Source organism: Lagopus muta, chromosome 7 (assembly GCF_023343835.1).
Source record: "Lagopus muta isolate bLagMut1 chromosome 7, bLagMut1 primary, whole genome shotgun sequence".
In the NCBI taxonomy this organism is placed as follows: Eukaryota; Metazoa; Chordata; class Aves; order Galliformes; family Phasianidae; genus Lagopus; species Lagopus muta.
The window spans coordinates 24758873-24811710 of NC_064439.1; the positions used below are offsets into that span (position 1 = coordinate 24758873).

Consider the following 52838-nt stretch of genomic DNA (forward strand, 5'->3'; position numbering starts at 1 on the left):
AGGGCCCGCCCCGCCTCCTCGCAGGGCCCGCCTCCCTCAGCGCTGCCACATCCCATTTCCCGCATCCCGCCCCCTCTCCGTAACGCCCCGCCCCCCTCTGCACATCGCCGCTTTTCGATTGGCTCAGAGCGGAGAGTGAAGGCAGCGCTGAGCAATAGAGTCAGCGCTGGCGCGGCGGCGCTGCCCAAGGGGCGTGCGTGCTGCCCGCCCCTACCCGTCGCGGCCGGGTGTCGGGTCTGCGCGCTGCCATTCGGCGGTGGGTCGGCGCGGGCGGCGGATGGTGCCGGCGGCGGCTCTCGGTCGCTGGCGGGGGACGGAAGCTGGAGCCGGCCGCGAACGCCTCTCCTTCCCCCGGCCCTCCCGTTCCACCTTCTCCGCGCGCTCTCGTCGCGCCCCGCCGCCGTCTGCTGTGAGCCGGCGGCGCCGTACGATGTGAGCGGTCGCGGGACTCGGCAGCGCCCCCGGTGCCCACGACGCTGGGGCGGGCAGCGATGGCCGGAGCCCGGCGTGGGAGCAGCCGCCGATAAGAAGCGCCGGGGGCAGCCGGGCGGCGGCGCGGAGACTCCCCGGGGCCGGGAAGCGCCGCTCCCGCCCCGCCCCCTCCCCTCCTCCCCCGCGGCTGGTGCATGCGGGGCGCCGGGGGCAGCGCTTGGGTCCTTCCCCCGCCGAAGAGCGTGAGCCGCTCGAGGCCGCACCCCCCACCATGTCCTCGTCGTCCAGCTCCTCGCAGACCCCCCCGTCCCACCACCAGCCTCCACCGCAGAGGATGAGGCGCGGCGCCGCCGGGTCCCCCACCGCTGGTGGCGGCACGACCGGGGGCCCCAGCAACGGGGGCGGCGCAGCGGGGAGCAGCCGCTTGCTGCAGCCCATCCGAGCCACCGTCCCCTACCAGCTCCTGCGGGGCAACCAGCACAGCCCGACCCGCTCTCCCTCCGCCTCGGTGGGCAGCAACACCGGGCCGGGAGGGGGGCGAGGCGGCAGCCCGCCGCCCCCCAGCGCCACGCCGCCGTTGTCGGCGGGAGGCGGCGCGGCCGAGGCGGGCAGGGTGAAGGGCCGGCAGCGGCGCTCGCCGGACAGCGGCGGCAGCAGGAGGAGCAGCTCACCTGAGAGACGCAGCCCCGGCTCCCCCGTGTACAGAGGTAACGCACCGAGAAGGACGAAGCCCGCTTCTCGCCCCAGGGTCGGGGGGGGTACCTTCGGTTCGCCCTTAACGTCCGCCCCCCGGGGAGAAGGCAGAGAACGCGCCTCACGCCGCTAGGGTCTGTCCCCTCGAGGCCGTCCCCTGGAGAGGGGATGGGGGTTGGTTGGTTGGAGGTGCCGGAGCTAATCCTTGCTGCAGGTGTAACGCTGCGTGCGGGCTGCTGCTGCCGGTGGGTCCGAGCTGTGCCAACCGAGTTGCTGAATGTGTGTTGAAACCAAACGTCCAGCGCTCTGCCCTTCTGCACGGCTCTGTTTCTCAAGTATTTCCTTTTATTTAGCCTTCTCTTAAAATAAGGGTTAAAATCACGTAATGTTTTCAAATACGGGCTCCGCGGTAATTAGGAAATTCCCATATTGAAGCGCTTAAAAGCAAATAACACCGGTCTGTCTGTCTCGTTATACCGAATACTGTATCTTGGAGGCTGTGGGAGCCCCAGCCCTGTAGCCCGAATGGGCCTGTCGAAGTTTAAAATGTTGAACTGGCTGGTAGTAATTGCGACTTAACCTGTGTCAGGTTGTCTGCTGATGTGCTGAACGCGTTAAAGTGGCAGTGGCCATCTTACCTCCCCCCGCCAGTCCCTCGGTAGCTGAATGAGGCTGCACTGAGCAGCCCCGCTGCGCTATCGGGTATCGCGCATCGCCTCTTCTTGGCTCAGCACCCCCCGCTTCTGCTCTCCCTTCCTCCAGCCTAGCTGCCTGCCCTTTCTGTGGCAAACTGCGGTCTGTAGTGGTTGCCGACGTGTTTTGTAGCTGTGGGTTCTGTTATCTTCTCGCCAGCCCTCCCCCCTTTCAGCCTTAAATGTGTAGTAAATCCCTACAATCCGTAGTAGTTGTAACGGAGGCAGAACAACGTGACCGGGGATGGTCGTAAGGCATGGGCAGCGTTTTGCGAAGGAGCAAGATGTCAGTGCCACCTGTGTGCGGAGTTAATCTGCAGCGTAGTGTCTGCGCTTAGGCAGATGGCCGAATTTGTTGTTAACATTGAAACAGAAATACTTTGTAACTTCTGCATGAATGCATGATCTTCCTGTGAAGTTTTTGCACGCTTCAAGATGGAGCTGCTCTTCAGTGCTGTTGCTTCATTCAAGCTCTAAATAAGATTTTCAAGATCATATTTTCCCTACTGCATGAAGCTCTAAATGTACATTTCCTTTCCTCCCCCCCCCCTTTCAATGCTTAGAAAGTGCTAATAGGAAACAAAACAAAACCAAAAAATGCAGTGCACATGGATACTGCTAACACTGAAGCTGATGATGAATGCTGTAAATAATTACGAGAACCTGGTGCAAAACATTGTAGCGGTGCAGTGTGTGAAGGTCTGCACTCACTGTGTGTTGAGGAGAGAGGAACGTGGACAGTTACGTGCAAGCAAGGAAAAACACTGCAAAGCTGTGAAGCATTTCATTATTACACATGGATTTTTTTTGTCTGAGGGGAAATCTTAATTTTAGAAAGTGGTTTTAATCTTCATCTGTGGGCTATTTTGCCCTTAATAAATTGGGCTATAAACTACTGCTGAATGACTTTTCTGTCATTAAACTTGTTGCAGCTTGCCTCTTGGTGAGCCATGCTAGCAGCACACACAACCTGATGCGGTGAGAGCGCAGCGTAGGAAATCATAGATGGTCCATCAAGAAATCCACTCTGCAATCTGTATGTGCTGTGAGGAATTTGGATCCCCTCTCCTCCAGGTCTAGCCAGCTGCTGCTGCAGAAGCTGACATCCTCCAGCAAACCCTGAATGAATGAATGAATGAAAACAATGTGATCACCCTAATAATGACCGCGGTCGCACACGTCATCGGCTTTATTTTTACAGAAATACAAGCACCATTTTCTAGCGGGTTAGGACAGCAAGGTACACTATTTCTTCAGTCTTCCAAATTAAAAAAGAATACTGTCCTCCTTCAACCCCCCCCTAATTTAGAGCCGTTTTACACAATTTGGAATATTGCTGTGGGCCTTTGTTCCCCTGCTTATTCCCATCATTCTAATGCATGATGTCTAGATTGTGAGAATGATGCTTGCAGTGTGTACAGTGGTAGTACTATGTAGAAAACTGGTGAACTGAAGGAGTGCTGCAGTAATAATGGAGGGCTTGAAAAGATGCCTGTTTTCAAACACAGGCCATCTTGCTGCAGCTTGTTAAACAATGTGCTACTCCAGCTTTTTATAGTTGTGATCAGTGTTCAGGTCTTGGGGAAGCTACTTGGTTAAGGGTTGTTTTTTTTTTTTTTTGGTCAATTTTTAAAAACATTTCCACTGCTGTACAGTGTAAGCATAGGCTGTAGGTATAATCCTGTTGTTTTTCTCACCAGTGTGAGAGATCTGTTTGTCTTTGGCTCTGCAGTCTGATTTAGACTGTTCCACAAACGTGCTTGTGCTGCAGGCTGCTTGTGGTTCTGATGGATAAATGTTTTTCTCTTCTGAAGACACCTGCTCCTTCCCTACCTCATGCCAGCCTGTCTTGAACTGGATATGTCCTATTTTGTTGTAAATATTTTGGTGATTTGTCAGAGGTTGATGTTTTTTTTTTTGCAAATGATCTATGAAAACAATCCAGCTTTGAGCCTCTACAGGTCAGTGCAACTTCCATTGCAGGCATTGACATCACTACTGCTTCATGAATGAAAGCAGCACGCTGCCTCTGCTCCTATCATCATGTTCCCTTTTCTTCCTTCCTAAAATGCCACATATGTTTTTGTTCTGTAGCAAAATATTGTGTTTATTTGGTATTTTCTTTAAGCAAATGTCAGGATTTTGTAGTTCTTAGGAAATGGTTGCTGCCAGTATTGGATTAGTGTTGTTCATGAATGATGAGAAATCATGAATGCTATATGCTAATTTCAAGATGCTAAAGCAGCAGGAAAAAGGGCAAAAAACTTACAATGCCATAGGATGAACCTGCAGTGTGTGAGTCTATTCCTTCCCTTTAAAACAACAACAACAACAAAAAAAACAAACACCTTGTTATTCCTTTCTCATAGACATTTATAGCCTGTATTCATATTTTAGAGCTGGCAATTTAAAAAGTGGTTGAATATGACAACATATGGTTTCCTTAGAGGGAATCTATGTACTTATCTGGTGGCGTAAATGTAAGAGCAGCAAGAATGAAGCTGTATGCTTTATGACAAAGGACAACTCAATAATAAGGCAAAAAAAGAAAAGCCCTTTTTGAGATGATCAAAGTGTATTTCTTGTAAACACGTAGTCCTAGTTGCAAGCTGTATTCATACCTGGATAAAATCTGTAGGTTCTGATGTTATGGAAAGCAGTTTGTGTAAATCTAAGGGAGTGTGTTTCCTGTGTAGTTTGTCTTTTACATGGTGTGTGATGTTTCGCATACAAGGAATGCATAAGTGATTTCTATACGGTTTGATCTCAATATTGTTTTCATCAAATGCTTTGATTTATTTAGTGGTAACCATGGTGATACATGAGAAAAATACTGACACAAAATACTTTAATGTACTCAGCTTACACAGCTTATACTAAACTGTTTTTCCGTAGGAGATTTTTAAAGCAGAGGTTAGTTTTAAGAATGTATGAAAAATACTTTAATTACTTTGGCTGTTAAGGGTTCTTAATATCTTTTACTTATCAAAATAGCTCCTGAGCAGTTGTCAGCATTAAAAAAGATGTATATATGCAGAGCAACTGCATAACCCAGGTCTTAGTAACAAGTATGTGGATCAGCTGTTATGCTAGCAGGTAAGACTATTGGACTGAGGAACAGGACAGGCAGTATTGCTGATCTGTAGACTTGTAAGGGATGTCAGTGTTTAAAAATAAAAAATTCAGACTTCAAAAGCCAGAGCTGTTTTGATATCCTGGATTAAAGCCATCCAATGTTTTGGCATTGTAAGCATTTATACTGGAGATCAAGATGATCTTTCCTTTATTTCTAACAAATGTAGGTAAGGAAGTAATTTTTGTGATGCTTCCTATTTTCTGATGCCTGAATAATAGCAGTGTTCCCATAATTGAATGGCCAAAGCAGTTTTGCTCCAGATTTGGCCTTCTCTCTTCCCAAAATAACTCTTGCTGAAATATAAGATGGTGATATAGAAGACAATAGTTAAATTCAAACCAGTTGTTTTAAAGTTGAAGAATTCTATTGTTACATGTTCTAATATCATCACTTCAAATAAGAATAGTTATTAGATGTCCTCGAGCATAAGACAGAGTAGCTATTTGTGTTTCAGGTTAAGATAGCTGCAAGAAAGAAAAAATGGGGAAGTGTTTTCTTCATTGAACTTACATGCTACTGTAGCAAGGCATTATTTATTAAGAACTTTCCCCCCACACAAATGAACTTTGAAGAGGCATATATATATATATATATATATATATATATATATATATATATATATATATATATATGACACTTAATTCTTATTCTTTGGGAATAAGCAAATATTAGTGCCTGTAACTGCAATTTCCATTAGCATAGTAAGCCTGTGGCTAATAGGAAAAGTTGGTTACTGAAAATCACTGTTCCCATTTTTTGTCCTTTTCTTTCCCAGGAAGGTAGTGGGGAAGTGGAGACTGTCAGGTAGTGTGGATCAAAAGAATCTATGGTAGAACCATGAGGATGTCACTGGTGTTTGCTAAATATGGACTTGCAGATGAGTTGTTGAGCTTTGCTGTACTGCTAAAATTGATAACAGAGAGATAGTTACTTTGAAATGGAATTCATATGGGTACTTCAGGTATAGTCATGGGAGAGAAAAGTAACTGATGCAGTAATTTTGAAATCTTTGTTCAGCTCAAACTTGAAAGAAATAGCTGTAACAATGTGAGACTTATTGGAAATGAAATATGCTTCTTGTTGCTTCAGTTGGTTAATATTAAATTTTTTTTATGGTACTTTATCAATCGAGTAATTATTTTCATCAGAAGACGGTTATAGTTTTCCTTCATAGTGAAAAATGAAAGATCCTATTGAAGCCAGTTGGCCATGTCCTGTGTAGAGAAAAGCATTGTCAACACTTGATGCAATAGCTGGTTTTCCCTGGACTTAGCATACATTCAACAAAATGAATATACTAGAGTTTAATGTGTTGAGTAGCATTTTTTTTAAAGTACCTTTTCTTGGTGAAAAAAAGGCCGTATCGTGAAGATACGTAACTGGAAAATTGGCCTCTAGACTTGAGATAGTTAATTCTCTTAATGATGATCATTTTGTTTTAATGTTAATATTTAAATGCGTCAAGTTTACTTTCTTTCAACACTGTCTCCAATGTAATCCTATAGTGCACTAACAATGGCCCAGGGCATTTTTAGGCAAGTATTATAAAATAGTATTTGTAGCTCATCATTAGAAATACTACATCCACAGCAACTCACGGACCCAAGATTATTCCTTCCTTCTTTTTCTCAGCATTTTCATGAGAGATTACAGTGAAGGAACATGAATGTACATAATCCTTTATATGCTATATACTTCTCTCTAAAAATTAGTTTGGTTTTCAATTGTGCTTTTTTTCCTTAATGACGTGACTGAAGTTCACCACTGGCTTGGTTTATTTTACCAGTTGTATTATTTTTGAATCAGGAATTGAATTTTCTAGCTTGAAAATGGCTAACAGGTACTGGGAGGTATCACAGTTTGACACTTCTGCAGTATGGGCATCACATGAAGTATCATGGTAGTATATAATGTTAATCCTTCTGAATAGCAAGTCAGTCTCCTTTTCTGAAGCTGGGGTCCCATCCATGAATTACTTGTTCATGGTTGAAACTGAAATACATGCTCTCTTGGGAGTCTGTTCCTTCTCTACCTGTTATGCAAGTATGATGTTGAGATCAGAACTTTTCTCTTACGCCATGAGGGTCCAAACTTTTGGCTTGATTGAGCTGCAGTGAGTGAGGAGGAATTGTCCTGGTCTGTATATAAAATACATAGTTGATGTATACAAGAAAGAATACTTTAAAAAAAAATATTTTCTATTAAGGCATTAAATAAAAAGGTAAGAAATCCATAAAACTAGTGGGATAGTTGATATTTTTGTGAAGCTTATGCAACAGTCTGGTTTGATGGAAGTGGTTGCATTTCTTCATGAGTTCTCAAGGTGCTTGCCAGGGATTCTTGACCCAATAGTACAATAGTACTCTTCCTGTGCTTCATATGTGAAAGTAGTTGTTCACACCTAGTGGTGATGTGAATAAGGGGTGATTGTAAAGTGGGGAGTATTTTTCTCTGTTAAGATAGGTCTTATAGAAGTCTAACAAAGAGTCGTAATCAAATTTGTCTTTTGGTTAAATGTCTGATTGCAGCTCTGTACATTCAGTTTGAAAATTTGCAGATAATGTATTTGTCCATTGAAAATGGAGTTGGAAATATACGAAAGCATTGATGTTTTCTGACAATCTTGAAACCTGTTCTCAGATTTGATCCTCAGCATGCCACCTTCACCTGCCCTACTCAATTGGTATCTGCACTGCTGCTTATTAGCCACAACCGAGTCTTACCGAAATACTGATTGTCACATTTTAAAAACAGATTAACTTTCTTGGGATGGAAAAAAACTAGATGTGTCTTTACTCCAGCACTAGCTGTTTTCCACACAATTTGTAAATAGGGATTAACCAAACCTATTAGTCTTGGTTTGATGGAGGATGGTTGTGGTTAAGTTTTCATTTTTTATGTTAGTAGATCTCTTAAGTGGCTTTTGTATCAGATATTGCTGCTTTGGAGGCAATAGGTGCTTCCTAGTAGCTCATAAACTGTTACAAGTTTGAGTTTTGAAACTTTAATGACAGATTTTTCTTAAATATTGTATTGGTTAGATCTTATTTAGTGTTGCATGTGCCCTAAAGTCTTATTTCTTCTTTAGGAAGAGTGTTTTTCATTTTTCTCAGTAAAGATAGCAGTTCTGTCATGATTTTCTACTTATCTGAAGCCTACCATAGGATTGTCCTCACTGTCTTCTACAATGGTTCCAATTTAGACTGTACTTCAGGTGTCCTGTTCCTTGAACTCTATAAGTCACCTGTTTGAACAAGGGTGGCTTCATCCTTCTTTCCCACATTCTCACACCAGGCATTGAGTAAGGAGATTAGTTGTAGGTATATTGCTGAATGTAGTAACATGTAGTAACACTCCTTGCTTGGCTGATCATTATGAAGTTGCTGGCATTCTTACTATGAACTTGAAAATCATTTCACCAGCTACATAGACTTAACACTTTAAGTATAAGTCTGTTTTTTGAAATTGTTTTCAGTCATGGTAACCACTTCATTGAGAAATGATTAAATTATTTTGCCTTAGTCCATGGACAGTGTACCGACGCATTTTCAGGATAATACCAACAGGGTATTTTGAGTGTATTGGGTTGTGTGTGGCTGTGTAGTTCTTGTGCAGATAAACAGAGTCTTCCTAATAATATGGCAATGGCACTTGATATGAGAAAGTACAGTATGGACTTTATCTATCATGTGAGGCTTGGTATAGCAGGAGTACACTGTGCTCTTGCTTGGTGGTTCTGGTTCAGCAGGTGGTCCCTAGTCAACTCTGTTGATTCAGTGCTGGTCTACAGAAACTTGCCTATAATTGCAAACCTTGCTTCCAAATATGACATTGAAACCTGTTACGGCTGTTTGTGAGTAGTGTGAGTGCAGACATAAATGCCTGAGTCTGTGAACGTACAGGTTCTGGGGCAGTGGTACAACTGCTTTCCATTTTATAACCCATATTGGATCAGAAATGTTGCTTTAACATCTTGCACTTTGTTGCCAGAATTCAGACACCAAGACGAGGTGCCAGTGAGTGACTCTGCAAGAGCTGTGTGGGTATGTGCTATAGTCTCAGACACACTGCTTCCAAGCATGATGGCAGAGCTCAGCTGATGGTTTTTCTTTTTTTTTTTTTTTTTTGAGTCTGAAGTGCTGGGAATTATGTTGCATAGCCTTTTGGATTTTGCAGTGTTGAATGTATACCTTTGTATCCAGTGTGTCAGATATCATCCAGAGTCTTTCTGTTATGTAGGATATCATAACTTTGTTTTTTGAGCAGTGGGGAGCTTGACTTGTTCACTGAAGATTAAATCTAGACTTAAACTGAGTGTCCTGGAGCAGACTTTGAACAGAGACTCTAAAAATATCAGCTAACTGCTTAAGAATGCAGAATAAAACTTTGGTTTACACAGAAGTTGGAAAGCTGCCAGGTTATGGAAGAAGTGGATTTGGGCATTACTATAGAAACAGAAGAATTTGTAATTTCAAACCAAGTTGTGTACTGAAGGATGCAGTCCTTGGATTGTTTGTAATGCTCATTTTAAGATGGTTGTGTACATCTACTGTAATTACTTCTAGGGAGGGAATTAGCCTATTAGGATTGTTCTGTGTAGTCTTGTGGTTTTATTTAGTGGTTTTTGTTATGTTTTATGTAGAGTTGGAGGAAGTGGAGAGAGCTTTTCCAAAAATGATTAAAACAAAAGCCTCTAAGATAGTACTTATGGAGTCTGACAGCTCAGAACATGGGTGAACAGAACCAGCGGATACACTGGTGCTGTTTGTACTGTAGATGTTAGATGTTAGTTTTTTACTGCTAGACCTTCTTCAGTTGTTCAAATTTACATGCATATACAGCAAAACAAAATCCTGCAAAAAGTAAATGATGTATAAGGCTGGAGTAAAGTTTCAGATTACCAAAGGAAATAGTTTGATAAATCCCGCTGAACGTGGTTGCTCTGAATGTGGAGAGAATCTGATTTAATGAAAAATATTAAACATAGTGGAATCTTTAAAACATCAGTAAAAGTCGAGGAGCTGATCTGATGGCATGGACATTCGTCTGAAAAATGCTGATAGGAGTTTGTGGAGAACCTGAAAGAAACAGGAAGGAACTCGAGGTAACACGTCGCTTTGCTGATCAAAATCTTAACTGAGGATAGTTAAAACCCAAACAGAATTGTCTGCACTTAAAGACCAAATCTGGAAACTGTAGTTGAAGCTATTCTGTAGCAAGAGAAAAAAGAGATGAATGATGATCCACAGTTGGCTTATTGGAACTGTGTATTTGGAATTAGAAATTACCTCAGTTTTGATGCAGGTTATAGGGTTTAATCAAATCAATTAAGTGGTTTCTTTTAGAACGTTCTAGAAAAGCTTGCTCAGGCTTTTATATTTTACCTGTGACTTTATAAAGCAGTGTATTTGAATAGGAAGTGGTATTATTTGTATAGATGTGAGAAGAGCCGATATATAGTTGTATTTTTAAATTGTGGAAAATATGAAGTCCAGTTGTAAATTACTGAGATCCACTGGTCTGAATTCTGCTTTATGTCCAACATCAGAGCAAATTCCGAGGGATAGTGGAAAGCAGTGAGAAACACTGAAGTGCAAAATGATTTTTCCAAACTGTGTTGTGCTCACCCTGTAGTTTTTGTAGGAGAAATTATTTTCTGCACAGGAAATAGATCTTAATCTGCTTAGGCAAATTTCAGAGCTAGGGTGATGAAACCGTAGATGAGTTTTGAGAGATTTAATTAGCACGCAGGTTAGGCAGCAAAAGTTGAAGGACCCTGGGAATCAAAATAACAGAAATGTGAATAACAGAAATGTGAGATTTGAAAGTCTAAAATGTGCGTTTATGTATGTGAGGTAACATTTGATTTCCCCTTTGTGGTGTTGGAAAATGCTGGAGGGTGGAGTTGGGTGATGGTGGGATCTCTGGCTGCCAGCATGAAGCGACTGAAGAAGTACTGGGCACAGGTTGAGTCTTGCAGAGTGAGCAACCTGCTGAGACACTGTCTGAGGTGCTGCACGTGTTTTGGAGCTCCATGCATTAGTCTGGTTTTACTTTTCTATTTCTCAGTACTTTTTAAAAGGAAAATATTATTCTTGCTTAATATAAATATCTCTAGCTAGGAAAGTGCTTTCTGCCTGTGGTCAGTGGTGATGAGGATGATAAGTGATAACAGTTTCATGGATTTCCATTGTGGTAATATCACAATGGTGATAAATGCCTTTTAGCTTTTTACAGTGCTTGTTTTTTCAACTCAGAATACCGTCTGGCTGCATTTTGAAAGAAATTGGAATTAAACATATACAAAACCCTCACCTTTCCAAAACATTTCATTAAATTAACTACTAGGAAAAAAAAATCCCCTCAGAATAATCCAGTTTATTCAACAAGGGTTGTATTATCTTCAGTTTCTGAATTAATGCCATATGTTTATAATTTCATTCAAGATTTTAATTTTTAGTACACCAGAAGTAGAAATAACAGCTTCAGTGCTCTCTTTTTTTTTTTTTTTTGGCTCCCAGTAGTTTACTTCTCAATATTGGATACATTTATCGTTAGCTGATCTAAATTAACTAAAATGAAGAAAATATTCTCCCTTTACCTGCAGAAGTGACCAGTGGCTAGTGGTTTTGTTCTTTCTTAGTGTTTAGCTACTGAGCTCTACTCAATTTTGCTTTCTCTTCCAACAGTAGGGATATGTTTGAAATAGCATCATTTAATAAAATCAGGTAAGTTTAGGTCTTTGTGTAGTATTTACATCTGAAACAATCTTAAAAATGCTTTCTAAAAATCTGGAACATATAAAAATAAGGATTTTAATTTACTTTTCCGTGTCCTATTAGAATGCAAATGCATAGGTTACATCTGTTGAACAAAGCGGGCTTTTGTGGTCTTAAATGCTTAGTCAGTTTTTAGAAGTCCTATACATGGCAGCTTTAATCTTTGTGAGAATAACTTGGCTTTAGAGGGCTAAAACTTTCTTCCTTTGTTTACTCTTCTTACTCAGATTCAAGCTTTCTTTCTATGCTTTATCTCTAGGGATAATATTGATTTTTAAGTAGTTTTGCTCTGAACGGAATCTGACTTAGGAAAAATACATGTAAGTCACGTTTTGTTTGACCTGTAGGTAGGTGCAGTAGGGACATGAGGCAGAAACTGCATCCCAGCACTGTGCTTTCCTGTGCAAACATATGGAAGGAGTTGTATGGTATTGAGGTGTCATGCATAAAGCCTTGGTGATGGGGAGGTGCTTTGACCTACGTGTTGGATTCAGTGACTGATCAGAACATGAATTACCTTGGCTAGGCTCCTTCATCATGGCTGTAAAAGATAACTCAAATAGTTGTTTCCAAATAGTCTTATCGTGGGTGTTTGTCTACAATTTTCCTTTGAAAGGACGAGCTATTTTTGTTTGTTTCTTCATTATGAGCTACTTCTTATATTGATATACTTGCTGTTTCATGCAGTTCAGTTTGAATTCTCCTAAACCTCGTGATGCACAAAAGACATTGACTTAACTGCTGAGCTGTGAAATGCTGTATGTGGAAGAAGGGTTCCATAATTTTTACATCTTCTGAAAAATCCATGATGTAGAAAGCACATTGCTCATGGACCTGGATCTCTGTGACCTCCTGTCTGACATGGCCATACTTACTCACACTTTATGTCACAGCTTCCTCTGTCAGCTTGGCCCTTGAGCTGCTGGATTATTTTGAATGGCAGGTATGAGACCTGTGGACTGCATTCAATTTGGTTGTTGGAGACTGGGGTAGGTCATGATGCTGTTCTGTACCTCCTTTTTTTGGTCAGTTTGAATGATGAGAAGAAACTGGAGTTAATTGTATCTGTCTGTTTAGAGCAGTCATTTCATAATGTCATCTCCACTCGTTTTTAGTCATCTAGTCTCTGTTTCTAAAAATGGAAACTTCAAAACAGTCAAATCAAAAATACAATGTGGTGTGCGTAATACAGATAGGGAGCTGAAATTATGGTATTGTTTCTAATGGATCAGAGTAGCTTGAAATGACTCTTGTCATATTCCCTTAGAAGCAAAACGCCGTAGTGCATTTTGAATGTTTAAAAAAAACTTAACTGTTGCTTTGTTTTAAGCTGTTAAAGTGATCAAACTGATTAATTTTAAATTAAACAGAGGAATACTGTAATAATGCAAAAATCATATTTTATGCATTCCAGTTGCATACTAGGGTGTTTTTTGAGTTGCTACATAAAATCCTATTTCTGGCTATTTTGAATGAACCACATGTGGTAAACAGCGTGCCCATAGTTGTTCTGCACCTCTCTGAGCTGCTAATACCGTAGGTCAGCAAGTCTGCAGATTTGTTCAGGAACAAGTCTGTCAGTCATTGGCAACTGGGAAATGTCTTTTGAGCTTATAGATCTATCCTGTGGAGTAAAATTTCTGGGTACCCCAAATCTCTCACTAATCCTCCTCTTGAGAGATTTTTGGCTCCAGTTACAAGAGAAAAGCCTTCCTGAGAATGAAGATAAAATGATGGTGGTTTTTTTTTTTTTTTTTTTTGAGCAGCTTCCTAATCCCTGTTATTGTCTTTTCCCCTCACAATGCCAGTAGAGACAAATTCTGAAAATAAATACACATTGGTTTGCCCATCTACCTGCATAATCAGAATGGGAAGTGCCATTGATTGTATGTTAGGAGTCAGTACGGTATCAGTATATACTCAAATAACCAAACAGCAAGCTGAAAAAAAGCTAACCAGCACGCTCAAAGGCCATTGCTCCTCTTCTATCTGAAAGTCTACTTCGGTATTACTCAATAGATCAGTTTGAAATAAAGGAAGAAAAAAAATGTGGAAAAGGTGTAGCAGAAGAGGGGGATTTAGAGCAGAAATGTTTTGAGTAGTCATGAGTAATAGTAGCTACTGTCATCACATGACCTGAGTGTTGGGCTGCCATTCTCAGTAGTTAGTGTGGGTCACCATTCCTATTTCCATTTCTAGGTTACAGTTTCTATTCCTGTGCTGTGTTCCTGTGTACTTCATTATTTAAAAAGTGCCAAACACAGGCATTTCTGAATTACTGATATTGCCAATTGCTGTAAACTTGTCGTCTTCAGTAGGAATGTCCCAGATCATTCTCCTTTGTGTTATGGTTTCTGGTGTAAACATCTCCTTCTAGCCAGACTAATAGCACTTTAACTTTGGGGCTTTTGAAAGAAGTGCATCACATCACTGCAAGTGAGTCAAGAGTCTTGCAGGCCTCATGTGTTGAGTGTATGTGGACAAAATTCTGTGGAAGTTAGTATTGATTTCCTAGGTAAAATCTTGCCAATGAGTCTCACACTTGGAACTCGTTTCATTAGTAGCCCTGAAGTTCCAAGCAATCCAATATAGCTCATTTCACAAATGTATGCAAGAACTTCTTTATGGTGAGGGTGACGGAGCACTGGAACAGGCTGCACAGGCGGGTTGTGGAGTCTCCTTCTCTGGAGATGTTCAAGTCTCCCCTGGATGCCTACCTGTGCGACCTACTGTAGGGAACCTGCTTTGGCAGGGGGGTTGGTCTTGATGATATTTAGAGGTCTCTTCCAACCCCTACAATTCTGTGATTCTGTGATGGTGAACCAGCAGGTTCTGTAGAGCATCAGTAACTAAACCAAAGAGACAAAAACATATGAAACTGTCACATCTGTACTGTGGAAATCTGTAGTGTTATTTCTTGGTATCGTAACTAGGCTGGTCATTGAAGTTACAGATGAGCTTTGAAGAAAAGATCAGCCTTTTGGTGGAAGACTTTTGCAGTCAGGTGACATTGGTAATGAGGTGACAGTACTTCTGGTTTTAGGGATGAATGAGTTTTAATTCATGTTTTTCATTCTACTTGAGAGGGATCTATCATCTGAGAAGTTCTCAAGATAATTTTAATGTTTTGGAGCTGGGTATATCCATGCCAAGATGTGAGTGGAAGAGCTTTGGCCAAATTTGAAGCTGTCTGCTAGATACTGAAAGAGACGTGGGAAGAAAAGATGCTGATAAGTGAGCTTTGGATTTAGCTGAAGCAGTTTTCAGGATGGTACTGATACTAGCTTTCAGTCTTGCTCCTTTTCTGCAGGTAATTTGCTTTATTGCGTGCATGGCAGAGCATGTTATTTAAGCCAAAACAGGCTGTGATCATGGCTTGAGATTATGTGCAGGTTAGCTGCCTCTGCATTGGGGAGGGAGGCAAACTCTTCATTTTAGAGCAATGGCAGACGGTTTTATTTGAACCCTACATCCTTTTTGAAAGAACTGTCGTGTGTTAGTTGTACTGAGTTACATTTTGCTGGCAGAGAAGTGAAAACCTTTTTTCAGTCGTTCTAGGTGATATAGTTAGAGTTCTTTTGGCTGTCGATGCAGCATGCAGAGCCATAATTTCACGCAGCTTGTGTTAGCTGATTCCTGCTGGGAGGTATGATCACTCAGAATTTTACCAGCTGTAGTATTCAAGTGGGCCCTTGTGTCATTTTATGTAAAATCATTTATTGCAAGAAAGGTCTAGCAAAAGCCCTTAAATACATACCATTAAAACTTGTGGCTTATTTTACAAAATGCATGAGGTATTTTGCCTTCCTATAAGCGTATGTCTTGCTTTTGTTATTTATAGCTTACTTTTTCAAGTAATGTGATACTGAAGTACTGTATTCCTAAGATTATTTGTTCTGGAGGCAGTGCAGAGCTCTTTTTGAGATGAAGCATCTCACATCACTGGAAAAGAAAACAAAATTGTTCTGACTTCCTCCTATTGTAGTGAAATCCGTTCATACACTGAGTGCTGTTAGATGTGGTATAGTCTGAAATGTGAGCAATTTTTGAAACTTGTGAATATTGCTCAAACTTCCCTCAGTGCTCAAGGCAGTTAATAGAACACAGCACTGCTGCAGCCCTGTTGTTCCTCCTGGCTCCCCTGTGGCTGTTTCTGCCCCATGTGTTCTATCATCTCTTCCTCTAATGGTGAAAACTATGTATTTCACTTTTTTTTGCATAGGTTTTAATTTTCTTTGTATTTACCTCAGTTTATCACTGTCCTATGGGTTCATGCATCTCCTTGTGCCATCACAAGGTGTATATAGAAGGAGCAGACAGCACTTGAGTTGGCATTACATTAGTGGTAGCTTTGTTTTATTGGTTTATGCAGCTGAGGAACTGTGTCCTCAGTTTATTTCCTGTCATTCAATAAATACTGAGTAGGTGCTTAAAAGACTTGGACTTTCATTTGCTTAGCTTTAGGGCTTTACAAAGTGTCCTGCAATTCACTTCCAAGGTTGCCATGGAAAAAAATGGTAGCTTTTGGTGATGCTACTTTCTGTTCCTTTTGTAATGAAATTCTGTGGGCTCCCAATGTAAGGTTTACTGTTGCCTTTCCTCTGGCTGTAGGGCAAGGCATAGACCTCAGTTAATGCTCTGATTGTACTTGTTTTTGAGCTGATACTTTCTTGTATTAGTGCAAACCATACCCTAATCATTGTGTTAATGCTATGTAAAGCATTGGTGATGGAGTCTGCCTTTTGACACCTAAGCAGTCTAACAAGAGAAAATGCATTTGAAGATCCTTGACCTTAAAAAAGTGTACAAGCAAGTGTTGTCAAGTTTTGAGCAGCAAACAGGATTTTGATGGGTCAGATCATTGCATAGCATGTGACTGCTTTGAAAGTAATTTCACTTGCAAACCTCCTTTGGTGGGAGTGAGCAAGATAGACAGTAGCTGTAATGTAGGGCTTAGACTGGCTTATGTAAAGTCTAGAAAATGAGTATATGAAGTAATTTTGCCTAAAGGACGAAACAAGATGATCCAGAGAGCTTGCCATAAAATTCTGACGTGGGAAGGAACAATCTAATGAATCACTGTACTTTTTGCTTTACAAATGAAATGTAGAAGTGTTCCATGATCTAAGTGTACAGGGAGAGGAATACAAGACTGTAGGCACTGTGATGAGTGAAGGCAAACGTAGTAGCTGCTTTGACCTGAGCGATGTCAGGGCAAAATACAACCACGGGCTTCTAGCTTGCTTAGGCCTGTTTGAGATATTGTAAACAATATGGGATGCAGTGCATGAAAACAAGAAATCCGGTGTGTGTCTTTTGAGAATCATCCTTCTTGTCACGGTTTGTATTTTAGTGTTAGTGCAGCTAAGCAAGCTGACTCGAATAAGTAAAAGCCTGAACTGATACTTTGTTATGCTTTCTTATTCAAGACCTCTGGCTTTCCTGAATTGCATCACCACCATTTGTTTATTTTCTTAGGTGAAAATGAATCGCACAGGTAGACTTGTTCTTAGCTGGTACAAACTCGTGGTGGTGTTTTTTGTAACTAAGTTTTACCTTCTGTATTTTTTTCCTCCTTTGTCTGATGTTATCTGCATTGATGTAATGGCATTCTTCTTGGCTTAGCATTTAGACAAATGCTTCTGATATGTTCTTGCCATTGTCTGTCATAGCTAGCTTTTAACATTTCATGTCCAATGTAGCCTGACTTTCTTTTGTTAATTTTGTTCTGGTTTTCCACAGTGGACAGGCCAAAATCCCAGCAAATCAGAACTTCTGGTACCATAAGGCGAACTTCTTCTTTGGACACAATTACAGGACCTTACCTCACAGGACAGTGGCCACGTGATCCGCACGTACACTACCCTTCATGTATGAAAGATAAATCTACTCAGGTAAAAACATAAAGCAACACAGCGGAGACGTTTCATGTAATTGATATCTTTCTGGTAATGCTTTTTTCACTTGATCTGGAATCTTAGCACAATTTTGTACCAAAGGAGTGTAGATTCACTTAATTTTATTATAAAGCCCTCTAAATAGGGTTCAGTAGTGTTGTCCTTATCAATGTGAGTTCAGTAACATGCTACACAACTGATGGTTAATATTGTTATGCATTTAGTGGACAGTGCTGTTGGGAAGAGTTACCTCTTGAAGCTGGACTTCAGAGTGAGTCTTACACAAACTATGTGGAAAGAAGGAAAAGGAAAGGGAAAAACTACTGAGGCTCTGTATGTCCCAGTACTCCTGGATCCTTCTCAGGGCTCTGTCCTTAGTAGGATCTGCTAGCAGTTGGGCTGCTGTGGCATTTATAATGTTCCATCACTCTTTGGCTGAAAGTTAAATATTCTTGCTTGCCCAGCTTCTGGTCACATTGGCCTTGTTGTCCAGAATGTTCGTCACCATCAAGCAAGTTAAAAAATAATTCTGAAAACTCAAATCTGTAATGAAGAAGTCATGCATTTTTTTCATAGCATTGCTGGGGTACGAAGCAAGTTTTCTCAATTTCAGTATTCTAAACTAAACTGATGAAAAATAGAAGGAACTATGTCTTTGATTGTATTTCTAATTTAAGGGCCATGTACTCACAGTTATGCCAATTGTCTGTGCTGTGATTCTGGTCCATTGTTACCAGTGGTGTCCTGTATAGAAGTATCAATATTTTCCTATCATCTTAACTTCTGTGTGTAACTCTGTTAAATCACTAAGACTTTTCTTCATGGAAGCATATGTTGTAGCAATGCATGTAATATCTTTAAAATATCAAAGATTTTTTTGGTCATAACTTCACCTGTAGATGTACAGTTTTTCATTAATCTTCTGTTTCCAGTGATTTGCCACACATTTATTGCCTGTGCTGGCTCTGTTGCTTGTATTGCAACATTTCATTGTTGCAAATGCAACATCTCTTTTAAATTATTCTAGGTTTTAGTGTTCCATGTAATACTGACCAGTTAGAATGTGTAAATGATTTTTCACATATTTTTAATGTGCTGTTATGCAATGCAAGAAGCCCTCTAATGGGGAAAGGATAAGGGCAGAAAGCTCAGGGGGAAAAAGTCTGTGTGAGTTCTCTAAATGTTATGTTACCTGTGTAGGCTGTGGAGAGCTATTAGCCTAACTAATAGCCTCGCTGGTATGTAGCTTTAATATGATCCAGAAGTCCTGTCTAATGAATTTGGGAATCAAATGAGTAAAATTTGTTCAAAGAAGCTTAGGATTTACAGAAACCTGTTGTGTGGCTCTTCAAAAAAATCATTTGTTCAAATTCTGCTCATTCCTCTTGAAAACAAGCAGACATTTTTAACAGAGAAGAATAAGCAGCCATCTTCGCAGTCATGAAGGATCTAAATACAAAGCTGTTAATTCTGGGTTTGCTTATGAAGTACTTGAATTTCACAATGCTGTATCTTGAAGGTCTTTTTTTAACCATAATTTCTGTCCAGGAAAATTTCTGTAGCGTGCTTTGTAGTTGCTAGATTTCTTATCCCCTTTCATGCTAGTATACCCAAATCAAACTTTACAAGTACTTTTATTAATGAAATATTTGGCATATTTAAGGTTTTCCAAACAAACCTTTTCACTACTTACAGAAAATAGAAATAAACTTGTTCTAAAAATACTTGAGCTCCATGCATTTGGCAGTAAAATTACTTTCCTAGCAAGCTGAAAATAAATGTTGAGGTTATTCGACCTACTGGCTGCCACCTTTGGTCTCCTTCAGAAGCAAAGCTTAGTGAGGGTCAAAAAATATTTTGCCTTTACAGCATAATCAAATGAAACAGAGGAAAGGCAGTACTATGGTTTCTACAAGGTGAAGGATTACTTCAAAGGAATTAACATGGGGAAATTTGCTTGGTTTGGATTTGTATGGGTGTCATCTTATTCAAATTATACGTAAATAAAACCAAAGCAATTAGCAGTTTTTAAGCTGGGTTGGGAAAGTGTGTATTTAACTACTGAGGAGTGCACAGACACAAAATGGAATGAGCATAGAGATTGGCACAGCAGCTTCCAAGCTTTTGTAGGTAAAATGTTCAGTGGGAAGGCTTTTAAAGGAAACTACTGAGTTATATTCTGATTTTGTTTTTGACTGAACGCTACGTGGTTTGAAGCCTATCTAGTTTCAAGAACCAAGGATGAGTTCCTAGTTCTTGATAGAATGTATGCATGACAAATTAACACCCTGCTCTTTGCATGAGTACCAGCACGGGTACTTTCAGCACATTGTGTTTCTTGGATAAGAAACAGTTCAGAGCAAGGGAGTCCATATAGTTTTCAGTAGCTGAAAATAATTACAGTTGGTAGTTCATCAGAGTGGAGGATGGTAAGAAACGATAAAAAGATAATGAAAATCAATAAAATTAATTTTTTGTACGTGTTTTTATTGGAAAATAAATTATCTCATTTTACTTTTACCGATCTCAGAAACAGTACTTCCAGTACAACTTAGGTTGCAGGTGGAATAATGATTTCTCATTCAAGGGTACTTATTTTCCCTAATGTTTCATTAATTTTTAGATCTAGATTTTGTGCAGTTCTGATGAAGATGGTGATTATTCCTTAGAATTCATGTAGTTAAAAATCATAATAATAAAAAGGTGATATTCTGGTCATTGTTGGTTAGGTGAGTCTTACTATAAGTTCTTTGAATCTGCACAGTGCTAATGAATAAAATGTCTCTCTTTAAAATTAAACCAGTATTATAAAAAGTTTTCAGTAACATTGTATTACTTAAACAGAGAAATAGAGCTCTGTGTTTTGTTTTCATTTCTGTTCCTTTTTGGAGAATAGTAACTATAGTTCATTAAGTGTTTTGAGAGAAAGCACTGAAGAGGAGTGAAGCTGTTTCATTTGCTTTTGGAAAAATATCTGACAGCTTCACGTATGGCGATAACAAATTCTGCATCTCAGTTCTTCATGCATTTGTGTAGGTGTTTGTGCATATGCATGCAGCTAGCTGATCTTCAAGGAGCGGCGTGTTTTGGGTAATGAAAGATAAATATTTTGTTTAGTACAGTTTTAGATATTTCAGAAATGGAGGTAAACTTACTGCTATACTGTGTTATTATACACACTGACATACCTTATATATCCTTGTGTACCCTTCCCAAATTCCTCTGCTTTTCTGCCTCCTTCTCCTTTTCAGTAAAGTTTGAGTTTTCAATTAAGAGAATTTAAAATTCAACTGGCTTCCTTCTGTGTTTCTTCTGTCTGGTCGGAAACACTGACTGAGCAATTTTATATACTTCTTTGTGCTATACATGTAACAATTTCTGCCAGCTTTGAGCAATAATTCTATGTTGAAATGGTTATGCCTAACCTCAGAATCATCAGAAACAGTTGGATAATCATCATAGTTTATTAATGTAATTACTTGGCAGTAGCTAAATCGTTGAAAGCATTTTTTATAAAATGAAAAAGAGAGATTTGGGATAAAAATATTTTCAATGACATCAGCATCATATATTGCCAATTAAAATGAATCTATCTAATCTTTCTTGATCTGAATAACAACAACAAAAAAACAAAACAAAACAAAAAAAACCAACCAAATGTCCAAGTGGTATTTGAATCAGTGATTCCTCCTCCATTTTAACTGGATTCCAAGATGCTTGGATATGCCTTTTTTCATTGTATATGGCAATTATGTATTATACAAACAGCAAAGAAGAGAGTTTGCAAAATGCATTTCAGGATTTTTGTTGAGCTGTTCTCTAATCTAAAGAATAATGCAGAGTTAAGCTGAAATGCTTGGCTAAAATATTTTTTCTACTTCCATGTAGATTCAATACTTTTCCTTAATCACCTGCATGATGTTTTGTTCCCTTTTGAGTAGATTTAATTCTGTTGCTTAAAAACTGACATAATAAACAAGGAGATTGAAGCTTTTTAAATGGAATATTAGTTAACAGGATTGTTTTTTTTTTTTTTTTTTTTTTTAACTTTTGAGGGAGGTATCAAGGAGAAAGAGGTGCATGCTGTACAACTACAAGTTTACCATTCTGACTGGTCTTAACCTCTCAGATGTTTAAGAGGAGTCACCTATAATCAAGTCAGTTTCTAACTCCTTAGGGCATTTCTTGTTGTCAATTTCTGAAGGTCATTTGAATGCTCTAGAAACATGTGAAGGCTGATCAGACTGTCTAGTGCTGTTGTTGCATTTTTTTTTAAATGAAAAAGTTCTTCAGAAACATTATCAACTCCATAGTAAAACAGACTCGTGTTCTCAATCTTTGCACCTATCCCACAAAACTAGTTCTTCTGGGATGCAAGCTAGATATTGTAATTAGAATGAAGGGCTGGCTATAAAGTGTGAGATTGTTATTTCAGTCTTATATTTAGGTAGGTTGGTACGTTGTTCCAATCTAAGTGAAGTAAAATGTATATAGATGTATATCTCTGATATAGATGGAAAAGCAAGGCAGAATTACTGAAGGCTTTGCAAGAAATGCTAATCTCTGCAAGGCTGGATGAGTTAGAACAGTGGTAATTGTGATTTACGTTAAAACTGAGAAGAGCAACCAGATGTGGTGTTTGCAGCTCACCCTGTCCTGTGCAAATGCTTTGTGTCAGCTGAGATCAGGACCTTCGCATTTCAAAATATCAGCCATCCTCCTCTTGAAGTTGAATCATGAGTTATTTAAGCCTTTCCAGGTTCTCATCCTAAAATGTTTTGAACCTTAGTTTCTTCTCATAAAATTGTAGGAAATAATCCTGGTTCGCTCATGCTTAATACAATAAATTTGTTTCAGCTTTGAAGTGGTGTTGCCAGCTTCACAGGTGTTACTGGTGACCTCTGTTACTTTGTTTCTGACTTGAGATGAAGCAGCTAACTCTGGTTTTGCTTTCTGTGATGCAGAAATTTACCTTCAGATACCATTTTTTCAAAATGTTTAACATGTGAGGAGTGCACTTTGCAGTGGCTTCAGATGAAGACTTATGTGAATAAGATTGTTGTGTAGAAGCTGTAAATAAAGATGGGAAAACAGCTTTCACAAAATGTGGCTTTGTCAGGGGTGCAGTACAACTTGTTCTTATTTCTGTTGTATTAGAATATGAATCTTTTTTTGAGAAGTTTTTCTTGAATATAAGGATTTGGGATTATAAAGCCCATGTTTTTCTTCATTTAGTGTGGGTTATGTTAGAAGCAGAAATGTATAGCTTTTAAAGAAGAGTCCAGCTTGCTATGATACTCTAGCAACTGCTTAGGTTTATTTTTAACTCTTTTTTTTCCAGCTGATAATAAATAGCACATTAGTACAATACTGCCTGAGTTTACAGTATGATATGAGAGTATCATACTGTTTTATAATTCTGCAAAGAAAAGTGATGGACGTGATCTATCTCTATCCTGGTATTCATACGTATATTTTGAAAGGTTGTGACTTGCCTCAATTTACCAGAGGTTGAAAGCAAATGTGTAATCCTTGACTCCAGGGATAATATTAAACTGGAAGAGTGTCAAAGCATAGTTTGAGGACATACAAAATCTAGTGCTGATTGAATGGATTTTACATATTTGTTATTCTGATCTCATTAAGTCAACTGCAATGCAGGTATTCATCTCTGTCTTTTCTAGCAGTACCAGTACTGTTGATGAAATTCTTCGAAATGCTGCTACTAGTTCTTGTTTTTCCTATTTGGATCAATATCTATGCTTAAAAAATGCAAGCTCTCACTACATTCCTTGGTTTGTTCTGTCTATTTCTGTTTGAGTAACTCAGACTTTTTAGATACTCATTGTCTTTTCTATTCTATTTATTATGCTGTTGTTGAAAGGCTATGAGCTTGTAGTGATGCCTGCCATGTCCTCCTGCCCTAAAGGAAAATATTTAAGCACTTTGTTTTGGAGTTATTCATCAAACTGTGGAGTAATGTGATGTTCAGAAAGCATCACTGGAATGTTAATTTCATGGAATCATTAAGGCTGGAAAAGAGCTCTAAGATCATTTAGTCTGACCATCAACCCATCACCACCATGCCCGCTAAACCCATGTCTGTCAGTGCCACGTCTACATGTTTCTTGAAAACTTCCAGGGATGGTGATTCTTCCACCTCCCTGAGCAGCCTATTCCATTGCCTTGTCACTCTTCCTGAGAAGCAGTTTTTTTCTGATACCCAAATTGAACCTCCCCTGCCACAACTAAAGGCCAGTAGATCTCCTATCACTAGTTTGCCTGGGAGAAGAGTCTGACAAACCCACCTCGCTATGACATCCTTTCAGGCAGTTGTGGAGAGTGACAAGTTCTCCCCAGAGCCTCCTTTTCTCCAGACTAAACAATCACAATTTTCTTATCCTCTTTGAAGACTTACGTTCAAACCTTTTGCCAGTTTTGTTGCCCTTATTTGGGTATGCTCCAGGGCTTTGATGTCTGTCTCATAGTGAGAGGCCCAAAACTGAATACAGCCATTTCGAAAGCCCACGGTTAGAAGTTCCATTAAAATACAGAACAAGTAAATGTAGGTAACACTTGCATGGAACTGGGCACTTCTAGGAGGAGAAAAAAAAAAAAAAAAAAAAAAAAAAGAGTTTATAGAATCTTAGAATGGCTTTGAAGGTGGACTCACCTGCCATAGTTAGGGTTGCTGTCCAATAGATTAGCCTTCCCAGAGCCCCCAGTATCTCTGGCTTTGAATGCCTCCAGGGATGGGGCAGTCATAGCTTCTCTGAACAACCTGTTCCAGTGCCTCACCTCCATCTGAGTGAAAAATTTTTCCCAAAAATCTGATATGAATCTCTCTTCTTTTAAAGCCTTTCTTTTTTATCCTATCACTATCAGATTATGTCTGTAAGCAGTACTCCATGTGTGGCCTCATGAGGTCAGGGTAAGGAGTAAAATTACTGCTCTTGCTCTGTTAGCTGCTCCTGTTTTGGAGCCGCCTAGGATATAATTGGTCTTCTGTATTCGAAGTGCATACTGGTGGCTCATGTCAAGCTTTTCATCCACCAGAACCTCACGTTCTCTGCAGAGCTCCTCAAAGGGTGTTCTCCCAGTCTGTACACATCTGGGATTGCTGTGACCCAAGTGCAACACCTCATGCTTGGCCTTGTTGAATCTCATTGAGTAGGGGAGTGCCTACTTCTCAGACTTGTCCAGATCCCAGTGGATATCATCCCTTTCTTCTTTTGTTTCAACTGCACTGCTTGGGTCTGATGTTGTTGCTGGGGTTACACTTGATTCTTTCTGTCTCCATTATTGATAAAGGTACTGAACAGAACCAGTAATACAATGGACCCCCTGAGGGGCACTTCTTGTGACCAGCCTCCACACGGATGTAGAGCTGTCAAGCACAACAGCTGTGACCTTCCAACCAGCTCTTTACCCATTGAGTAGTCTGCCTTTCAAATCCATATCTTTCCAATTCAGAAATAAGGATGTGGTGTGGGACCATGTCAAATGCCTTGCACAAATCTAAGTAGATGATTTCAGGTTGCCATTCCATTGTCCACTGTTGCCATCACTTCATCATAGAAGGTCTCTGGATTGGTGAGCCCTTACTGAATTCATGCTGGCTGTCTCACATTCACCTGTTGTCTCACATGTGGCTTAATGTAGCTTCTAGGAGGATGTGTTCCATGATCTTTCCAGACACAGACGTAAGGCTCACTGTAATTCCTTGGGTCTTTCTTTCTCCCTTTTCATAACAATGGGAGTGATGTTTCCCTTTTTCCAGTCTCGGCTCTCTGTCTGACTTTTCAGGTATGGTGGAGTGTGGCTTGGTGACCATATCAGCCAGCTCCCACAGTACCTTGGGGTGCGTGTTGTCTGGCCCTATATAGTTGTATACAGTCTCACCAGGAGGCATCTGAGTTGTGGATTTGCCTGGCTGAGTGACTTGTATTTTCATGATAGCTAAATCATCTATTTAAAGCCCTTCACTCGTTGACTGTTTTTTTCATAACCACATTAAGGCTTCTTTCTCAGATCCCCACGCAGACTCATAATAAATACACAGAAGTCTGACTTTTATAAAGACTTGTTTTCTTTACTGAGAACACGCAGCAAAAAATCAGGGCTGGCAGAAAACAGAAATGGGATATGTGGGCTTATGTGCACAATGTGCCTGTTATCATAATAAATATTGGCACTGGTGCCAGGCTGTAGGCCATATATACTGTAGCAGCTCTCTGATTCTAACAGTGTAGCCTACAACCTGAAACTAAGATACAGTATTTAACGAGTGGTTCCATTCTCTGGGTGCCAGGGAACTGCTTTTGCCCCTTCTCAGAGTAGGAAGAGCGAGGGGCTCTAGGCACTGCTTATTGTGGTACTCTTCAAGGCCATGTCAGCTCTTCTTTATTAGCAGATTTTTATTTTTATTAGCAACCTCTGTGTGAGGGTGCTTCAGAAGGTTCTAAGTCCCAGACAGGAAGCAAGAGTGAGAAAAGCTGTGGAGGATTTGGGTTTCCATGCATAGATGGGGGAAGGCTAAAGGGAAGGCATGTGGAGAGATGGATCCCTGAAGCAGTCTGACCTGCTTGAGTGGAGTCCCAGCTCCCCCATGCAAGTGTCGCCAGTGGTCCTCTGAGGTCACTCTGATTGATCTTGTGGCCATAAAAACCACCTCTGATGAGTTTTCATAGTTTTCAGTGGTATGGTTTCATATCTTGCAGTTGGATTCAGCTATCATCAGTGGAAACTGTTGAAAAAGTCTTGTGACTTTGTGTATTTCTGAGTGTATGTAGCCCTGACTTTTAGCCCCAAATCTATGAATTTTAAGTGTCATTTCCCCTCTGCCAGCCAGTGATTCTTTTTGTTTGAAAATGCTGGTGGATATCCACAGTTTTGTAATACTCCTGTGGTGAATAAACCTAGGAGGTGCAGAGCTGGCTTCTAGCACCTTCTCAGTTTTTGGGTTCTGCATTTATAGCTCCTAAATTCAAGGACTATGTTAGCAGCCTTCTGGGCTTGCAGACAAAGCTGGAAGAAATCTATTCTTCTGCTTGTTAGGTCATTGTCAAAAATAATAAAAGAAATATTGAGTCAGAGTTAAAAGGAATAAATTGATTATATGGCCAAGAACACACGTGGGATTATATGACTAAGGAACACACGTGGGAGAAGTGAATACTGGCTTTTGGTCTCTGATTTCTTAATTTATTTCTTCTATATTGTGGTTTTCTACCTGTTCATTGGGTAAAAAAAAAAAAAAAAAATGTATGCTGAAGCAAAGATAGGAATAGTCAGATTGTTTTTGTAGTTGTCAGGCAGCTGATTTCTTCTTCAGTAATGTTCATTGTCCTCATCTTTTGTAAGCACAAATTTACAAAGCCTTAAACTGAATCATCAGCACAGTTTTTTCTTCAATGATAATATTACTGCTTCATATTAGATTCTTAATTTTTTTTTTTTTTAATTTATAATGCTTGGACTCTAACTTTACAGAAAGGTTAAACCAATAATTTGTGACAAATTTTTTTGTAACCTTGGGAATTCACTATACATGTATATATTTATTTTTTTCTCTTCCAGACACCAAGCTGTTGGGCTGAAGAAGGAGCAGAAAAGCGATCACATCAGCGCTCAGCATCATGGGGAAGTGCTGATCAACTAAAAGAGGTGAGAATTCTTGCACAGTGCAGACTTTGCCGTCTTGATATGGCCAAGACATACTTTTTAATCCCTATCTGGAGTCCAGGAAACTGCACCCTTTCCCTCCCCTCTGTTGCTCTTGAAACAGGTTTTACCTCCCTACTTAGAAGTGTTTTAGAACTGATTGTTGTTTTATGCATGTTGGATTTCCTCCCTTTCTACTGCATGGTGTTGGCTGCAGAGGAGTGGCCAGAGTGAGTACTGAGAAAGCAGCTTGTTGCTGTTGTTTTTGTTCAGAGTTACCTTCATGAGTTTTCTGTTCTCTAGCACTGAGAGAGACAAAGCTTAAGACTCTATGCTGCTATATTCTTGTTTAGAAATTTTGGTTGGGCTTAACAGTGAGGATGGAGAGGATGCCAGTTTCACAAATGAAATAGTAAGGTAAGTGTTGACACATAGTTGAAATGCTCTTCAGTCATATGTGTTCCATTGTAAACTGCAATAGAAGGAAGATAGAATCCAACAGAAGTGGATTTGCATAATGAGAAATTAGGTACAGGAAAATGGTTTTTCAGCACAGTTGAATATGCCCTATGTCAGTCTTATGTACCAATGAACTGCAGTCTGTCTCAAGTTCACGCAGTTCTAGCTTTGGCCAGTGCCAAATACTTAGTCTGCAGTCAGCCTCCTGTCTGTGTCAGGAAGGGTTCAGCCTCTCTTCCAGAGCTACATCTTTCTCTTCAAAAAAATTTTGCAGCTTATTTTCATGTGATGGAGAGTTGAGAAAAAGCCATGTTTTTTTTGAGTCCTTTTTCTGGCTCCTTGTTTTGAATAAGGCATTCAAAAATGAGGACAAATGTATAGGTTGTCTAAGGAGAGGCTGTTATTGGCAGTAGTCCTTTTTCTCACAGCTATTGGTTAGAAGAATAGTTGTCAAAAGCAGTGAGAAGTTTGATTCCTCAAATGAATAAAGAGTAATTTTGCAGTAATTTTGCATTTCAGTGGTAACAATATCCTTGTTTTTAAACAAAAGCACCTGTGCCAAGGAAAGGTGAGGGTTGTCCATTCCTGTCACATTGAGCACCTGTTAACGAAACCCATCTTATCTGATTTATTAATACATGGGCGTTCCAAGTGCGTGGGTGCCTTCATTTTGCAGCTATGAGCAGATACTCAGAACCACAAATTAAGTGCCTAGGAGTTATACAGAAGGAGTCTTGTGTCTGAGAAGTTTTGTCTTAAACATTAGCTATCAGCGCACAGGAATTGAACCAAAGGCAAGAATAACATCTGTGTTTCTAGGATAACACTCTCACTTCTACTGAGAGAACATTCTTCATCATCTGGTGGTTTTGTATCGAGTTTTGCAGCAAGCAGCATTTCTCCACCACCTGGGCTCTGACTATCAGTGGTAGGGAAACCTTCAGTGTGTAGGCAATCTCTGCCATTTGATTGCAGTGATCCGTTTTGCAAAATTGCCATCCTCTATGAGCTGATCACAAAAGAATGACAAGAAATGTAGCTGGTGAGTTTCGTGATTCCTTTCTGATAGAGCACATTAAAGAAAACAGGGGGGAGGTGGAAAGGTGTGTGGAAATAAACTGTTTCTATTCAAATTTTGCAAGAGTTGTTCACGCTAAAACTTGCCCTCATCTCTTTCAGCTTCTGGGTCTTTCCCTTCTGTTTTCCTTTCTCTGTCTCCAGCTTTTCAACACTTTTGTTGCCTTTTCCACATTCGTAGACCCAGTGTCATTCTGCATACGTTTTTTAGCCAATTCTAGTCTACTATTACTTTTTCTTCAGTTACTTTCCTGTTCTTTGTCTGTTCTATCTTTCTGTTGTTTGGTTTCTATTTTTATCCCTTATTTTTTCTTTCCCCTCGCCCGTAAGTCCTGATACTAGCCTGTCTGTCCAAGCATTCTCTGTCTATGTGAGATACTTGCAAGGACATGCAAGTCTTTCACCTTCCTACACCAAACTACTTAATGCCTGCATGCTGTGTGTTAAGAGTTTTTGTTCAATACTAGTTTCTTTGTGACCTGTCAATCTGCATTTTCTGGAAGCAGAAGTTCTCTGAGACAGTTCTATTCAGATCTAACGTTCAGTAGAGAATCATAGAATCATAGAACTATTTGAGTTGGAAGGATCTTTAAAGTTGTATAGTCAAACTCCTCTGCAGGGGAGCAGGGACTCCTACAGCTAGATCAGGTTGCTCAGAGCCTGGTCCATTTGAACTCGAATGTCTCCAGGGGTGAGGCATCCATCTCTGGGCAACCTGTTCCAGTGCCTTGCTACTGTTATTGTAAAGGACTTTATATGCAGTCTAAATCTTCTCTCTTTTTAATTTGAAACCATTTCTTCTTGTTCTATCACAACAGATTCTGTTAAAGAAAGATACTGATACTAGCAAATGTAGCTGTGTCTTAGTTTCACCTGGGATGGAATTGTTTTCTTCAAGGTGTCTGGTATTGTGTTATGGTTTGGTTCTTGGAGAGAAGCAATGTTGATAATACACCAGTGTTTATAATTGCTGCTAAGCAGTGTTGTAAAGGGCCCAAGGAGCTACCAGGGAACTAAGTTAGGACAGCTGACTTCCACTGGGAAGTGAGAGAAGTGAGAGAAGGGACTGGGTGGTGCGCAGGTATCTGCTGGGTTAAACCATAACAGGCTGCCAGTTCCAAACATCTATCTCAAGCATTAGCAAAACTTTCAGTTTGCCCAAGCTTCACCAAAAAAAGGCTTTTTCAAGAAGTAGGTGCATTATCAGGGTAGGGCTCCCAGGCGAATGTTTTGCTTTTTCTTCCAAAGCATTGAAGAGTTAAACAGCATACGTAGAATGATTTTTATCTGCTTTTCTTGGATTAATATATCACTTACATATTTGGAGTTTATTTTGATTGATGTTTGATCTAATGATGCTTTTCTGCTGCTTAGAAAGAAGACTTCTAGCTTTCTAGTTAATTAAGGTTCTTGAAAGCACAGCTACCACTTCCTCTTAAAAGGAGTGGTTTTCTTCAAGTTTGGTAAAAAAAGAAAGACACTTAACAATAAAAAGATGATTTTGTAGAAGAAAAAAAGCAATTGAGATTTCAAGATTAGTTTTGGCAAGTTGTAGATTCACTGTGTACTCTCAGTGAAGAGATGGAGTGCCATTTGGTTTGGAGGGTTCTTCTGCCCACATATTTGGCACTGCTGACTGCCTACTATGGCTGTTATGAATTCAGGTAGCCTGTGCTGGCAAGCCTGTCTCCCATGTCTAGAGGATGAATAAGAAATGGCAGGTTGCTTTTTATGTGCTCATTTTTACTTTCTCATTCTTTTGTCTGATGTTAACTACTGTATCAGAGAAAGACAGGGTTCTTGGGAAATTAGGGTTCATCAAATTCAGGGCTAGGGATATGATCAGAGAAAGTATGTCTGTTTATTCACTGCATTTTGTATTTGGTTTAAATGGCCACATTGCGATTCCAGACAGAAAAGTCAGATTCTTCAAGTTTTCATCTTTCTCTTTTTCCCCAGTGACCTAAGAAGCATTTTGTTTGTTATTGTTATGTACATTGTTATGTATATCGAATGCCAAAATACACATACTCTGGAAGTGGCTGAGAAAACTTTCCATCTAGATGTCCATGATTTAAATAAAATGTAGGGTAATTAACTGTTTCAGTAGGAAGAAGCCCAGAGCATCAGGGGAAGGCAACAGAAATTAAAGCAGCGTTTTCCCTGCCTTGTGTCCTTGCTTTTTGGATATTCTTGTAACCATCCATTTCAGTCCATGGCTGTCTTCTAGTCTGGGCTTCATTTCTTTCTTGTTCTGCTTTTTAAAGATTATCACTTCCCTACACACCCACTTCTCCAGCATTTTTGATCTATGTTGTAGTAGATATACTTTCGTGTTCCCTTAACAAACTGGTTACTTTCTTCTTCATCTGTCTGTTAAGCTGGGTTTTCTATTTAATGTTACTCTTACATGGAGAATCAAGTAGTTCAGGACTTTTTTTCTGTGGAGTTGAGGTATCTTCAAATTCATTCGAAGTTTCATAGTGCCTGAGTGGCACTTTGCTCAAGAGATTTCTCATTCTTTAGCACATTTTTGTTAAAAACTTGGTTGTGTTCAGACTATCTTAATGTATTCTCCAAAACCCATTTGGAAATCAACCCATTTCTGTTATTGAAGATTAGGAGTAGCCAAACATTTCTGAGTAGCAGTTCTTTGAATATGGATTATGAAGTGTGGCAAGACTTGATGTGAAACATTTAAGGCAGATCTGTTGTGTGAGTGATGTTAGAAACAAAACCAAGAAAATTCCAAAGCTTATAGTCAAGCTCCATCAAAGCCTTCACTGAGCACCGTCAGCTCTTGATGCTGAAAAGTGATGTGAAATGGCTCTTTACCACGGTGCTGCTTTTTTGCAAGGACATTAGGGATATATTTAACTACTTGGACTTGACCGCAGAGTGAATGCACTTGAAGTAGTCTCAACTCAGGGGATACTTTCCAGCTGATGAATTCCATGTGCGCTCATATCTCCTTACTTCAGATTTTTTAATTGTATCTCTAGCTGTGTTTAAAATAACTGGGGACTTGCATGCGTTGCCTTTTATGCCAGCATGCTGATTGTGAAAGAGTGAGCGTGAAGGGAAAAAAAAAAAGTACCCTGGTTTAAGGAAGTGTCTGTACCTGTTGTCTAAATTTGCATATCATCTAAGTTTCTCAAACAATGCTGAGAGAGTTAAATTCTCTTTCATGTAGAAACTATTCAGGGGTAGTAAGTGAAAGAATTCCTGGATTAAGTGCTTTGATTTCTATTAATGAGCAGGTCAAGTGAATAATGGTTGTAGTTGCATTTGACCTTTAAAATATATGTTGTTCGCTTACACATCTTTGCAACAGACATCAGGAAAGGTAATTCTGTCTACTTGAAGAAATCTGTGATAATGTAGCCTGCAGGGAAATATAATTAAATATATTAAGCTCTCCAAGATGAAGCAATACATACTGATTGACAGTTGTTTGTAGAGGTTCTTTTGTTTTAATTATGAATTATTGGAAAACTTTGCTTTGGCTCAAGGTCAAATAATTTCGACTGTAGGCTTCACAGTCTCTCAGTTTAAGCTAGTTCTAGGCCAGATATCGTTGTAAATTGTTACTAGGGATACTTTGCATCAGTTATTACAGTATTTCCTTGTAAATGAGGAAGTTTATTAGTAAACTGAATCTGCTTGCATAAGCATGTTGGTGACTAGGGCAGTTACCTTGGAGAAAGTGTCTAGTAGGCAGTTAATGTTCATACCTCAAAGGTAGACAATCCACTATGCTTGTAAAATTCTCTAAAGAAGACTTTAAAAACATCTGTGATTCACTTGATAAAGAAAGATAAACAGATCTTCTTTTGATAACTCATTAACTCACTTCACCTGAACTTCTTTCCAGCAGATTGCCAAATTGAGACAGCAGCTTCAGCGCAGTAAGCAGAGCAGTCGTCATGGTAAAGAGAAAGAACGTCAGTCACCTCTCCATGGCAACCATATAGCAATCAGTCAGACTCAGGTAAGTAGACAGCTGCTTATATTAACAGCCTCCTGGTTTATCAGTGTTGGTTGAATAACTTGCTCTTTCTTCCCATCTTTCTTCTGTTTGCTTCCTTATGTGGTACACTGAAATGCTTAGCAACCTGATACCATTGCATCTACACTGAATTTTATCTGATAACCATCATATAATAAAAGAAAGAAGGGTTGCAGCAGGATATAAACTAAAATAAAGATGCTGTAAAAATTCTGTGAGTGGCCAGATAAGACTGTCTTTCCGGGAATACATGTTTCTAAGACTAATTTTCTTGGTACGCTTTCAAAGGTCTCTGCTCCTCTGGAGGGTTTTTGCTTATCAGCTACACAACCCAATTTCATCTGAGCTCATTTTATAGGTAAATAAATAAAATGTACCAAAAGTGAGCAGTCTGGATTGACAGCTCAACAATTGGTAAGTCTTTGAGCAGCAGACAGAACTTTGAACGGGACTTCTTAGAAGGTATTTGCATTGAGATTACAGAACCCAGTTTTCTGCTTCTCTGAAATGAACGGATTTGTTGCAAACAAATATAAGTAAGGCTTATAATTCGCCTTATCATGTATTCATCAGTAGAAGACTGGAGCATTGCTTTATCCAGTATTTAAAGAAAGATCTCATTTCCTTGTCCATTTTGGGAGCTTTTCTGGTAATTTGCTTATTGGTTAACTTGTGGCCAGAGAAGCAATGATTCCCTGTGATTGACAAGTTAAAAAAGAATACTGTCCTGTCTGCTTTCTAAAAGGATGACGATAATTCACCTCAAATTTAATTTTGGTTGAAATCAATGATGCTTACCAGTTATCCCATCCCTGAAATAGAGGGCTGTTTATCTTTTACACTACAGGGTATGAATCATCTTCATAACTTTGCCTAGGACGTGCCTTTTGGTTGTTATGGTAGTCTAGGATCATTGTCAATAAAAGATTCTGTGCTCTAGGATGAGAACCTTCACATAATTCTTTGTGGTAGCAGTGCCTTACGTGAGGTAGAACAACATTGCTATGTTACAGTATGTGTTGAGAGCTTCCATCATGTCCAGATTATGTTGAAGCGTTCTCATGTTTTATATCAGTGAGCAATGCAATGACTGTCAATGGGCAGTATGATGTATTCTTCTCCAGCAATGAGTTTATTACACCAGCTCTCCTTTTTCTTTCTTTCTAATTTATCCTCTGATCTCTCTCAGGCTGCATATACCTGAGGAAACACTTCTTGGTGAATCAGGAATAGGACTGTAATCCCTTAAATTCTCTGGAAAGTAAAGCTCAGGCTCCTAGTCTGACATCTTCTGTGTTGTTATTACTTATCTAAAATGATTTGAAAATGTATGCAAATCTTAATAGAGTTAATTGTTTTAGTATTAGCCTGGCTAAGACAGCTTTGATTTTTAGATCTCTTCGTGTATCAATTACAAAAGCTTGCCTGTATTCTGAGAGTGTCTTTCTCATATTAAAAAAGATGCTGATGCTATGAGTAATAGCTTTGAGCAACTGCCTGGGTAAATTACCCAAGTGTGAGCCTGATTCTTAGCAGGGTGCAATGAAAGATGCCGCACACAGTGTTCTGTAAGTGTCACAAACTGGCAGTGGAACTGAAACTGGTTCTAAAGCTCAGGCGAGATTCTGTTAGTGACTTTGTGAACCCTTAAGATACCTGTAAAAAGCAGTTATCTTTTCTCATTTGACAGTGTGAGTGTTTGAGTCCTGATTAAATTTCGCCTACAGTGGATCCTTAATTTGGTCTCCATATTGCTAAGAGGCAGCTATTTGATCTCCTGAAATGTTTGCACTGTAGTTGTATTTCCTGACAGCTTTTTAAAATAGTGTTTTTAAAAGAAGGAGTTGTGCCATGATGGCTATTTATTCATGTTGGCTGATTCCTTTATGTTCCTTCTGCTTGGATAAAGTCTAGTGGTTAAGATCTGGTCTTGTGATGTAAGAAATTGATGTTCTTCCTGAAACATTTATGTCTCTATAACAAAAGCTTTGCTGCATTTTTTTAATAGAAAAGGATTTTACTTTCGATCTCAATGTAAGCTGTTGCATGTACCTATGCCATTGCTTATAGTAAAAGCAGTCTGTCACAAACTGAAACCCACCTAAGGTGTATGCTTGATGTAACGTTCTTTAGCACTGGACAATGTTTTGGATTCTCAAGAATGTGTTTAACAAGGCCAGTGAAGTTTTCAGTTTTCCTGGGACCTCCAAGGGATGCTATTCTGCAGGCAGTGTTTCTTAATGCTCAAACAAAAAACAAAGCAACAAAAAACAGCAAACAAAACAGAAAATGAAATGAAGCAACAACCAGAAAACAACAGCCCCTCCCCCCAACAGGCTGATTCACTGAATCATGAAATGACAAAAATTTGAGTTGGAAGGGACCTTTAAAGGCGATCGAATCCGGCTCCCTTGCAGTGAACAGGGACAGCTACATCAGGTTACTCAGAGTCTCATTCAGTAATCTCTCAGAGGAGTCCACTGGTATGTTTTACATTTTATCTTATCCTGTGATTCTGTGAACAGCAGGAAAATATATACTTGGAATTTATGACTGTTAGTGTAGGTGCAGCTGCTGCCAAGCTAAAATGTTCAGAGTTGACTGTGCAAGACACGTGCTCTTGTGAATGGATCCTTCTTGTAACAGAGTTCCACTCATTTTTTTTTCTGAAAACCATATTTGTATTTTTTTTACGTGCTTGATTCTTAAACTCCAAATGTTTTCTCTTAAGATTTTTGACACAAAGTTCTGAGATGTTAGAAGCTACTGAAATTAGAGGTTTAGAATGAATGCCTTATTTTTCTTTAACATAAACCAACCAAAAGAGGTTAGAAGTGCATTAAGCAGATATTTCATTTGAGTGGTTAAGCTTCAGGAATGTTGCGAAATGCCTTTTGGATCACTGTTAAACCATCCACGTCAGCCCACCGCGTGCACCGCATCCCCTAGTGTGTATTCTGTAGTCAGTACATCTGGAAAGACCGTATACCTGCCTGCCTACTGACAAATGAGGTAGTAGAATGTTTTTATTATAGAACTCTTGTGAGTCAAGAAGAGGTGATTTTAGTTGGCCTCTGATTTACGCAAACGCTCCTTTTTAGTTAAACGTGCCAAGTAAAGATGCTCTTCTAGATGGCAAAATTAATACAGTTTCTTAGTTCACCATCTTAAGGTTCTTTAGTGCTGATCTCATACTTCAGTTTTATTCTGTTTTCCAACTTCAAATCATGTGGCTCTCTACCTTCTAGGCTTCTATTTCCAGATCAGTCCCTATGCCACTGTCAAACATTTCAGTGCCAAAATCAACTGTTTCACGTGTGCCATGTAATGTAGAAGGAATAAGCCCTGAACTGGAAAAAGTGTTCATTAAGGAAAATAGTGGAAAAGAAGAGATATCCAAGGTAAGCTTATATTAATGTGTCTATAGTGCCTTTCTCTTTGTGACCTACAAACACATGAGAAAACTCCCTCATAGCAGAAATTATTATTAATTTTCCTCAGACTGTTTAAAAAAAAAATTTTGTTTCAGTATTTTAGGACTGCTTGTTCTTCAGTTTATTTTTAAAGGCCTTTTAGTCAAACATTTTATTTAGAATACCCTTTCTTTAGAGAACCTGTAAGTTTTTATGAGAAATGTATGCACTTAAATATTCAGCTTACCGTGAGTAAGTAGAAACTGGGAGATTAATTTATTTGCTTTATTTTATGTGCTTTTTCTTAGGTAAGACTTAAGTTTCCTGTGCTCTGCTGAGCTTCTTGGTTTTAATGCATTTCTTCAATAAACTAAACTGAATGTGAACTGTGTAACTTCCTTAAAACACTGATCTGTAATGGGGGATCTCCGTATGGGAAATATAAGCTAGGCGCCTGAGCTTGTACATATGAGAGATCTGGAGTGTTGGAATTCTCATGGAAGAGTACTAGAGTGCTTAAATAACACTTAAAATGTGAAATGCTTTGCAGCCACCCTGTCCTAAATCACCAATGAATAATCTCTGCTGTGGGATCAACTGTTTCTTCTAATTCTCTAATTTTTTTTACTTGTGAATGGTCTTCTAATAGCACTTCAGTGCACAAAGCAAGCTACAGAACTTTAATCAGAGGTATAAGATTCCAAAATCTGATGTTTGTGTTTCTTCACTATGGCAGTAAAGTTTAAAAATAAATAAATAAAAAGCTTTGGAGTATTCTTGGCTTCTCCAGAGAATTAGCTGTGTTTTGAATGAAATACCTCAGTAGTAAAATGTTTCATGCTAGATTGCCTTTCCCAAAGCTGTCTCATCCCTTTATAAGAATCTGTGTTGTAAGAAGGGGAGTAGAGACAAAAACAAACAGAAAAACTCCAAAAGTCCAAATCAATAAACTCTGTTAGCTCCAAAGAGTATAAGAAAGTGTATTGTATTGCCACTATTGATATTGATATGGCCAGAGTTGTGATGTCTTGTGGTTGAAGGAGGTTTAATTTATTTATCAGACAAATCATCTTTGTAAGTGCTGTCCTTAGGCTTTAACAGCTCATTACTTCAGATGCAGAACCCAATCTTATAAGTTACTGAATGTACTGGCTCTGACCCAGCCAAACAGGCACATTCTTAAGTGCATTGTTGGACTGAGGCCAGATATGTTCAGCAGTTTACACAACCAAGGCAATAGTGAACCCGTCATCTAAACATCTAGCTGGGGAGAATCTTCAGACACAAAAGAAAGTCATAAATTAGGCGTTGCCCTTGAAGTCCATCTTTGTGAGCAAAGGGTTGTTTCCTGTTATATAACTGCTAATTTCTGTCAGATCTCTTCTGGTGGGAACTAAAATGGGACTCCTAGCACTGTCTTAGAGCTTCTTACATCTCACAGTTTACTTATGGAAGATCATAATAAAAGTGATTTACTAAATCTTACCGCTGGTGAACTTTCCCCAACTGCAACAGTTTAGCTTCTTTTTAGCCAGGGGGTGTTGGTTGGCTGGGTTAAAGGTTAGAAATTACTGAACAAAAGATAAACCATAGGAATCCAAACTTCATTAGTTTCACTGCTAGTGAAACAATTTGTTTTTCTTTCAATTTTCTGACTTTCCTTCTGGTTGAAATGTTCTATTTTAAAAAAAGATCTAACAGTCAAAGGTAAGTGGTTGCCTTGGGTGATACATGAAGGACAAACTTCATTATAAGCTTGCTTTTGATATTGGTGGGCATCTAAATTCTCAACTGGTTTCTTCTAATCTGCTTCTAAATTTACTTCCTAGTTTCAGCAAGTGCATCTTTAAAACTTCGTGTTAATCAATCCAGCTGCTTAAATCTCTTGAAGCGTGTTGTGCATCTAAATTCATGTCGTAGAGAAGAGTAGTTACCTTCATTTTTTTTACATGCAGTTTACTATCTTAAGTTGTATTCAATTTTAGCCGTATGTTAATAGCTTTCTGATCTCATCAGTTTCCTTTAAATAAGCATGTTTGGAATATCTTAAGTAAAACAAAATGCATTTTAGTTGGTCAACTCTTAAAAATTATAGTTTAGTGTTCTTGACTTTTTTTTTGCCGTTACTATTTCATATCTTCAGTATAAACTTGTGAATTTTTGAACAAACTGTTTCTGGGTTTATCACCTTGAAATAGGTGATGCATGGGACAGAAGTAAGCTTATGGTTAAAGTAGATCTGGTTTTATGGATGTTTGAATTACATTTTAAATTAGCTGCCAGTTGAAATTGGAAACCAGCGGAACTTTCCTCTCACATTCACACTTTCTTCTTTAGTCTTCAGATACACAAATAAATTTGATTTATTTTTATACTTTTTTGATTTTGGGGGTAGGATATTACATACTTTATTTTCCCTTTTGCTGACTTGAATTTTAGCTGTCCTACTTCTTAATGTATGAATTGATTTGGAATGTATTTCTATCTTTTGCTGATTTTGCTAACTGAATTCTTTGGAAACCTTCTTCACTTTTTTTTTTTTTTTTTTTCCACCCACGGTATTTTAATAATAGGAATTTTACTTCATGGAAGGGTAATTGTGGAGTGATTAGCCTTGTTATTTTTACATGCTTCATAAAGATAATGGATGGTACAGTAACGTCATTAGGTCTTTCTTTTAATAATCTAATTGACTGTGAAGTTTAGTGATATGTGGTCAAAGCATTTCAAGCATTTCTTCCTTTTTGGTTTGGCCACGTGTGTGTATGTTTTTCAGATCATCTCTCTTGCTTAGCTGGCTGAAGGCATTCTCATTTTTATTTCATAAAAACAGTTAAAGTTGGCATTTAGTTTGGAGTCCCTTTTTAATAGCGTTTTTGTCCTCAGGTTTACTTAAAAATGTCATTTCATCTTCTAATGCCTTTATTTAAAGATTCTGGATATATTTTCCTTCCTGGTTTATAATTTGGTGACCAGCTTTCCAGGAAATTGTAGTTGTCTCTGTGCCCACCACAAATTGTACAAGAGAATCAGCTTTCTGTGAAGTTGTCTGGCCTTTATTCATTGCCCTGTTGTGTTTCTGCAACACAAATGTTGGAGACTTTGAATAAGATGTTCCCCCCAACTCACCACAGTATCTTGCTTAATTTCTTTTGTTTCTGGAAATAGGTAGTAAAATGCTTTTACGTACCTATCAGAAAATTCAGTCCAGTAATAATTGTTTTTGATTGTTTTTCTAATTTGAACAGCTGCACAGGGTCTATACCTTAATCTTCATATCCTTCATCTGAAAAGTTTTGGGTTTTATTCTTCTGAATGCTCCTTGTAAGGAAAAGTCTCTTCAGGATGTGATGGATTTTTGCACTCTCATGTTGTCTAATTCATTGATGACTGTATTTATGCTAGAAGGCAGAAGCAATTTCCTATCTCTGCCTTTGTGCTCCAATCTGGAGAATAGTTTTTAAATTAAAAGCATTGAATGCTTTACTCTGAAGAAAACGCCTCTCAAATAGATGTAAGGCATTTGAGAAACATTATTTGTAAGGTTCCTGTTGGTATATTATGTCATAGTAGAATTCCTGATGCTACTCTGTAGGACAGTTTTAATTTGATTGATACTGAAAAAATCTGGTGATTTTTAATTGCATTAAGAAGTGCATGTTGTCAAATAGACCATTTCTGTACTTTTGCAGGGAGGTATAAGGACAGTTTATGACTATATCCAAGAACATACTGTCTCATAGTGGTTGTTGGATGTTTTGTTGGAATGCCTTTGGAATAGAATTAGTACATGACTGAATCCTCCTGCAGGAAAGAAAAAAAAAAGTATACAGAATTCTGTAATTTTCAGCCATTTTCCATGCATTGAGAATTATGACAACTAGTAGCAGCTGTACTCAATTATAGTTACCCTATTTCTTGTGCTTTAAGATTGTGAGGACTTGGGTTTTTAAAAATAGTTTAGGCATAACTCATGGAAAGTAAGTTCTGAAGTCTTTTTTCATGTTGATCATGTTTAAAAATTGAGTATTTCAAGTTGATGTTTTCACAAAGGCTTATGGTCTTGTAAAAAAAAAAAATCGGGCTCAGTATTAAGGGGAAGAAATACAGAAGCACAGTAATTTTTGAAGCATTTTCAGGCTTTTTCTGTTATTTTACTTTAAAGAGTGATTAAATATGTATCTTTGTATACTTGCATGTATTTCTAGAGGCGTATTGAAAAATGCAGATGACTTTCTATGCCTTCAATTTTGATTCAGCAGAGGCTGAAATAAGCGATTTGGGATATGCTTCTTGACTACATAAGACTATGGTGTTTCTTCAGGTGTGGAAATCTGTGCTATCCTGAAGTCTAATTGTGTGATTACTTACTGCTTTTATTCTCTCTCTGGAATCCTTGCTTTACCTGCTCTGTGGTATGTGCATGTAATGAGCAGCCATTTGGTGTTTTCTCCTCATTAGATGTGTGTCATAATGTTCACTACTAAACCTTGCTTTGAAGCCAGAAATCTGAATTCCTTCATGGATTTTTTCTTACTATATATTAAGAGTGTCTCTGAAATTTGTTTTATTTTTATCACACCTATGTTAGAAGAAAGGTGATATTATTTGCCTTTTATGGATGGAGAAACACAAATCCACCAGGCTTTCATAGTGTGCTTCTTCAGGTAGCTCAGGATACTGCATGTGTTTTAGGACTTCAAAGTGCGGCTCTCACAGTTTCCTTCTCCATCTGTGAATGATGAAGACTTTTGCAAATCAGTCCTGTATAGACTGGGCTTCCAGAAGAGATATGATAAAAGAGAAGAGTTGGATCAGATAACTTTGGCCTCTTGTAGAATCTTTGTGTCAGAAGCAGATTTAAAAAAAAAAAAAGCTGATCTGTGTGGCAGTTCTTTTCTTTTTGTTAATTACGAGACTAATTTTCTTTCTACAGCTTCAGTCTTGTTTTCTACTTCTGTCTGTGTAGTAATACAGGTCTATCTTCAGGTCTATCTTGTGCATTGAATGAGTCATGGCCTGTTGGGGGCAATGGGAATAGCAACACGTGGTCCTGTCGTAATATACAACATGAGCTCAGCTGTTGAAACAGCTCTATCCAAACTTTTGAGCATTTGATGTAGCAACTGTAATATTCCCCTTATAGTGTATTGCTTGGCTTTTAAATGAAATGTGAAAAGGTATTAGCTAGAAGCCTTGTAAGAAGGAAAGGATTTTCTAACTCTACTAGGCCTGCCTCTGTATAATTTGATGGCTTTCTACATAGGCTGTTGCTGAGAAGGGAATATTGTTTCATATCCTCTTTATTAGCAAAAGCACGTTGTGTTGAATTTTAAGCTCTGGAATTGGCTGCTCTAATTTTGGTACATATGGAAAACAGGAAAATGAAACACAATTCTTCACTTGAAATGAGAAGGAAGGAGGCCTGACATTTCCTATCTTGAACTTTTGATCATTCCTCTGTGGCTTGAAATGGTCCTTAGTGAAGCAAAGCTAGAAACATCTATGCTGTATGTTGCAGCATAGGGTGCAAGATCAACTGGCTGGTGCCAACTAAACTGATATGAGAAAGCAGTGCTTATCTCTTCAGTTTGAAACAAGCTTGTGAACCTTATATAAGCCTGTACATGTTTTCTTTTAGTTCTGAATTTGTTGTAAGCCAGCTACAGAAGTGAAGGTTGGAAAGTACAGGAGTGCTAGAGAATTACAACCAAACTTGGATGGTTTCATTTGTAATTGTAATTCAGTTCATTGTTAGGCCAATAATATGCTATTGTATTAGAAATATCTCTTATCCAGGTGAGACCTCTGTCATGGTACTTGTTTATGCTCTGTGCTAACTGTTACTGAAAATTATTCTCTTTAGTATAATGAGATCTATTGATTTGAGGAGGAGATTGCTTTCTAAAATATCAGAAAAAATGCTAAAAAAAAATGCTGGCAAGTGTAAATCAACAACAAAGTATACCTCTTTGTTAATTTAACTCCATTGCATAAGAGCATATCGTTGTCTTGGGAAATCTGTGCATTGTCCCAGCATTGAGCATAATTAATGTATGTTGTGCATTTTGAATTGCATTATTTTCTTCCCCAGAAGTTGTTTCACAAATGAGCTATTTAGATTTCACCTGTTCAGTTCAATTACGAGTACTAGCTGGATCTTTTCTCAGAAATCTGAACTGCTTGTTTCTCTTGCAGCCGTTGGATATCCCTGATGGTCGAAGGGCCCCGCTACCTGCTCACTATCGTAGCAGTAGTACACGAAGCATTGACACTCAGACTCCGTCTGTCCAGGAGCGCAGCAGCAGCTGCAGCAGCCATTCACCATGTGTGTCTCCCTTTTGCCCTCCTGAATCTCAGGATGGGAGTCCTTGCTCAACAGAAGACTTACTCTATGACCGTGATAAAGGTGAGAGTAGAATGGCCCACCTTTACCTATGGGAGGCATGTGATGTCCTGCTTTTACAGTTACCTTCATTTTACTCATTACATCAGTTTTTGTTTCTGTTTGATTGTTGTGGAGGGATTGAGGATTTACCTTAAAATTGGTTTTGTTTGTTCACGTATCTTTTTCCCTCTTGTTTGTGAAGCTTCACAAACATCTTCCATAAATACGTCAGAGGAGCACAGCAAACAGTTTTACCCATTTATGAAGATTCGAATGCAAAGAATTCAGAGTGTAACGTGTTTGTTTCAAAAGGGTTTCAAGAAGGTTTGTGATAGACTGTGTATTCATCATAGGTGAGTTATTTACTGATCAAAACAGTGAGTTTTTGGACTATTTTATCAGTACTCTGCTTCTGAAGTCGCATCCCATTTGAAGCTATTTGGTGCGGAACTCATATCTGAGTTTAAAAAAATCTGATGGAGAGTAATTATCTGTCTGCATATGTTGTTCTAACAGAAGAAAAATTCAGTGTAATTTCTGTGCTAATATGTCAATATTCAGTGTTTTGTCTAAGTTTGAAAAAAGTAGTTTTATGGAGGGAGTAAATCGGAATTTCAGAACAGAGTTAATTTACAGACAAGACAGTGTGAAAATGAGGCACCATCATAAAAAGATTGATTTTGAACAATTCTTTTTACAATGAAATGATTCTTGGGTTTCTGGTTGTCTAGACTTGAGCTTTTAATCAATGTAAATATGAGCTTTATTTTGGAAAAATGCATTTGGGAGAGATGTGCAAGCTAATAGCAGTATGTTCACAGGAAATGAAAGCTAAGATTTTGATTTGGCATAGATTTACTAATGAGCTGAAAGCAACAGTATTTTGAGGTTACAAGCTAAGATTTAAGCACTTCCTGCAATTATTTTCTGTTTGATCATCCTTAAAGTAATCTTAATTCTAAGTGATAAGCTGAAGTGAGTAAGATTGGGGCAGAAGAAATTATATCATAGATCATAGAATGGCCTGGGATGAAAAGGACCTCAAAGATCACCCAGTTCCAACCCCCTGCCGTGTGCAGGGTCACCAACCACCAGACCAGGCTGCCCAGAGCCACATCCAGCCTGGCCTTGAATGCCTCCAGGGATGGGGCATCCACAACCTCCTTGGGCAACCTGTTCCACTGTGTCACCACCCTCTGTGTGAAGAACTTCCTCCTAATATCTGACCTAAACCTCCCCTTTCTCAGTTTGAAACCATTCCCCCTTGTCCTATCACTATCCACCCTCATAAACAGTAATTCTCCCTCCGGTTTATATGCTCCCTTCAAGTACTGGAAGGCCACAATGAGGTCTTCCTGTAAGTTAACCATAAGGTCTTATCCCAGCACAGAGTGATAGGTGGTCATGTTCCAAAACCAACTGTGGTTATTATTTTTCCCCCCTGCTACTTTCCTTTCTTACAGTATGCATATGTAGACATCCACTAAAGTACAAGCAGTCAGGGAAATGCCTTGACAGGTAAGTTTGTTGTATCTATCCTTAAAACATACATATCTTAAAAAGTGATAAAATACGCAATTATCACAGTGAGTGTAGTTTTTTAGTGGTTTTTAGTGGCACTAGCAAGTGAAGATAATTTGAAATATTGCACTTAATTTTCTCAATGATTTTCAGGGTCTTTATGTTCCACCTGTGATGATCTGAGCAGTTCGCTGGAGTAAAATCCATTGCTGAACTTCACAATGAGTAGATGGATATGTATTTGTGGTTTCAATCTTAAGACTGGCTTTAGGTCTGTATCGAAAGTCTGCCTTTGTATATAGGTGATGGTGATAAACAGGAAGCTTTCTAGAGTTAAACTTAATTATATTTTTAAATTAGTTTAGGCTTTATGATACCCTGCTTATGCAAAATAAAAGCTTGAATTCCTCATTGCAACTTTGTTCTTTAAGGACAAGATAGAAACTAGAAAAACACATAGCAGTTTGCCAGGAGCAAATACTTTGTTCAGAGGTTATAGAAGTAGCATCAGTGGTTAGGAAGTGTGCCCTTCCCTCTCAGAACATTGATGTCACAGGTTGGTCAGAATGTTAGCTTCAGAAGAGTTAAATTGTAGCTAAGTGAGTGATACAGGTAGAAATTGTAAGGAAAGAAAAGGATTTTGAGAGTGATTTTATTAACATCTGTTATTGATGTTAACAACATTACAAAACAAACTTTTTTGTGCTCATCTTAAAAGATTCTGTTGTGCTACAGTATAACTTATGTAACTTTGCTGCAAGACCTGCTAAGTTCTGAAAAATGTTTTTCTACACATAACCAGAATTTAGGCATTTTAAACTTAAGCTTTTTTTTTTGTTGTTACTTGTCTCAAGATGGAATTTTATTTTTCTCCTTGGTGGAGTAACTTAATTTTCCATTAAAATATGATCATCAGCTTAAAATTAGCTCCTGAGTGTGATTCTGTGTGGAGAATGAGGGTCAGCAGTTTGACTGAGACACAGGAGCAGTGAGAGGAGCCAGCACTCTGTACAGACAGCGCTGCTTTACATTTCCAAAGCATCTTTTATTTCTTGTGCAAAGCTGTGCTTTGGCCTGAGGCCTTCACAGCTGCTCTTTGGACTGCATCAGCTGTTTGGTTTAAGTTTCTGCAGGGAGCTGCTAAGTCTATTGAATTTTTCAAAAGAAAGTGAAAGATTTCAGAAAAGGGTCACAATACATCTCCAAATAGTGCAATGATACCAAATGGTAAAGATCAGAGCAGAGAGAGAAGGGTGGGAGAGTGTATTTTCATGGCACCAGGCTTTGTGATTTGTTGTGAAATACTGTCATTGCAAGCTAAACGACTGCCTTGCTCCATTAAAGCTACTGCTTTCATTAGATCTGTTTTATGATATCCTTCTTCATGAGACTAACATGTCCCACATATTTAGTAACAGAGGTAAAATTCAAAGGCATCTGAAGGCATAAGGATTCAGTGATGTTTGTTTGTTTGTTTGTTTTTATGTGAAAATAATGTAACCTGCTTCCTAGGGATTTTTATTCTGGTACTTTTGTGTAGGATTGAATATTCCTGCTGCTGTTAGCAGGCTGTAACAAGTAATCTGTTCATGAAGATGCTATCTCTTGATCTGGATCTCATTTTCTAACTTCTGGGTGTCTGATTCATAGTTTTTAAAATAAAAATGGTATGAGAAGTCTTTGGGTAGTCTTAAAAAAACAAAGGCGTTTTTGAGCTGGAAAATCCTTTTGAATGTATCAAACCAAATCCCAAGGCTCACTGGCCAAGTTATGTCACTGAAAAGAGAAAGTTCTTTACAAGCTGTTTTCAGTCTGTCCGTTGTAATATATGCAAGCTAAAGTTAGTGGTGTTGAATGTTTTTGTTACAATATTATTTTTCAGTGTCTAATTATGAACTTAAACATTTTCTAGATTATAGAATATGTCAGTTTGAAATATGTTCAGGAATTCTGTGTAATAGGGCTCCCTATTGTCTTCAGTGTGGTTATGGTAACAAAGCTCACTTTAAAGGTTACAGCTGTTAATCTTCAATCCTAATGGTAATGAAATGTGATTAGTTTGTAGAAATATGCCAGAGCACACCCTACCGGTGGGAGGCTGGAAGGTGCAGATGCCAGATCATGCATTGCAACCTCTGAGAAAGCCTATAAAAAATGAAAAACAAATAGCATTGTTTGAGAATATCCCTTAAATGACACTGCAGATGAGTAATGATGTTATGATTCATTGCTTAAGGCCCGATAGGATACATGGCTGGAGACTGGCTTAAGCTTCACACTTCCTCTTACCGCTACAGCTGGTGGCTTTATTACCAGCACCCTTCCATTATTACACTCTAAGTGAAGAGCTAACAGCGAGCTTATACGTGTCAGCCTCCTGTGCTTTTCAGATGCTAGTGTGATGTGTGTTTGGTCACAGTGAAAAGCTAACCATTTAGTAAGCTTTAAAAGCTCAAGGAGGCAAAGGGGGAAACAGATTGGTTAAATTATATGATTTTTTTTTTTTTTTACTTGTTTAACAGATGTTCTATGTAGAAAGTTTCTGCCAAACAGGGCTAAACAAACCAAAATTTATTGAAAACTGCACTGGCTAGACAACACTCTGAATCTTCCAAGAGCTGACTTAACTTTGAGTTCAGTTTAATTCTTTCCTTGGATGTACCCCCACAGTTTTCCAGTATTCGCTAGAATGAACAGTAGCTCATTTTATGTCCCAGAGTTTTTTAATAGAAACTTGGATCTTCAATTTTAAATATGGGAAGGGGGAAATAAACTGTCGGGGTTCTGTTAATGATTTCTGTATTCAGAATGAGCTATGAGGGCCAACCGTGGAAAGATTCCAGAAGACCATCATGTGCTCAGCAGGACAAATACCTGCATTGTCTCTAGACTTGTTGCCTCCACACAGTTAACACCAAAAATTCTGTAAATGGAAGTTGTATTCACCATGCAGCAGGCAAGAGCTGAATAATCACTATACAAAGGTCTACTTTGACCATCTTCTCATACCTTTGACAGTAAAATAGGATATGTGACATTGGAGCTGATTTGTGTCTCACTGATGGTTCAACACCTCTAATGATTAGACTCTGTATTTGAGTCATACGTATGCAAATGTTTATGTAGTTACCATTTGCAAATTCTTAAGAAAAACTTACACGTTTCAGTGAACCCAGATTGTAATGCTTGAAGCTTTGGTTGGTTTTCCAGTGTTGCTGAAAAGGCACATTTGAACAGCAACAGAATAAGGAAAGATATCAGAGTTAAAAAGAATAAGGTACACCAGACTGGTGAAAATACTTGAAAGGAGCCAAAGTAGGAGCTACAATTTCTCTTCATTGCTTTTTCTTGTAAGTTGCTAAATCCTCCTTAACCTTGCCTTTTCGTTTCATTTTTTTAAATTGTAAGCCCAAACATTGAACAGGGAGCCACTTGTGTTGGCCTCTTGCTCTTGGAAAAAGTAGAAGCCACTGCAGAAGGGTCAATTTCAGTGAGTAATTATTTTTGCACCTACTTTGTTTTCTTCTTGAATTCAGTGTCAACATTGTCAAGGTGAAGGAAAAGGTTCACTTTAAGGTGAACTTTTCAAACTTTTGTTCTTCTGACTTCACTAGAGATGAGTCTTATTTCTCAGACTTGCCAGGAAATGCGAAAGTCTGCCTGCTGTGAAGTCTGTCCTGTGTCCTAGATGTATGTGTCTTTAGTTCTAGGTGTGCCTAGTAACCCTCTGCAAAACACAAAGGCAGCTGCAGCCATTAAGAATAGGTAGGTCCTATCGTTAGTGATGATGAGAGTGGAATTGTGGAGGCTTTATTTTGGATGCTAAGAGAATTAAACTGTAGAGCGAATGAGGTGGGACATTATAATGATGACATACCAGTATCTGTATCAAAAATGTGTTTTGTTTGCAAATTTTGAGCTATTATTGAAACTAATGTGGTCAGCATACCTGCCAAGAATTGTTATAAAATAAGACAGATGCTGTATGCACACATTCTCAGTAACTGTTTATGCAATGAGAAGGCATTATCGTTACCACTCATAACTCTTCTGCATGTGTAATGCATATTACTGTGTTGATTTATATTTTTTGAAATACATAATTAGAGCCAATTTGATTCCAGGATCACAACTCTTCATGCCAGTTGCGGTGCTCTGGATAAAAATACCCTCCTGTTACGTGTTATGTGATTACTGCTGCACTGAAGCTTTTATTCAGAAGAAATGTGCTATGCAAGGGTGTTAGAAATTGCCTGCGATAAAGGAATCATTGTGGTAGAAGCAAACCAGCATAGTGGCTGAACTGTGAAAAAGGCATCTTGTTTGGAAATCAAGCTTAATCAAGAAAACACTCTCAATCTCTAGTAATATAACTGCTTTAAATTTTCAGACAGTGGGAGTAGCTCACCGTTGCCCAAGTATGCCTCATCTCCCAAACCAAACAACAGCTACATGTTCAAACGAGAGCCCCCAGAGGGATGTGAGCGAGTGAAGGTCTTTGAGGAAATGTCGTAAGTAATGCCTTTTATATCAGCTGGTATCTGCAAAGCAGTAAACCTGTTTACTGAGCCCAGCCAACTGCAGATGAATAAACTATTCCAGCTGATGAGCTTTTCAGGAGCAAACTATTCTTAGTTTGTACAGAAGAGAAGTTGAAGTGTTCATGTTGGTTTGAAGAGGAAATGGAGTCTTTTATGCTTGAACTCTTTCTGTGCATTTATAAAAGGCAACAAAAATCCAAGCGGAAAAGATAAGGTACATTTAATTTCCTAAGCATTTATAAACCTCGCTTCATATGCTTGCATTAACTTTTGTAAATGTTCCTGGTTTGACACACAAACTCCCCTTGCCAGAATTCTTTATCAGTTTTGAGCAAAGGTTGCGTCTGTATAACCTATGGCTACGCTTGTGTTTAAAATGCATAAAATGGCATGAGATCTATATAATTTAAAGTGTGTTTAGATGGTAGTATACTTAATGACATAAACTTTGCTCAATAGTTTTGCTGTTGAGCAGGAAATCAGAAATTAAGCTCTTGGACATCGTGTCTTTTTCCCTAGACTCAGCAGTAAACACATGCTGTTGAGGTTGTGTGCTTAGCTCCTGTGGATGAAAAGAATGAAGGAGGGGATGGGTCTTGCTCTAGTAGCATTCACTGCCCAATGGATGGTGAAGGAGCAATGCTAGGTTGTGGAGGAAGCCTCCGAGCAAATGATGGAATATGGGAAAGGAGAGGTCAAATTAATGGAGTCTCTCAAAGATTTGATGTGACTACACGTGTTGTTTCTGCAGTGCTGTCGTTAAAGAGGAATTTGTGTCATTCTAAATTACCATGGCATTTTTTCACGTGCGTATGTATTGCAGATTTTTCTCGTTGGAAAGGTGCATGTTTATCCAGTAACAATCAAGTCATTTTTGTGATGGCACTGTTTTTAATGCTGTGGATCAGTTAGCTGACTACCAATATGGAAGATGTTTGCCCCTCTGTCCAATTAATCCCATTCCTTGTCATTCACATTTTAGCAACCTGTAGAACCACAAAGTTCACAACGTATAAACGTCTCAGTTGGCCGAGTATGTAATCTCTTTTCTTGTTGTAGGTCTCGTCAGCCTGTCTCAACCCCTCTCTTTTCATGTCCTGACAAAAACAAGGTTAATTTCATCCCAACCGGATCAGCTTTCTGTCCTGTGAAACTTCTGGGCCCCCTACTTCCCGCTTCAGACCTGACACTGAAGAACTCTCCAAACTCCAGTCAAAGCACAGCTTTGAGCAGCCTGACTGTTGAGCAGCTTTCGTCTCGGGTCTCTTTCTCATCTCTGTCAGATGACACCAGCACAATGGACTCTACAGAGGTCTTGGTACAGCAACCATCCCAGCAGCAGCAGCAGCCTCTTCTGCAAGAAATTCAGACTGAAGAGCATTCCTCTCCTCAGAGCTATGCGCTAATCTAGACCGAGGTGTGGAGCAGGCCTCTGCCCCAAAGCAAGATTGAGGAGGTAACAGTTCAGTTCAGATACATCTGCATGAGGTGGCAACCTTTCAGAACAAAATGCAGTACTTAGCAGCATTCTGAAAAATATCTCAACGCTGTTCTTGGCAGGGACAGAATCCATATTCAGCATCTTTTGTGAGAAAGCAGTGATGCCTGCAGAATCCATATATCATTAAGCGTTTTAAGTGGAGACTATGCATTTCATAGTATGTTTGACCAGATTAGTACTGTGTCCTGTGTTCTGTTTCAAATTCTACAGTATAAATAAGCTCTATATATATATAAAAAAAAAAGAAAAAAAAGTTGCCTGTCTGAATAGAAAATGTCTTGCTGTGTTGTGTCCTATGGAAAATACTGTACTTCAGGATTATGTTTACAATTGATCCAGGTGTTTATGTTTCTAACTTCTGTAATACACACAATGCAAAAAAAAAAAAAAAAAAAAAAAAGAAAAAAAAAATGGCCACAGCAGTTGCACAGTGCCCACCCTATGGCCTAGCTTCAGGTACTTCTCTCGAAGTGTAAACTCAGGTAACTTGGAATGTATATCATATTGGGATATTAAATATTTTACAGCTACAAAGCTAAAGAGGGAACATCACTCTTTTGCCTTTCCTTATTTTATGCATTAATATTTCCTCATTACATTCCACTTTCTTGGAATAAGTGCATTCAGCTCCAGGTGAATGGTGACCCTGGACGTGGGTGAACGTGAGGAGAACCAGCAAATCTGTGATGAATATCACTTTGTCATGTGCTTACAAGCAAAAAAAAAAAAACAACTGTTGCATTCACTGTCATTTCAATATATGTAAAATGTGGCATTTAAAGGTTTCAGGTGTTGCTCGGTTAATGACTGTTAAACTGTTGCAAATAAAGTGTTCAGTACTAGGCTGTACATGAGAAACATTCCATGTTGTGTGTGAGAGGATTTTGAAAGACAAGAATGTTTTTGTTTGAGGACAGAAATTCTTTCAGGTTTCACGGCGGGGTGATGGGGATTTCCTCTCATGTTTTTGTTGGCAGTTAAGGATGTGAAATGCTACTGTTACCGTCTAAAAGTCAAATTAATGTTTAGTTTCTCTTTTGGAAATGCTCATTCATTTGCTGGTTGGAAATAGGTTTTCAGATTTTGTCGAGCAGTGTTAGATGAGCAGCATTTAATTTATGTAGTGAGTAATTGTGTTTGGATTGAAGTCCGCAAGTAGCAAGTGGGTGTTTTAAGAGGGATGGGGAAAACAGTAGTTTTAAGTTTGTTACTTAATCAAAGCTTCTCCCATAACTTTTGCTTACTTTAAGCTGTATGTGTAAAAGTGTGTTCTCCCCCCTCCTTAAGTATGAATTGTAATAATAAAAAGATGATGATCCTGGTTTTGCAGGCTGGACGCTTTCTCGAAATGGCAAGAGTGGGTTAGTGGTGCTCTTCTGCTGTAGTGGAACAAGAAGAGCATTGCTTTCAGAGATAATTTCCTGTGATACAAAGAGGGACCCCAGGGGCAAAATAAACTTGATGTTCTTGCTCCATTGCTTTCAGCTCAGTGGAATTACATTTATGCTGTCTGCTCCTAAGAGAATAAAGCTCACCTTTTCCAGGAATTGAAGAGATTAGTAGCCTGCAGCTACCGAGCATTTAAATTTGCTCCATTATTCTTTTATTTCTTTCCCACTTTTGGAGATGAGAATGGAGGGGGGTGAGAGTGAACAACCAATAACTGCTCACTAAGTACATGCTTGCTTTGGAGATAAAGCGTGGTTTCTTTTTATTACCGAGGTTTTGTTAATACTGCCTTACAAGGTGGAATTTGCAGCCTATAAAACAGTAACTGGTTTTTGGCTCCCCTGCAGAAAACATGAGGAGAGAGGTCTGTCTCTAACCATTTTCACATGAAAAACCTGCTTGAAACACAACAGCCATCTTTAACCCTACTAATCTCAGGCCTAGGTGAAAACACTATATATTTTATAGATTGAAGATAAAGGGGAGGAAATACTCACGATGTAAGTATCGATTCCTTTTGATATTTTTCCTTCTAGATTAACATTGCAGTATGATGACCTTTTTTTGCTCTGTTATGTCCAGATAAGAAATCATAGTCTTGGTTGTTGGTGTGAGATTACCGGGGGATACGATGAGTTGTTTTTAGATCAGCGGTGAACTCTGTACAATAACTGCAATGCCATTGTGTACTTTTATTTTTTTTTTTCCATGAGAAACTAAATATTAATTGAATTGCACATTTGTTCTTAGCAGATTTGAAGGTTTTGAACCAAATGCGTTAAAGCTAATGCTTTGCCATGTAAATTTCCCAGCAGTTGTTTATCTCTATTGTATTCTACATCCAGCTGTAGAAGTTTGTCAAATATTGTTTAAAGTTTTGTACATAGTTGTACTGTTATTTCTAGCCACTGTGCTGAACAGTATTCAAATTATCACACAATATTGCTTTACACAAGGAAATGTGTGGCTTTTGTTTTGTATTTTTTCGGTATAGAAGTTCCTGTGTCTTATTTAAATAAAAATTATAGTTTAAAAAAAAAAGAAGGTGGCGAGGACACACAAAAGCGGCGGTCCATTTATTTGTTTGGGAAACTGTGACCTCATAGAATGAGATTAAAGTTTAATATTGTTCCAGAAATACATCCAGGCTCGTGTCAACCACATCTCTGTGATTAGTGTGCTACATCA

At 38.9% G+C, this 52838-nt stretch overlaps 1 protein-coding gene across 5 annotated transcripts; it reads left to right on the forward strand.

Annotated features, from left to right (window-relative positions):
- The first annotated feature begins 213 nt into the window (after positions 1-213).
- On the forward strand, positions 214-50974 carry GLCCI1 (glucocorticoid induced 1). Of its 5 annotated transcripts, none has more exons than XM_048951839.1 (8): positions 214-1139; positions 17475-17626; positions 27209-27295; positions 32703-32819; positions 36086-36238; positions 42449-42659; positions 48550-48670; positions 48795-49873. In XM_048951839.1, exons 1-8 carry the CDS (start codon positions 704-706, stop codon positions 48832-48834), a joined length of 1317 nt encoding a protein of 438 aa, XP_048807796.1. In that variant the 5' UTR covers positions 214-703; the 3' UTR covers positions 48835-49873. The 5 variants fall into 5 exon arrangements, with proteins under 5 accessions (XP_048807796.1, XP_048807797.1, XP_048807798.1 ...); XM_048951837.1 differs by having other exon boundaries at positions 217-1139; positions 49760-50974; XM_048951838.1 differs by having other exon boundaries at positions 218-1139; positions 32706-32819; positions 49760-50974.
- Positions 50975-52838: the final 1864 nt, after the last annotated feature.

Excerpts from the sequence above, each read along its gene's own strand:
- GLCCI1 (XM_048951837.1), top strand. The coding sequence starts at position 704 with ATGTCCTCGTCGTCCAGCTCCTCGCAGACCCCCCCGTCCCACCACCAG. Across the intron at positions 17,627-27,208 it reads TGAAAGATAAATCTACTCAG|ACACCAAGCTGTTGGGCTGA; the intron begins GTAAAAACATAA and ends TTTCTCTTCCAG. Across the intron at positions 36,239-42,448 it reads GAAAAGAAGAGATATCCAAG|CCGTTGGATATCCCTGATGG; the intron begins GTAAGCTTATAT and ends TTTCTCTTGCAG.